General features: G+C 40.0%; 1 non-coding gene and 1 pseudogene across 1 annotated transcript; one reads left to right on the top strand and one right to left on the bottom strand.

The window, feature by feature from the left end:
• Positions 1-16,279: 16,279 nt before the first annotated feature.
• Positions 16,280-19,323, bottom strand: LOC141369908 (RNA-binding protein FUS pseudogene; annotated as a pseudogene).
• A 10,887-nt stretch (positions 19,324-30,210) lies between these two features.
• LOC112808588 (U6 spliceosomal RNA) lies at positions 30,211-30,313 on the top strand. The gene has a single exon (XR_003204395.1). It is a non-coding gene; the product is annotated as a U6 spliceosomal RNA (small nuclear RNA).
• The last annotated feature ends 32,854 nt before the right edge of the window (positions 30,314-63,167 follow it).

The raw sequence follows: 63,167 nt of genomic DNA on the forward strand, positions 1-63,167 counted from the left end.
GACATTTTACTTTTATCCATGTCAGTTAGATCTGTGGCAGATAGTATTACCTCTGGTTCTTTCTTTTGTTGTGAATTCCCCCTTCTAGTCATTTTCCCCAGATAAGAATGGATGAACGAAAGAACAGAATCAAAAATATCGACCACAACCCAAGCAAAATACACACCAAAAAAATCCAAAGATGTCAGAATCCATAAAAGAAAAGAAAAAGAAAAAGAGAAAACAAAGGGCGGTGAGAGAGAATATAATCTCACAGGGTCAACAAAACAAGGTGATCCACTTGGTCCTGAGTGTATTTTAGTCTGTGTGTTAGAAGACATTAAATACCAAAATTGTAAAGACAGCACAATTTATATATATACAAAAATGAGATTGAATACAGTGAAAGGAAGCCAAAATGAAGACTATATCTATAAAATGTAAAAAATGAAAGTTAAAAAAATACCTAAAAACACAGAGTTGATAAAGTAAGAAACTAGGTGAAAAGGGGGAAAAATGGAAAATTTTAAACTGAAAGATAAACAAATCATGAGAAAAAAAAACCCTAGGGCCTCTTGTGCTGATTCTCAGGTGTCTTTGCCTGGGCAGAGTTGCACTGCCCCTTGCTAGGGGCCCTGGCTCAGTGTAAGCTCTTTCTCATTGCTCTGTGTGGCTTTTATTCCCTGAAGCCTTTCTGTACCTCTCTAGAGGATCTCCAGCCCCAGATCTGAAAGATCAGGGTCCCCTCTCTTCAGTAAACCCTCAGCGTCTTCACTTTTGTTTGTGTCAAACTCTGCCAACTCCTGTGGTGATCACCCACACTGATCCTCCTGGGGGAAGGCAGAGGGTTGCCCCATTACTGTCCTTTACAGGGCCCCCACACTGAGAGCTGTCCCTGGTCGTGTGTGGACCCACTCTGCCCCTCTCAGGGGAAGGCAGGTGGTCCCCATGTTCCTGTCCTTTGCAGGGTCCCCACACAGAGAACAGTCACCTGATCAGGATGCAGCTAATGGTTTATGGTGGATGGAACTGACCATAACCAGTTTCCCTGGTCCAATGCTTGGGAACTCTACAGGTTCAGGCACCCCTGTTCTTTCTATGACTCTGGGGATCCTGAGACCACACTGTCCCACCTAGAATTCTGCCTCATTTTACCACCTGAGCACCTTTCAGGCAGGGATGTCTCTCACTGGAGCAGATTTCTAAGGGTTCTGGTCTTGTGCTCTGGTGCTATATCACTTTCCAGCATCTGGCCTACTGAGGCTCCCTCCCCCTGCCATTTATCTTCTGATATATCCCCTCAGATTCACTTCACACTTCCTACCTTGCAAAAAGTGGTCACTTTTCTACTTGTAAAGTTCCAGATATTCTTTTCTTACATCTCAGGTTGAATTAATGGTTATTCAGAATGATTTTATAGTTATCCAGCTAAACTCAAGGGACCAGACAAAATGAGGTCCCCTATTCTTCTGCCATCTTGCCTCCCTTCCTCTGTCTTCGGCTTTTAAAAAAATACCAGATAAATATATGGAGAGGACAAGGAAAATGTGTCCTGCCTGTAATATCCCAGTTTAATTGTTTACAGGATTGGTAATGATGGAGAATGAAAAGGAAGGGAATAGTGAAGTGTGGGAATGAGAATCTGAAGAGCTGGTCAAGATAATGATTGTGCTTGGAATAGTGAACTTGTGTGATGGGTGGTAAAAGACTGGGGTCACCTATAAAGGGAGACCCCTTATCACTAGATTAGCTAATCCTTCTCATGATGTTTTCATAGTGCCTGTACATTGCCATCATCACAAATTATTATTGGTGTGATGATTTGATAACCTCTTCTCTTCCACCAGACTATAAACTCTATGAGAACAAGGGCTGGCTCTGTTTTGCTTACCACTGTATTCCCACCACCCAACCCAATGACTGGCACAGAGAAGGTGCTCATTGCACTATTGCTATGGCTCACACAGCTCTATGTGCCTGGCCTTTGTCCCATCCAATATCATCAAAGTCCTTGGAAAAGACTCTGGTGTAAGTGTTGATGCCTGGATTAGGAGAGGAAAGTGGAAAGCATTCTTGCATGCCAGAATGGCAAAGGCATAGAGCTACTCATTCTTTTATTAGATTATTATGGAGAATTTTTGTTGTGCCTAGTATTAGGGAGATGAAGATGGCATAAATATATATGTGTCTTACTACATGGTTCCTTTTCTTCTGGAACTTACAGTCTAGTGAGGAAAGTAGACCTTAATGAAATAGTCCCAAACATGGGTATATAATTACAAATTGAGGTCAGCTAATCAGTCCTGTAAAGTCAAGGAACATTTACCAGTAGAACCAGCCTGTATCAGCAGAATCAGTTAAGACTTCTCATAGGAAGTGACACTTTTGCTGAGAGTTGAAAGAAGCCAGAGGGGGCTGTGCAAAGGCCTTATACTGAGAGGGAGTAGAATTTCTTCAAAAACCTGTAAGAAGATGAGATGTCTAGAACAATGGAAGCAGAGGAGCCTGGTGAACATACCAAGTCAGAAAGGCCTTAAGGATTTTAGTCTTCATTCTTAAAGAATGGGTGGTTTTGTGTGTGTGTGTGTGTGTGTGTGTGTGTGTGTGTGTGTGTGTGTTAAAGCTTTTATTTATTTATTTGACAGAGAGAGAGAGACACAGTGAGAGAGGGAACACAAGTAGGGGTAGTGGGAGAGGGAGAAGCAGGTTTCCCACTGAGCATGGAGCCTGCTGCAGGGCTGGATCCCAGGACTCTGGGATCGTGACCTGAGCTGAAGGCAGATGCTTAACAACTGAGCCACCCAGGCACCCCAAGAATGGGTGGTTTTGAAGTAAGTCAGAGGATGGCATGATAGATGTATCAGTTATCTATTGCTGCATAACAAATTATTCCAATTTCTAGTAATTTAAAATAAGTAACATTATTATATCATAGTTCTGTGGATCAGGAATTTGAGCATGGCTTAAGTGGTTCCTCTGCCTCTGGGGGTCTCCCACAAGGCTATAAATCAAGTCAGCTAAGGCTGTGGATATCTCAGGGTTTGTCTAGGGGAGAATCCACATCCAATCTTACTTATGTGACTGTTGTCAGGCTTCAGGTCTTCACTGTTGGCTGTTGGCTGGAGACATCTGTTTATTGCCATGTGGGCCTCTCCATAGGGTTATGCACAACATGGCGATATGGCAGTTTGATTTCTCCAGAGTGGGGAAGAAAAGAGAGAACATACAGTCTTTTTGTAAACTAATCTCAGATGTCACATCTCATCACTTTTGCCATATTCTATCTACAGGAGCACGTCACCTAATGAAGTCCACACTCAAGAGGAGGGTATTACACAGGGGTATGAATACCAGCAGGCAGGAATCACTGGGGGCCATTTTAGAGGCTGCCTACAACAATGTGGAGGAGGGATTGAAGTCAGAGCAAACGTAGAGAGCAGAATTCTGAGGCTATTGTAAGAGTCCGTTCAAGAGATGATTGTAGATTGTAGCTTGGACCAAGGTGGTAGTAGTGGTGATAGTGAACACCAGGTGAACATGTTGGAGAGATATTTAGAAGGTAAAATTGAAGATAATAGATTACAAGTAGATTAAATATAGGAAAGCAAGAAAGGGAGAGATGTTATGGAAAATTCCTAGGTGTCTGCCTTGTACACTGGATAGATGATAGTACCATTCATGTATATAGACAACATGAGGGAAAAAACCAAGTACAGGAAGAAAGATCAGGGATTCAATTTTGGATGGATTGACATAGAAACTGTGTGCAAGCAACTTAAGACTTGATGTCATCTCACTGAAAAACTGAGTTACTCAGGTGGCTGTCTAGTCTTCAGGCAGAAGTGAGGTCCAGCTTTGAGATTTAAAGGGGGATCATCAGGGGCCTGGGTGGTTCAGTTGTTAAGTGTCTGCCCTTGGCTCCGGTAGTGATTCCAGAATCCTGGGATCGAGCCCTGCATCGGGCTTACTGCTTGGTGGGGAGCTGCTTCTTCCTCTCCCTCTGCCTCTCCCCCTGCTCCTGCTTTCTCTCCCTCTCAAATAAACAAAATCTTTTAAAAAATAAAGGGGGATCATTGAGGCACCTGGATGGCTCAGTCAGTTAAGCATCTGCCTTCAGCTCAGGTTATGATCCCAGGGTTCTGGGATCACTGCTCAGCGGACAGCCTGCTTCTCCCCCTCCCTCTGTCCCTCCCCCCTTGTGCTCCCTTTCTGTCAAATAAATAAATAAAATCTTAAAAAAAACAAAATACATAAAATAAAGGGGAATCATCAGCAAGTCGTTGAAGAAAGCTCAAGGTGATGAGAGAAGGAGCAGGACTTAGTCTTGGTGAGCCCCACATGTCATGGTAAATATTGAAGGAGGATCCTAAAAGAAGGTAGTAGATGAGGCAGGGCTAGATCAGAGAGACAATAGGGAAATCATGATTGGGGCTATTTTAGAGGCCTAGATTGGAGAGTATTTTGGAAGAAGAGGGTGGTCAACAGTGTCAGAGACTGCTGGGAAACCATGTAGAATGAGGGCCACTGGAGACCATCACTCATCAGCAAACACTTACCCAGTACTTGCTGGAAGAGACACTGGACTGGGCCCTTAGTACACAAAGGTGAACATGTCTCAGTCAGTTGCTACTTTCTAGACATCTCGGAGGAGGGATGTGTGGGAACAAAACACACTGACATGCTTTTAAATCTCCTAACCAAAGAATAAAAGCTGCCATATCAAATGTTATCAGCTATTTAAAATCTGGCTTTCTCTGAGGGCCCACTGGGTAGCTGGATGGGGTGATGGCTCCTGCATACAGAACCCTAGATAGACTGCATAAGGCTAAAATTTTTAATAAACAGATGTCAGCAACCCAGTCCCTGGAGATTCTAATTCAGTAGGTCAAAAGGACCTAGGCAACTGATTTTTTAAAAACCCCAAGGTTATTCTGATCCTTAGGCAGGAAGGAGAACCTCTCAGAAGCCTGGGTTGAATTTTGATCCTCCACGTGTCAGCACTTCTACCCTGCATGGGTCAATCTTACTGAGTCTCCTTTTCTCCTGTGAAATGTAGATAATAATAGCTGACCTACTAGGTTGTTTTGAGGATGGAATTAGATCCTGTTTATGAAAGCATCTGGAGGAATGGTTCCAAAAATGTTTAAACCCATGTGGTTGAAGACAGTGTTTCTCAATTCATATGCCTATGAATTATCTGGAGATTTTGGTGTAGATTCTGACCCAGTCTGGGGTGGTGCCTGCGAGTCTTCATTTCTAACACACTCCCATGTGATGTCAATGCTGGTGGTGTATGAACCACAGGCCCTTGAGTAGTAAGGGCTGGGTAAATATTCATGTGGGTTTACAAATGACATCCTCCATGACATCTTAATGATATTGGCATACATCACTTCAAGATTGCTCTTCTATTTGATAAATAGTATCTTTTGCAATAGTAATAACCAAAGAAAAGTCATACTAACCCACAAGCTAGAATCACAGAAATAGTACACCCTGCAGCTCTAGGTACTGTGAGAATACAAACAAGTGGCCTACCTGCTAATTCACTTATAAGTGTTGTAAAACACTGCATAACAGCATATATTGCATAGGCATATGAATAAATCAACCTCACCCACTGCAAAGGCAAATTATTTCAATATGCCTCATACCAAATTACTCTTGATTAAAAGCTTATTCAGGAGATAGATGAAAATTACTTTAGGTGTATTCCCTTCAGCAGCTGTTGAGGAATCTATAGTGCAATGGTTGGGGCACCTGGGTAGCTCAGTTGGTTAAGCATCTGCCTTTGGCTCAGGTCATGATCCCAGGGTCCTGGGATTGAGCCCTGAATCAGGCTCCATGCTCAGCAGGGAGCCTGCTTCTCCCTCTGCCTGCTACTCCCACTGCCTTGTGCTCTTTTGCTCTCTCTCTCTCAAATAAATTTTAAAAAATTTTAGAAAAAAGTGCAAGGGTTCAGCATCCATGTGTTTCATTTTGGGCAAGCCCAGTAATACCTTGTTTTCTTAAACAGTAATTTTGAGCATGCCTTCCAGAATGGCATTTGCCAGTAGCACAGCCAGGATATTTAGGAGGGTGGTCATGAGAATAAGTTATTGAATATACTCACAGTTTCATGGAAAGACTTAGTTGTATGGCGTACAGCTTGGACAGCACATGCTGAACCTGTTTTAAGCCAATGACATTTGTAACAGGCTCTTCTTTAATAAATAGAGCATACAGAGAAATAAGAATCACAGTGAAATTACTCAGGTAAAAGAAATCAAGCTCTCATGGCTGTACAGAGGGCTTAAAAACAGAGAGAGGAAAAAGCTGAGATGGACTTCAGAGGCCCCAATATTTCAGAATAGCCCTGACTTCATGTAGACTGCTCCATTGTCCCCATAATTACCCCAGTATTTGTGACACCAAAAACATTTCCACAAGAGGCAAGCTCTAACACTTATTTGTGCTCACATTGTTTTACGTATTTTACATAATATTTCTTATTAATACTCAACAACCTTATGAGGTAGAACTATTATTATTGCCATTTTAAGATGTGAAAACTAAGGTTCAAAGTCATGTACAGTTGACCCTTCAACAACACAGGTTTGGACTATGGGGTCCACTTACACCCAAATTTTGTGATAATACAGTACAGTACTTTAAATGTAGTTTCTCTTCTTTATGATTTTCTTAATAACAATTTCTAGCTTACTTTATTATAAGAATACAGTATATAATACATATACAAAATACATGTTAATTTTATGTTGTTGGTAAGGCTTTTGGTCAACAATGACTATTAGTAGTTAAATTTGGGGGGAGTTAAAAGTAAACATGGATTTATGTGGAGGATGGCCCCTTATCCCCATGTTCTAAAACATGTCTTCCATTATAAGTTTAACAGTCAATAGATAAGACCACCACTAACTAAGAACTAACTAAATCCAAAGTGTTTCTTCCTGTTATATCTCAGTCAGCCCTGTAAAACTGCTGTGAGCTTGCATTTTGAAAGCCTCTTTATGTTGAGTATAGTTCAAGATATTCTGACCAGAGATGAGGCATTTAACAGGACTTGAAATGCAGTTTTTGTCTCTCTGTGTGTGCGCATGTGCATGCAATATAAAGGGCAAAAAATGCCACAAAGAGTTGTCAAAAATACAATTCCACAATGTTTTTCTGAGTCCACAGAGAAGGAAATGCAAGGGAGAGTGTTGTTTGTTTACTCGTAAGTGTTGATAAACAGTAGTTAATTTCATGAATTCAGGGCTGACTTAGGTTTCTATTCTATTTCCAATTTTATTTCTATTCCTCTTTTAATCAACCCAACATCCCTTTATTTTTTGTTTTTGTTTTGTTTAAATTCCGGTTAGTTAACATACAGTATAATATTAGTTTCAGATGTACAATATAGTGATTCAACAGTTACATAAAACACTCAGTGCTCAGCACCAGTGCCCTCCTTAATACCCATCACCCATTTAACCCATCCTCCCACCTATTTCCCCACTGGTAACCATCAGTTACTTCTCCATAGTTAAAAGTCTGTTTCCTGGTTTACCTCTCTCTTTGTTTTATTTCTTAAAATCCACATATGAGTGAAATCATATAGTATTTGTCTTTCCCTGTCTGGCTTATTTCACTTAGCACAATACTCTCTAGCTCCATCCATGTTGTTGCAAATGACAAGATTTCATTCTTTTTGATGGCTAAGTAATATTCCCGTGTGTGTGTGTGTGTGTGTGTGTGTGTGTGTGTGTGTGTGCGCGCGCGCGCGCGTATCACTTCCTCTTTATCCATTCATTTATTGTGACAGATGAGTGGATAAAGATCTGGGCTCTTTCCATATTTTAGCTATTATGGACATTGCTGCTATAAACATTGGGCTGTATGTGCCCCTTTGAATCACTATGTTTGTATCCTTTGGCTAAATGCCTAGTAGTGCAATTGCTTGGTCATAAGGTAGTTCTATTTTTAACTTTGTGAGGAACCTACATACTGTTTTCCAAACTGGCTGCACCAGTTTGCATTCCCACCAACAGTGTAAGAGGTTTTCCCTTTCTCCACATCCTCGCCAACATCTGTTCTTTTCTGAGTTGTTCATCTCATCCATTCTGATCGTTGTGAGGTGGTATCTCATTGTGGTTTGAATTTGTATTTCCCTGATGCTGAGTGATGTTGATGCATTTTTTTTTCATGTCTGTTAGCCATTTGTATGTCTTCTTTGGAGAAATTCTGTTTATGTCTTCTGCCCATTTCTTGACTTGTTTTTTGGGTGTTGAGTTTGAGAAGTTCTTTAAAGATTTTGGATACTAGCCCTTTAACAGATAAGTCATTTGCAAATACCTTCTCCCATTCTGTATGTTGACTTTTAGTTTCAGTACAAGCCCTCTTTAATACCCAACACCAGGCTAACATATCACCCCACCACCTTACCCTCTAGAACCCTCAGTTTGTTTCTCAGAGTCCATAGTCTCTCATGGTTCATCTCCCCCTCTGATTCCCCCTTCATTTCTCCCTTCCTACTATCTTCTTTTTTTTTTTAACATATAATGTCTTATTTGTTTTAGAGGTACAGGTCTGTGATTCAACAGTCTTACACAATTCACAGTGCTCACCATAGCACATACCTTCCCCAATGTCTATCACCCAGCCACCCCAACCCTCCCACCCCCCACCACTCCAGCAACCCTCAGTTTGTTTCCTGAGATTAAGAATTCCTCATATCAGTGAGGTCATATGATACATGTCTTTCTCTGATTGACTTATTTCGTTCAGCATAATACCCTCCAATTCCATCCATGTTGTTGCAAATGGCAAGATTTCATTCCTTTTGATGGCTGCATAATATACCATTGCATATATATACCACTTCTTCTTTATCCATTCATCTGTCGGACATCATGGCTCTTTCCACAGTTTGGCTATTGTGGACATTGCTGCTATAAACAAAGGGGTGGGTGTACCCCTTCAGATCCGATCCCTACATTTGTATCTTTGGGATAAATACCCAGTAGTGCAATTGCTGGATCGTATGGTAGCTCTATTTTCAACTTTTTGAGGAACCTCCATACTGTTTTCCAGAGTGGCTGCACCATCTTGCATTCCTACAAACAGTGTAGGAGAGTTCCCCTTTCTCCACATCCCCGCCAACATCTGTCGTTCCTGACTTGTTAATTTTAGCCATTCTTCCTGGTGTGAGGTGATATCTCATTGAGGTTTTGATTTGGATTTCCCTGATGCTGAGCGATGTTGAGCACTTTTTCATGTGTCTGTTGGCCATTTGGATGTCTTCTTTGCAAAAATGTTTGTTCATGTCTTCTGCCCATTTCTTGATTGGAACATTTGTTCTTTAGATGTTGAGTTTAATAAGTTCTTTATAGATTTTGGATACTCGCCCTTTATCTGATACATCATTTGCAAATATCATCTCCCATTCTGTGGGTTGTCTTTTGGTTTTGTTGACTGTTTCTTTTGCTGTGCAAAATCTTTTTATCTTGATGAAGTCCCAATTGTTCATTTATGCCCTTGCTTCCCTTGCCTTTGGCGATGTTTCTAGGAAGAAGTTGCGGTGGCTGAGGTCAAAGTGTTTGCTGCCTGTGTTCTCCTTTAGGATTTTGATGGACTCCTGTCTCACGTTTAGGTCTTTCAACCATTTGGAGTCTATTTTTCTGTGTGGTGTAAGGAAATGGTCCAGTTTCATTCTTTTGCATGTGGCTGTCCAATTTTCCTAACACCATTTGTTGAAGAGACTGTCTTTTTTCCACTGGACATTCTTTCCTGCATCGTCGAAGATTAGTTGACCATTTCTGGGGTCTCTATTCTGTTCCATTGATCTATGTGTCTGTTTTTGTGCCAGTACCATACTGTCTTGATGATGACAGCTTTGTAATGGAGCTTGAAATCCAGAATTGTGATGCCGCCAGCTTTACTTTTCTTTTTCAACATTTCTCCGGCTATTCAGGGTCTTTTCTGGTTCCATACAAATTTTAGGATTATTTGTTCCATTTCTTTGAAAAACGTGGATGGTATTTTGATAGGGATTGCATTAAATGTGTAGATTGCTCTAGGTAGCATTGACATCTTCACAATATTTGTTCTTCCAATCCATGAGCATGGAACGTTTTTCCATTTCTTTGTGGATTCCTTAATTTCTTTACTGAGTATTTTATAGTTTTCTGAGTTCAGATTCTTTGCCACTTTGGTTAGATTTATTTCAAGGTATCTTATAGTTTTGGGTGCAATTGTAAATGGGATCAACTCCTTAATTTCTCTTTCTTCTGTGTTGTTGTTGGTGTATAGGAAAGCCACTGATTTCTGTGCATTGATTTTATATCCTGCCACTTTACTGAATTCCTGTATGAGTTCTAGCAGTTTTGGGGTGGAGTCTTTTGGGTTTTCCACATGAAGTATCATATCATCTGCAAAGAGTGAGAGTTTGACTTCCTCATTGCCAGTTTGGATGCCTTTTATTTCTTTTTATTGTCTGATTGCTGTGGCTAGGACTTCTAGTACTGTGTTGAATAGCACTGGTGAGAGTGGACATCCCTGCCGTGTTCCTGACCTTAGGGGGAAAGCTCTCAGTTTTTCCCCATTGAGAATGATATTCGCTGTGGGTTTTTCATAGATGGCTTTTATGCTATTGAGGTATGTACCCTCTATGCCTATACTCTGAAGAGTTTTGATCAAGAAAGGATGCTGTACTATGTCAAATGCTTTTTCTGCATCTATTGAGAGGATCATATGGTTCTTGTTCTTTCTTTTATTAATATATTGTATCACATTGATTGATTTGTGGATGTTGAACCAGGCTTGCAGCCCAGGGATAAACCCCACTTGGTCATGGTGAATAATCCTTTTAATGTACTGTTGGATCCTATTGGCTAGTATTTTGGTGAGAATTTTTGCGTCCATATTCATCAAGGATATTGGTCTGTAATTCTCCTTTTTGATGCGGTCTTTGTCTGGTTTGGGGAGCAAGGTAATGGTGGCCTCATAAAACGAGTTTGGAAGTTTTCCTTCCATTTCTATTTTCTGGAACAGTTTCAGGAGAATAGGTATTATTTCTTCTTTAAATGTTTGGTAGAATTCCCCTGGGAAGCCATCTGGCCCTGGGATCTTGTTTGTTGGGAGATTTTTGATGACTGCTTCAATTTCCTTCATGGTTATAGGTCTGTTCAAGTTTTCTATTTCTTCCTGGTTCAGTTTTGGTAGTTGATACATCTCTAGGAATGTGTCCATTTCTTCCAGATTATCTAATTTGCTGGCATAGAGTTGCTCATAATATGTTCTTAAAATTGTTTGTATTTCTTTCGTATTGGTTATGATCTCTCCTCTTTCATTCATGATTTTATTCATTTGGGTCATTTCTCTTTTCTTTTTGATAAGTCTGGCCAGGGGCTTATCAATCTTGTTAATAACTTTCAAAGAACCAGCTCCTAGTTTTGTTGATCTGTTCTACTGTTCTTTTGGTTTCTATTTCATCGATTTCTGCTCCAATCTTTATTATTTCTCTTCTCCTGCTGGGTTTAGGCTTTGTTTGCTGTTCTTTCACCAGCTCCTTTCGGTGTAGGGTTAGGTTGTGTATTTGAGACCTTTCTTGTTTCTTGAGAAAGGCTTGTATTGCTATATACTTTCCTCTTAGGACTGCCTTTGCTGTGTCCCAAAGATTTTGAACAGTTGTGTTTTCATTTTCATCTGTTTCCATGAATTTTTTAAGTCTTCTTTAATTTCCTGTTTTACCCATTCATTCTTTAGTAGGATGCTCTTTAGCCTCCATGTATTTGAGTTCTTTCCAACTTTCCTCTTCTGATTGAGTTCTAGTTTCAAAGCACTGTGGTCTGAAAATATGCAGAGAATGATCCCAATATTTTGGTACTGGTTGAGACCTGAATGTGACCTAGGATATGATCTATTCTGGAGAATGTTCCATGGGCACTAGAGAAGAATGTGTATTCTGTTGCTTTGGGATGGAATGTTCTGAATATATCTGTGAAGTCCATTTGGTCCAGTGTGTCATTTAAAATGTTTATTTCCTTGTTGATCTTTTGCTTAGATGATCTGTCTTTTTCAGTGAGGGAGGTGTTAAAGTCCCCCACTATTATTGTATTGTTGTCAATGTGTTTCTTTGCTTTTTTTTAATTAATTGGCTTATATAACTGGCTGCTCCCATGTTAGGGGCATAGATATTTACAATTGTTAGATCTTCTTGTTGGATAGACCCTTTAAGTAGGATATAGTGTCCTTCCTCATCTCTTATTACAGTCTTTGGTTTAAAATCTAATTTCTCTGATATAAGGATTGCCACCCCAGCTTTCTTTTGGTGTCCATTAGCATGGTAATGGGTTTTCTACCCCCTTTCAATGTGGGGGTGTCTTTGGGTCTAAAGTGAGTCTCTTACAGACAGCATATCAATGGGTCTTGTTCTATTATCCAATCTGATAGCCTGTGTCTTTTGATTGGGGTATTTAGCCCATTTACATTCAGGGCAACTATTGAAAGATATGAATTTAGTGCCATTGTATTGCCTGTAAGGTTACTGTGACTGTATATTGTCTGTGTTCCTTTCTGGCCTATGTTACTTTTAGGCTCTCTCTTTGCTTAGAGGACCTCTTTCAATATTTCTTGTAGGGCTGGTTTCTTCTTTGCAAATTCCTCTAGTTTTTATTTGTCCTGGAAGCTTTTTATCTCTCCTTCTATTTTCAATGACAGCCTAGCTGGATATAGTATTCTCAGCTGCATTTTTTTCTCATTTAGTGCTCTGAATATATCATGCCAGTCCTTTCTGGCCTGCCAGGTCTGATGCCAATCTAATGTTTCTACCATTGTAGGTTGCAGATCTCTTCTCCCAAGCTGCTTTCAGGGTTTTCTCTTTGTCTCTGAGACTTGTAAGCTTTACTATGAGATGTCGGGGTATTGACCTATTTTTATTGATTTTGAGAGGGGTTCTCTGTGCCTCCTGGATTTTGATGCCTTTTTCCTTCCCCAAATTAGGGAAGTTCTCTGCTATGATTTGCTCCAATATACCTTCTGCCCCTCTCTCTCTTCCTTCTTCTTCTGGGATCCCAATTATTCTAATGTTGTTTTGTCTTATGGTATCACTTATCTCTCGAATTCTGCCCTTGTGATCCAGTAGTTGTTTCTCTCTCTTTTTCTCAGCTTCTTTATTTTCCATCATTTGGTCTTCTATATCACTAATTCTCTCTTCTGCCTCATTTTTCCTAGCAGTTAGAGCTTCCATTTTTTATTGCACCTTGTTAATAGCCTTTTTGATTTCGACTGGTTAGATTTTAGTTCTTTTATTTCTCCAGAAAGTGTTTCTCTAATAACTTCCATGTTTTTTTCAAGCCCAGCTAGTATCTTTAAAATCATCATTCTGAACTCTAGTTCCGACATCTTACTAATGTCCATATCAGTTAGGTCCCTGGCAGTCGGTACTGCCAGTGATTTTTTCTGTCTTGTCATTTTGTCCAGAGGAGAATAGGTGAATGGGAGAACAAAATGCTAACAGGGTAACAGGGTAACAACATCCCCATAAAGTATACACTAAACAAATCAGAAAAGACCTTAGCCAAAGGCAGATGCTAAACCATCTGAGCCACCCAGGTACCGCTTATGTTTGATTTTTAATCCAATTTTGTATAAGTGTACAATTGTAATTGTTGACTATTGATACCATTTATGAGTTAATGTAATCAACCATACTCATTCATTCTCTCAAGTTGTTAATTTGGCAAGTAAAATGTACATATTTGTGTTTTTTTAAAGGGCTTTTGTGTTTCACAGTAGGCCAATATCTTGGTTTACTATTTGATATCTTTGTAGTCAACTCTATTTGTTATGAAAATGGGGGCTAGAGACAACATCATACTTAATTGAAACCTACATATATAGATTAAAACTTTACCAAGCTATCAGTTTGAAAAACCTTTCTATACTCAATCCTTTAAAGAATGTTACTAACCACAAATAACTTACCTTTCAATTGGCAACATGAAGATTTTGTTAAAAGACCAAAAGACTATTTGTGATTAAACAGGTGAAGTAAAAGACCTGAAAAATATACAAGTTAGATAATCATCTTCCAAATAATCAAGAGTTTATGTATTAGATAAGGAATTGAAGTTGTACACCTTAGTAATGACACACATTTAAAACATTTGGAACAAATATTAGCAAAATGTGGTGAATAAAGCATGGGTTAGAGTAGGAAGACAATCAGAAAGAATCATTTGTATTGGTCTCAAGTTTCTTGTAAAATAAATGAATTAAATCAGAAAATTCAAAAATCCCTCCAGTATTTGTTTTTTTCCAGTAGAACATTCGTCACTGTATTTCATTTCCAACAGCATTCAAGAGTGGAAAAAAAGATGAAGGATATTCATTTCACTGAGCTGTTTTGAGTGGCAAATAAACACTTTAAAGTCATTTTGAAAAAAACAAGTATGAAAGATTGTACAATATAATAAAATAAAAACAACTATAATGTAGTTGAGATTTATGTGCTTATTTTGATCCTAGGTGGAAAAATTTGTATTAAAATTTCCAAGTAAGAGAAAGTCAAATAACTGAATAATTCCTAAATACAGTGAAATCACTTTATATTAATGGTTGCAAGTTAGTGCTGTATAGTGAGCTTTCATTGTATAAATCTTAAGATTTTGAAGACAGAATTTAGTTCATAATATTCAAATTTACTTAAAAATTTTTATTGCACTAGACGGGCAATAAAGTATTCTTATATTAGAATTTCTTATTATATTATAAGAGGAAAACAATGAGATCCTTTTAATATTTGTGAAATGTTGTAGTCGTTACCATATAAATTTTATATGTCCACTTTCATATAAAATATTAGTAATATGTGGACCATATGTTACTAATCGATATTTAAAATCTTTTAAATACTTGCTGATGTAACTTTATGCCATAGTTTTATCTTTACATGAAAAGATGAAATGGATAAGAGATGACTTTTCCAATCCTTTTGGGGATTGTGTGAATCTTGTTTTCTCTCCAGCCTCTGTGTGTATTTACAGCAATGTGTGGAGAGGAAGCATCTGTATAAGCTCAAATTTACATGTCTCTTTCATCACCCAGCAGTGAGATAGATTGGTTTTCACTTCCGTTTTCATCCTTCTAACCAATACACCCTGCCTCCTACCCAGGTTTTTCTTTGACTTTTGAGACTGGGGATGTTGAAGGCTTGTTACACCAATGCTCAGTGAGAAGCCTGTGTAATCTTGCCAGATTCTTAAAGTCACAAAAACTACAAAATGTTCTCAGTTTCATCAAGTGCCACAAAATCACAAAAGCCACAACATATTCTCATAAGTATGAAATGTCATATATTCTCTGTGTTAATTCATGGGCCTAGACAATGCTATCTTTCAGTGGAAAGATTTCCTGCAGTTCCACATTTTAGGGGAAAGAAGAAATGTAATACTTTTGGTGGGTGTATGTTGAAGTACTGCTCAAGTTTTCTACCCAAGAGCAGAGCCTGGGCCCCAGGGAGACTGATGATAGAGCTGGAACTGCCACAAATGAGTTGTTTTAATAAATATACTTACGCTTGTTTTTATGTAAAAATAAACTTTAAATTTCTTTTTTTTAATTATGTTCAGTTAGCCAACATATAGTACATCATTAGTTTTGGATGTAGTGTTCAGTGATTCATTAGTTGCATATAATACCCAGTGCTCATCACAACATGTGCCCTCCTTAATACCCATCACTTCTTAATACAGGCTAACCAAGAAAAATAGAGAGAAAACATAAATCACTAATGTGAGACATGAAAGAGGGACCATCACTACTGATCTCATGGACATTAAAAGGATAATAAAGGAATTTTATGAAAACTCTATGGCCATAAGTTTTGTAACTTAGATGAAATAAACCAATTCTTTGAAAGCCATACTCTACCAAAACTTATACAAGGAGAAACAGATAATCTGCCTAGGCTTGCATCTACCAAATAAATTGAATCAGTAATTAATAATATTACAAAACAGGAAGCACCAAGTCTAGGTGGTTTCACTGAGTTGTGCCAAATATTTGAGAAAGAAATGATACCAATTCCCTACAATTGCTTTCTGAAACTAGAAGCAGAGGGAATATTTCTTAATCCATTCTTTTTTTTTTAACTAAAACAATGGTTTTTAATGGGAACCAGAGGTATGGTTACAATTACATAGTCCTACACAAAAAACCCATGGCTGATCAGGAGTTGGAAGGTTACAAAATAATGAGGGTAACACTGAGTACAAGAAGAAAAGCTGTTGCAGAACCTCAGGAGCCAAGCTAATATGACCTAATATGATCGGAGGGAGCTGCGATCTTGTCTGTGCTCACCCCTGGAGTCCATCTTGCCAGGGCCAAAGCTACCTCTGTCCCCACAACCCCGGCCCCCTTGGAAGCCCCCATGGTCCCTGCCTCAGCCTCAGTAGCCACCCCGATCATAGCCTCCTCTGCCACCATGATGATCATCTCCATAGTTACCCCCCATATGAGAGCCTTCTGGTCCCCCTCCTGGGCCATCTGGTTTAGGGGCCTTACATTGGTTGCATTCATTCCTCCAAGAGAAGTTTATGTTCTCACATATAGGGTTTGGACACTTCCAGTCACCAGCTTGCTGCTGGCCGCCGCCACCATCTCCTCCACTAGGGAATCCTCCCCGGCCACCACCACCACTGCCACCACCTCCATAGCCTCCACGGCCCACGGGTCCTCCTTGCTCTCGGCCTCCACAACCATTGCCACCATCCCGATTGAAGTCTGCTTGCCCAATAGCAAATGAGACCTTGATGGGATTCCCAGAGAATTCTTTACTATCAAACCAGTCAATAGCTGCTTTAGCAGAAGGTGAGTCATCAAACAACGCTGTTGCCTCTCCCTTCAGCTTGCCCATTTCCCTGTGTACAGATTAATCATGGGCTGTCCTGTTTTCTTATTTGTCTTAATAATACCAGTATGCTTGAAGTAATAAGCCACAGACTCAATTGTAACATTTTCACCCAAGTCTTACACAAAGATGGTGTTGTCTGAATTACCTGTTCAGAGTCATGACGTGATCCTTGGTCCCGAGGGCCACCAAATTTATTGAAGCCACCATGGTCACTTCTGCCCATGCCACCTCTGCCTCCACAGCCACCTCCACAACCTCTGGGTTCATAGCCACCGCTGCTGCAGTTGTAACCACCGCCACCACCCCAGCCGTGGCCCCCACAGTCCTGCTTGCCTCCCCCATAGCCACCGCCACCACCACTCATGGAGGACTGATCTTGGCTATAGTTACATCCACTGCTACTGTTATACTGGTTCTGCTGTCCATAGCCTTGAGGAGGATTATAAGAGCTTTGCTGCTGTCCATAGCCTTGCTGCTGTCCACTATAGCCAGACTGCTGGCCATAGCCCCACTCTGGGGCTGCCCGTAGCTGCTGCTCTGAGAACCACTACCATAACTTCCCTAGGTGCTGCTATGGGCTGGCTGCTGGCCATAGCCAGGTTAAGAGGACTGTTGCCCATAAGATGACTGAGAACTCTGGCTACTGCCATAGCCACCGGTTGAGCCATATCCCTGGGGAGCTGACTGAGTGCCATAGCCTGTGTTCTGGGTCTGTCCAGAAGAAGAACCATAGCTGCTCTGGCCATAGCCTGAAGTGTCTGCTGACTGGCTGTAACCACTGTAACTCTGCTGTCCATAGGGCTGATTGCTCTGCTGGGAATAGCCCTGCCCAGTCTGGGTGGGGTAGGCCCCATAGCTTTGGGTTGCTTGTTGGGTAGTCGGTTGAGGCCATGTCCACGAACACGTGCACAGGCCGACAAGCAACGAGATTCCAACACCACAGAGCACCAACGTCTCGAGGACTCTCTTAATCCATTCTATAAGGCGGGTGCCTGGGTGGCTCAGTTGGTTGAGTGACTGCCTTCAGCTCAGGTCATGATCCTGGAGTTGCAGGATCGAGTCCTGCATCGACTCCCTGGTCAGTGGGGAGCCTGCTTCTCCCTCTGCCTGCCACTCCCACTGCTCATACTCTCTCTGTCAAATAAATAAAATCTTTAAAAAAAAATCCATTCCATAAGGCTAGCATTATCCTATTACGAAAACTAAAGAAAGATATTATGAGAAAGGAAAACTACAGACCAATATCACTCAATATAGGTGCAAAAATCCTCAACAAAATATAAGCACATTGAATCCAACAGGGAATTCAAAGAATTATACACCACAACCAAGTGGGATTTATTCCAGGTATGTGAAGCTGATTCAACATTCAAAAATTAATGCAATTCATCACATCAATAGACTAAAGAAGAGAGAAATTATATGATCACATAGATGCTGAAAAATCATTTAATAATCATGATTTTAATCATTCATTATTAAAAACTCTCAACAAACTAGGAATGGAGGGAAATTCCCCAAGTCAATATAGAACTTTCACAAAAAACATACACATAACATCATATTTAGTGATTGTGAACAAGGCAAGGAGGTATCCTCTCATCACTCCTATTCAACATTGTATTGGAAGTCCTAACTGAGGCAATAAGATAAGAAAAGAAATACAATGTATACATATTGGACAGGAAGAAATAAAACTGTCTTTGTTCACAGATGACATGATTGTTTATGTAGAAAGTTTGAAAGAATTGACAAAAACATTCCTGGAACTAATAAGCAATTATAGCAAGGTTACAAGATATAAGGTCAATATACAAAAGTCAGTTGCTTTTCTATTTACTAACAATGAACAACTGGAATTTGGAATAAAAAAACATGACACCATTTTCATTAGCATCAAGAAAACGAAGCACTTAGGTACAAATAAAATTAAATATGTATATGATTTATTTGAAGGAAAACAAAAAAACTGATAAGGAAATCAAAAATCTAAATAAATGGAGAGAAATTCTATGTTCATATTTTGGAATATGAACTCAATGTTGACTAAATATTGTCAAAATGTAAGTTATTCCCAACTTGGTTAAGAAATTCAACATAATCCCAGTAAAAAATCTCAAAAGTTATTTTGTTGGTATTGACAAACTGATTCTAAAGTTTATATAGAGAGGCAAAAGATACAGAATAGTCAACACAATATTGAAGAAGACCAAAGTCAGAGGATTGACACTGTCATTGTGCACTGATCTGGCTACAGGGCTTCTCCATGAGTTTGCATATGGCAGTGGAGGCTGGATGAGAGTTGGGTCGGCAGCATGCAGTTGCACAGCTAAAAGAGCTAGCTGGGTTAGATAATTCTCTGTTGTAGGAGCCATCTTATGTATTGTAGGATGTTTAGTAACATCCCTATTACCTCCCCAATTGTGACCACCAAAAATGTCTTCAGACATTGCCAAATATCTCTTGGAAGGTACAAGGATTGAGAACCACATCTCTAGAGAAATGAGTGGTATAGGTGCTTCCAAACTAGAAGGTAGTTTGGGCTTGGGGAAAATTTAATTCCATGAGTGATGTTTGTGTGTAGCTGAAACATCAGGCACATGTATTCTGATTGGAAGTGCTGCCAGGGACTCAATGTTGCACTGCCCATACTGGGCATCTAAAATGAAAATGAAAAAGCAACCTGTGAAATAAGAGAAAATATTTGCAAACCATATATTTGTTAAGGGGCTAAATCCAAAATATATAAAAAATTCATATAGCTCAATAATAAACAAAAACAAAACAATTTAAAAATGGGTGTGAAGTACATGAGTAGACATTTTTCTAAAGATATAGAAACAGCCAACAGGTATATGAAAAGGTGCTCAACATCCCCTATTGTCAGGGAAATGCAAATCAAAACCACAATGAGATATCACATCACACCTGTCAGAATGGCTATTATCAAAAGTATAAGAAATGACAAGTGTTGGTGAGGATGTGGAGTAAAGGAAACTCTTGTGCACTGTTGGTAGGAATATAAATTGTTGCAGCCACTATGGAAAATGGTATGGAGGTTCCTCAAAAATTAAAAAAAAAAACTACCATACAATTCAGCAATTTCACTTCTGAGTATTTATCTGAAGAACATAAAAATACTAATTTGAAAAGGTATATGTATCCCTATGTTTGTTGCAGCATTATTTACAATAGCCAAGATATGAAAACAACCTAAATGTCCATCAGTGGATGAATGGATAAAGAAGATGATACACACACACACACACATACACACACACAATGGAATACTACTCAGCCATAAAAAAGAATGAAATCTTGCCATTTGCAACAACATGGATTGACTTTGTGGGCATTATGCTAAGTGAAATAACTCAGATAAAGACAAATACCATATGATTTACCTATATGTGGAACATAAAAAGCAAAACTAATGAACACACAAAACAAAGTGAAACCAAACTCATAGACACACACAAAAAACCAGATTGCTAGAGGGAAGGGAGTTGGGAGAGTGGATGAAATGGGTGAAGGGGATCAAGAAGTACAAACTTCCAGCTATGAAATAATTAAGTCATGGGGAGGTAATGTACACCATGGTGACTGTAGTCAATATTATTGTAGTGCAAATTTGAAAGTTGCTAAGAAAATAAATCTTAAAAGTTCTGATCACAGAAAATTTTTTTTATGACTTTGTATGGTGCCAGGTGATAATTTCACAATATACACAAGTGACAAATGATTATGTTGTACAACCTAAACTAATATGATGTATGTCAAGTATACTTCAATAAAAAAAAAACAGAAAAGGATATCATGTTGTTATTTGTAACTAGTGTATTTGAAACCCCAGGAAAGGTTGAGAGAATAACACATTTTCTTGCTGCAGAGCACTCATTCCTAGGAAGTAGGTGGACTCTTTTGCATCTATTGGCCTGACACTGGAAACATGGCCTCTTCTAAGGCGGGGTCCTGTGACAAAGATACTGCTTCATTTCTGTTGGTTGGGCACTTCAGGTCTCATCAGAAGAGATTATAAACTAATGATAAATCTTCCAAAGCATCCAATACTTCAACTTACTATTTCTTGGATTTATGTAAAAGTGATTAAGGAAATCTGTGAAACAAGAGCATAAATCACTAGATGAACATCTGACATTTAGTGAACCATTATTAACAATTAGAGAACACTCAGAGTAGTAGGTAATAGAAGACTTTCAAATTATATGAAACTCAAGTTCTGTGGAGTGAGTAGAAATCTAAATAGACATGAGCTTTTTCTCATTTAAGACATTTCTGACCTAACTATTTTGAAATTATGGATGAGTGAGAATTAGAGAAGAACAAAACAAAACCCCTTCGCTAAGGAGGCCCAAACAGTAAAAAATGGAAAGAGATTGAGAAGTAATGAGAAAAATCAAAGCCTGTGGTTTTTTTCTCTCCATCATTCAGTCTTAATCTGTGCCCTTTTAAAATGTTTATTGAAAGGTTTCCCGTGCCAGAGTTTAACCACTTTCTTTACTATCTGACTCTATAGTACTCTTTTTTAATCTGCTCCTTAACTATAAATTAGTAATTAAACAACAAAGTAATAGAGTAGAAAAAAATTCAGGTCTTAACATACTTGTATTAGTCTTTATTGAAGTTCTGAGTCAGTTTATTTGATAAAATGATTACCGATGCCTACTTTTGTACTCAGATGTAAGAGGCATAAGAAATCACATGTAGGAACTTGATAAACCGGTCTCAAGCAGGACTTCAGAGGAATGAACAACAAGCTTTTCCAAATTAAACAACTGGAACCTTGCCTCCCTTGGCATTAATTCTTTTGATATGAGTAAGACATAGCCCTCACAGCAGAATGGCAAAGCTTTGAAAGCATTATCTCAAAGGACAAAAATAGAGCATGCAGAAATGTAAACTGGAGCTTGGAGAATTCCACAAACTGAAAATAGATGAGAGTGTGATAAACGATGAAAATTTTATTGGAAAGCACTTGAAAAAATGCCTGGTGGAAGAGTCTAAAATTCATTTCTCCTGATATCTTACAGAGATCTTTTTTAAAAAAGAAAGTAATTGGCTCAAGAAATCACTTGTCAGAGAATGATGAAAGGACAGACTCTTCTGTGATGACCTCCAGTAAGGACCAAATCCTCCTTAGGGTTCATCCTCTGATCTTCCCGGGGTAGGGGGTTGGGGTACCTGTCACCCTTCTACCTGTGGGAAATGACTTATGCCTGACTGCATGATAGACAGGGGAGCCATCTGAAACCTAGATAGATAGTCATAAAAGCCATGTCAGGGACACTCCAATATAAATGTCTGGAGGAGTTGAAATGGAAAAAAAAAAAAGCTTTCAGACTGTCTAGAGCCCTGAAAGAGCCTTCTAAATCCTACCTACCAACTGTTTAGATCACTGGTTTCATCCCTAAGGCAACATCAGAAAATTAAGGAGGTGAAAGCCAAACTCAAACCTTGCTGCAACTTTTGGAAAACTCAATCTTTGCTATGAACCCTCGGGTTTCATGGGATGATCCAATCATTGATTTAAGAGTAATAGTAATAAAAACAGAGGAATCAGCTCTACTTGAACATTCAGAATCCAAGGAGTAATGACAAAATGACTTTGGAGCCTGTAGTCCTTGTTTACAGAGCAAACAAGACTAGTATTAATGGCCTTTGGAAAGATGCCCTTTCAAATTTGACACTGAGTGCATCTGATACAAATAGAAAACCTTGAGAAAATGTGAGTCTGTCTTCCTTAGAGATCACCATTTATTATGTAAACACTGAGATCCCCCTTTGTTGTCCTTGCTGGGTCTGTACCTCACAGCTACCCTGGCACACATCCAGCCCAGGCAGGTACCCTCTGACCAGCCCTTCAGATGGATCTGCAGTCACCTCAGAAACCAGTGATGAGCTCACCAGGTCCCTCTGCACTCTGATGCCATTCTCCTCTGTCTCCTCATGTGAGTGTCCTGTGGTAAACAATACTTTTACTCTACGTGGACACCTGAGACATCCTCACCTGGCTCACCACTGCCTGCTTGTTTGGTATCAAAGGAGCCCTTTGAGCAGCACTGCAGGCTACCACTTACTATGAAAATCAATCTGACATCTAAAATGTGCTACAGTGTCCTTGTGTGTGTTCTGTGTGTTTTTTTTTTTTTTAATTTGAAAAACAAGGATGATGCCAACATGTACCTTAGGAAGTACTAGTAAATTGAGACTTGTTATCTGAAGAATTAGTCATGGCTCTAACAGTGCCAAGACAGGGAAACAGATATGCTGACATGAGTGAAATAATAATGCTGAGTGATTTTCATTCATTATTATTCATTTCATTCATTATTAGGTGGGTTGTATTTAGAGTAATTGCTAAATTATAGAATTATTGTCTTATCAGCTTTATTACACTCTCATACCTCGGTGCCTAGAGCAGAATTCTTAAAATGTGATGAAGGAGCATGTGCTGGAGGAGGAAGAAAGAATTCATTTATTTGTTCAACCAAATGGCTAAATGAACTATGATCAAGAGCTGGGAATCTAAAACACTTCCTTCAATTTATGCTAAGCAAAGTTACTTTAAGCATGAACACCCCAGCTACAGCAATTAAAAAATTATTAAAAGTTACCAAAAGAATGCAGCAAAAAGATTGCATGGCCTGAGTCTTGGATCAGATCCTGGGTGCAGTCCTTATAAGCTGGGAGATCTTGGGCAAGTCATTGAATATTTCTAAGCTTCGGTGTCCTCTTCTGTAAAATGTCAACCTCACAGGACTGCTCTGAAGAGTAAGTGTGACAACAAATTTGAGAACATTTTGTCAGTGCTATTCAAATGGTCTCATTTTATAATTTATTGCTTTTGGAGCTATGTAAGTTGTGTATTGAGACACTTAAAAATTCTTTACCACATGTGGCAGGGTTCAGAGAGCCCCGATTCACATGATACTGATTCACAAATGTCTGCCACATCTAGCTTTGGGGCATTTCTGGGAGCCTGTGCTGGTGAGCACTGCCCTCCCCACATGCTGCTGCTGCTGGTGGGTTTCATCTGTTCTCCTTCCCATTTCTCCTCAAAACCCCAAGGCCACCCCCACCAGTAGCACAGACCATAACTTGCACTTAAGGTAGAGTCAATATACATTTTTGTAGTTGACCTCTATAATTAAGCACCAAGCATAATTAAGCTTCCATATGAAAAAGTCTTGCAATTTCCAAAGAACTGACCAAAAAAGGTACATTTTAAGATCAATATATTTGGAAATTGAGGACTGCCTGCACAATATTTTTTCGTGTGAAGACCTGGCATAATTTTTCTCTAAATTAGATAAAGGATATACCCTGACTAATGTTTAAAGCTATGGGCAGTTGTAAAATCATAAGTTGTTATTCCATTTACATTTGTACTGCCAAAGCTTAATTGAATTAGGAGTGGAAATCCCTCAATCTGATAAAAGTTATCTATAAAACAACCTAGAGATAAACATGGTGAAATATCAAATGTATTCCTTCTAAGTCAAGAAAAAGACAAGGATGTCCACTCACATCACATTCTATTCAATCTTGTACTGGAAGTCCTGATAGTACAGAAAGTCAAGAAAAAGAAATGAAAAATATAAATCAAAAAGGAAGAATTAAAGATGGCTTTATTTGTAGATGGTGATTGTGTACATAAAAAATCAAAGGAATTCACATGATGGAGCTGAAAATGATATATATTTTGATCTAGGTGATGGTTACAGAGGTAGATACTGAAGTAAAAAGTCACTCAGCTGTACCCTTAAGATTTATGAATTTTATTTTATATAAGTTGTACCTAAAAATAAGCTATAAGGATTTAAAAATAATTTACATTTATTTATAACCATGTATACTTTAAAAGCATGCCTGCAAATTATTTGACACTCCTCCCTTCAATATATGGAGCTTAATGCCTCGCCACCATAATGTGGACTGGACATGATGACTCCAGCCTATCAAACCATCAGATCTGCCCTGACTACAACCTTGTGAGAGATCTGGAGCCAGGACCACTTGATTAAGCTGCTCCCACAAAACTGCAAGAGATATTAATGTTTATTGTTGTTTTAAACCAATAAATTTTGGGGTAATTTGTTATACAAAACAGATAATATCTGTCTCCAGGGTTAGTGGTTATATTTGAGTAATATAGTTCACAACTATAAATGATTGAAATGTTTGAGGTTCTTTATATCTTATGTTCTAACCTGGAAAACCAGTGTTGAGTGCTGTGTATGGGCATTATTTAAATTAGAACATATTTAGGTCTGATAGTAAAATATGCAAGTAATACTATGTTATTAAATTTCTAGTTGTCTCTGAATAGACACTTTTCCAAAGAAGACATCCAGATGGCTAACAGACACATGAAAAGATTCTCAACATCACTCATCATCAGGGAAATACAAATCGAAACCATGATGAGATACCACCTCACACCTGTCTGAATGGCTAAAATTAACAACATGAGAAACAACAGGTATTGGTGAAGATGTAGAGAAAGGGGAACACTCTTGCACTGTTCGTGGGAATGCAAACTGGTGCAGCCACTCTGGAAAACAGTATAGAGTTTCCTCAAAAAGTTAAAAATAGAACTACTCTATGATTCAGCATTTGTACTACTAGGTATTTACCCAAAGGATACAAAAATACTGATTCAGGGGCGCCTGGGTGGCTCAGTTGTTAAGTGACTGCCTTCGGCTCAGGTCATGATCCCAGGGTCCTGGGATCGAGCCCCGTGTCGGGCTCCTTGCTCTGCAGGAAGCCTGCTTCTCCCTCTCCCACTCCCCCTGCTTGTGTTCCCTCTCTCACTGTGTCTCTTTCCTTGTCAAATAAATAAATAAAATCTTTAAAAAAAATACTGATTCAAAGGTGTACATGCACCCTGATGTTTATAGTAGCATTACCAACAATAACTAAACTATGGAGAGACCCCAAATGTCCATTGACTGATAAATGGATAAAGAAGATATGGCACACACACACACACACACACACACACACACACACACACACACACGGTGGAATATTACTCAGCCAACAAAAAGAATGAAATCTTGCCATTTGCAATGATGTGGATGGAGCTAGAATGTATTATGCTAACTGAAATAAGTCTTTCAGAGAAAGACAAATACCATATGATCTCACTCAGTGTGGAATTTAAGAAAGAAAACAGATGAACATATGGGAAGGGGAAAAAGAAAAAAAGAAGAGAAACAAGCCCACAAGTGACTCTTAACGATAGAAAACATACTGAAGGTTGATGGAAGGAGGTGGATGGGGAATGGGCTAGGCGGGTGATGGATATTAAGGAGGGCACTTGTTCTGATGAGCACTGGGTGTTGTATGTAAGTGATGAATCACTGAAATCTACTCCAGAGACCAATATTGCACTGTACGTTAACTGATACAATTTATTTATTTTTTAAAAGATTTTATTTATTATTTATTTATTTATTTATTTATTTATTTATTTGACAGAAAGAGAGAGCACAAGTAGGCAGAGCGGCAGGTAGAGGGAGAGGGAGAAGCAGGCTCCCCGCCAAGCAGAGAGCCCAATGTGGGGCTTTATCCTAGGAGCCTGGGATCTGAGCCGAAGGCAGACACCCAACCAGCTGAGCCACCCAGGCACCCTAACTAACAAAATTTAAATAAAAAAAATTCTAGTTGCCTCGTCCCACTTTTGGACTCCAGATGAATACAAATTCTCTACATATTCAGAGTAGGTTTGTTATAACCATGGTGGGTAACAGAACAAACTAGAGCAAGAATGAGAGAATCATACTAAAGTTGCTTTCGGGGAATTTTTCCATGGTAGCAAACCTTGGCATAAATATTGAGGACCCCTCTTGTCAAAGTGACAGGGTGAGAAAGAAGTGGAAGGAAACTGCTTCCTCTCCAGGAACAGTTTTTAGTCTCTAAGCAATTGCATGTTGATCTCATTATACTAAGTTTGTTCTTATAAATTAGATTTCAAGTCCCTATAAATCATCTTGTTTATACTTTTGAAGCACCAAGAAGTCAGGTTTGTACTTACACAATGATAAATGTCTGGTTAGGACAGTGTCCCCATCACCACAACTGCCTCCCTAGCCAGCTTCCTGTTCTTATGGGCCCCTCAACCTTCAGCTTGCAGAACTATTTACAGCTTGTTGTTATTGTTACAAGGCATAAATCCTCCTACACACACTGAATGATCACACATAGCAGTGTGTAGCAATCCTTTTAGCTTTCAGTAAACTAAGAAATCTAATTCTCAACAAAATGCCATAATTTGCAGCCCCAGGACTTCTTCAGATTAGTCCTTTCAGTATTAGTGGAAAGAAAGAAGCACAGGTGTTTCCAACTCAGTGTGCCAGTCTTCAATACCTTTTCTGCAGCTTTTCCATTCAGTCCATAATTTCAACGGTAAGTTTGTTAAATGAGCCCTTCAAAATTCAGGATAATGAATAATTTTAAGTGATTTAAACTATAAGTACTAGAAACAAGTAAGCACTTGATAATGGGTATGTAAGAATTTCCCCTCAAAAGATCATTAGTATTTCCCTACAATTACTTGTGGTTTTCTCAGAGCATCAATTTTCTCTGAAAGGCAAGGAAAAGTTAAAGAACAGGAATAAATACCTGAACAAGCATGTCTTGACCACAGGCATGTTCTTGATGCCCTTTACACACACAGTGTGCCCTTTTACGAAAACACACACCTTAGGGGGAAAATGAGCAGGTATGGATGGTAATATGCAGTTCAATGGAAATTACTCTTAAGCTGACAAAATTCAACCATAAAACCATTAATTTCAAGAAATATGAAAGCAGAAATTTTTTATGTCAGGAGAGAATTTTATAAGAATCACAGTGGGAATTAATGCTTAATAATAATAATAATGATAGTGACAGTAATTTAAAAAATCATGAAAATAATATAAAGCACCTCCCTTTGCTGCTCCCCCCAACAATTTGAAGTACTTTCAGAATTAAGTGGAAGGTGATACCGCTGAAGTAAGATGAAGGAACCCTGGAAAGATTTCTTTGTTAAAGGAGCTTTGGAAAACATAAGATGAAGGTAAATAATAAAGTTTGGATGGATGTAGTACACATTGCTGTGTTAATAAAACTAAGTCACCTATATTCTGCTCTAGTTGGAGTTTTGACAGTCGACATGAAAAGAAATGAGCTGTGGCCAAGGGAAGAGGAGGTGAGGGTCACAGGGAGTGTGGTGCTGAGAACACTCAGCAGAGGTGATGAAAGGCAGATTTGTAGATACAAAAAAAAAAAAAAGGAAAACTTAATGGGGAGATAGGAGATGCCAGAGTGAGGGACATTTTTGGTCACTGGAATCTTTGGCTCAGTGGGGCTAAGGCTGGACAGGGGTGGTGGTGGCAAGGGGACAGGTGTCAGAAGCTTTCAGTCTGTGACCTCAGGACAGGCGCCTCTCTCTCATCACCTCCTCAGCCAAGAGCCCATGTGGTTATCTCAGCACACTCTGATCTTGCAGTGGGAGTGTTATGCATTTCATTCTTGCTTTGATCCAAGAGATTAGTGTGCTCTTCACCACGTTCTCCATGAAGAGAGTGGGGACAGACAGGATTTAGAAGAAACCTGGGGGACCTGCCTATAAGCTGCTATGCTTAGAGGCAGAGAGCATTCTAACTTTCCCCCCAAGATAAAGTGACACTGCAGATATCCAGGACATGAACCAGCTCCCAGCCTGTGTCTGCACAAGGACATTCTCTACAGTGGAGGCGGAGCCTGGAGGACAGATCATAGGCCCAGGGCTTTTTAGGGTTTTGTGTGTTACCAGACAGTCTTGGTCATCATGTGATACCTCCTTTCAGACTTTTCATCAGCCAGTGAGTCAACACACACCGAATAACCACAGGGTGCTATTAGTGTTAAGTGTTCAGTCATATTAAAGGGCCTTATAGGGGCACCGGGGTGCCTCAGTTGGTTAAGTGTTCACCTCTTGCTTTCCACTCAGGTTGTGATCTCATGGGTTGTGGGATGGAACACTGAGTCGGGCTCCCAGCTCAGTGGGAAGTTTGTTTGAAGATTCTCTCCTGCAGCCCCTTCCCCTCATGCTCTCTCTCTTTTTCTCCCTCCCTCTCTGAGTGGATGGATAAATCTTAAAAAAAAAAAAATAGAGGGTCTTATAACATAGGTCACATTTCTTTCTACTTTCTAGGGCTTTGCCCATGTGCACACTGGCCAGAGAATCTTCATTTATACCATTTCAAGAACACCATTATAATAGAAGTTGCCTCTAAAAATGCAGCAGTTAATGTTGTATGGAGCAAAATGAAATGGAAAGAGCAAGCAAGGGTTTTGGCATCAAAACTAGATGCCAAATCTGGTCCAGCTCCAGCTGAGAGATCTTGGGCCAGCTGCCTGATGTCTGAATGTTTTCCCTTCATCTATAAAATTAGGACTGTTGTTGATGATGATGTTGATCCCTAGCTCCTGCTGTTATGAATAACACATAAAGTGTGAAGGGTAATGTGAGTGTCAGCTGTTCTAGCTGTAACTCAGGGTTGGAGTCTTTGGTCCCATGAAAGCCTAGATCTGCTATTTCTGGCCCATAGCAGGGCTTCCCGGAGGTGAGCATGACAAGCTTTTCATGGTGGGTGCAGACAACCTCAGATTCCGAAGAAAGCCATCTCCAGACCTTACTAGTAGCCCTGATGGATGATAGAGACTTTTGTGCAGATGTTGTGGGGCAGGATCAGGCTTACTGTCTTGCAGGCTTATGCAAAATAAGCTCTACTCTACATTAGTTTTTAGAAATTACAAACTGCTGCAGGGCTCTGAGTCTAGATTCAATAGTTTTGAAATCTTGATAAATAGAATTAAAGGAAAACACACGATTTAAAGACTATCAGGTATTTTCTTCTTTTATGAAAGGTAAAGTCTGAATTGCAATTTTTCTCTTTGAGAAAAGGTAAAAAATTATCTCACTATTGGTTTAGTTTTCCAAAGATGAAGCCAAGATCCTACACTGGAATGGAGTTCAAGACAATGTAGAACTACATGGCTTTCTACAATAATGCCAAGGTGGTCTTTACTGTGGGTAGAATTGCATTTCTTCCTTCCTTCCTTCATTCCTTATTCATTTAACTAGGGTGCAGTGAGCTACTGTGTGCCTACCTCCTCTAGGCCCCCAGTGCTGCCCTCTGGAGCTCATGTCACTCATGCTGGGTACTGTGCAGTCAAGGGGTTGTCTGACAGGGATGGGCCTGGTCTTGGAAGACTTCCCTGAATAAGTGAGTTGAAGCTAAGATCTGCAGGATGAGTCAGACTTTATAGTGAAAAGATGAGTACTCACTTCGGTGGCACAGACTAAAATTGGAACAATACAGAGAAGATTAGCATAGTCCTTAGTATGAGAATGACATGCAAACTAGTGACATGTTCTGCATTTTTGCATGACAACATGAATGTATTTAATACCATACAACTGTATACTTAAAATGGTATATTTTATGTTGTGTCTATTTTACCATAATAAAATAAAGGGTGTTGAGAAGGTCCTGCTGCAGGCAGAGGGAATAGCAGGCAGAAATGTCTAGTGGGAAGGAGCATGGATAAGAGCAAAGTCAGCAGGACTTGTTTGTCAAGATTCAGGGGGTGGTGTGTGGCCCAAGATGGAGCTGGTGTTGCAGGCAGAGGCCACATCAAACCTGGATATTGATGTCCTGAAACCAGTGGGAGATTGTGGAAGGCTTTCATCAGGGCAGTGATGTATCTGTGTTTTAAAAAATCACCCTGGACTGGGGTGGAGGGCAGGTGGAGGAGCCGCAGATGAGGCTGAGCAGTTAGGAAGGTGTCGGAATTCTTCAGGAGGGAGATTAGGTGCCACTTGAACTAGGGCATTAGGCATGGGGACAAATGGATAGATTTGAGATTCAGGGAGCAAATGGCTGAACTTGATGGGTTCCTCAGGGGCAAGGGAAGAGACCCAAGAGAGATTTCCATGTTTCTTGATGGATGGTGGGGTCAGTGACTGGGACAGGAAGCACAGAGAGAAGGAGTTTGTACAGGTGTATCACAATTCTTGTTTAGGACATGCAGAGTTTGTGGATCTTGGGAGGTTTGCAGTTGCCAGTGCAGGGGCTCCCATGCATAGGTGTTGACTCAGAGTTCACAGAGGCCCACACTAATTTCTGGCAGAGTCTCTGATGTTACTACCTGGCTCACAGCACAGTGTTGTTCCCTGAGGCATATCTGTCACATGCCTCACAGTGGACATGGGAAGCATCAGGACCACTCCCAAGAGAAAACAGATGGAACGCCCAGTCTGTGTCATGCAGCCGGTTGGCCTGCTCCATTGGGCAGCTGACAAAAACAATTTCTTCTTCTAATGGCTGGTCTCAAAGAAGAAACATTGGCTTTGTGACAGAATCTTGACTAAACTGTATGTGGTGTGGGTGTTGAGTATACACAGCTGGGATGCCATCTGTGTGTCCTACTCTGGTCTTTAGCTCCAAGGATGAACCATCATGAGTGCTTCTGAAACATCAGCATATAAAACAGAAGCTAGACGATGAATAACTGAAGATTAATGTGATGTCCTGTCACAGGCTTGAGTCCTTAGAACAGCTGCTTTTTCATTTAATTTTGGAAAATAAAAAACATACAGAGTGGAGATCCACCCTAGGCAGAAGTAACATTCTTGAGCTCTCCTTCCTGCCTCTAGCCTCTCCATAATCCTGGGACTGTCCCAGACTCATTCTGAAGTAACTCCATTTTTATTCATGCCCCACTGATGAAAGATATGTAAAAGCTTCAACTGAATAATCAAATGTCGAGAAAACAATGTTTTTAAAGGCTCTGGCTTTAGGACATACCATCTAGGCAACTAAGCATGTACTAAATGCCTATGATTAATCACACGTGCCTGAAGAAGTAAATGTTGGCAATTTGAATGGCAACTTTGATGTATACTCACAGACTAAGTTCCCTCATAGTATACAAAAGTGTACAGGCCAAATTCTGGGATAAGGCCAGAAATTGATGTTCTGGAAGTGACTGGTCATAACTGATTTTAAAGTGGATAAGACTATGAGATAACCCCTCAGGTTTGATGGTAAATATGTACTTAAGTCTTGGTTGACAAATGTCAATTAAGATGACCTTTATATGTCCTTGAGAAAATACAATATGATGTAAATAAAGGTTATATATAAACAAATAAAAATTACAAGCATGTCTAAGGAAAGCATTCTACCATGAAAACAGAAGAGTAATGGTACACCTGGAGTATAAGGATAAGGGTCAAAAGGTGAGAATACGAGGGGTTTTGCCTCTGTTCCAATTCCACAGTCACCAAGCACAATTCTCTTATTTAATTTGTCTCTGAATGTTGGCTTTGCTGCAGGTGGAAGAGGTGCCAAAAACCTGGTACAATGATTCCCAATCACCTAATCAAAACATTCCTTATTGTAAATTTCTACCTTGTTAGTCTGATTTATATAAACTGTAAGTTTTATTGGTGCTAATCAGTTCCATAACCTTTAAACTGATCTTGCTCATGAGCCTACAATCTTTGGGGTGGCAGGACATTTTAGACTTGCCAGTTAACAATATTTTGGTTTAAAAAAAACATTTTGAATTTGACCATTTGGTTTATTTAAAGTCCCATTGCAGGGGTGCCTGCGTGGTTCAGTTGGTTAAATGTCTGACTCTTGATCTCAGCTCAAGTCATGATCTCATCAAGCCAGTCTGCCTGAGATTCTCTCTCTCCCTGTTCCTCAGCCCCTCCCCTCCATGTTCTCACATGCTCTGTCTCTCTGTCTCTCTCTAGCTCAAGTAAATACATAAATCTTTAAAAAAAAATCCCATTCCATATGGGAATTTGTCTTAGACAAAAGCTCAGTCTTCACAGTGTGACTATCCTGTTTTACCTCTTCTACAACATACTGTCCCAAAGTATGAAGCTTGTTGTATAATAAAGAATTTGCCTGGCCTTTGTCCCTGGTTTCTGGGAGGTCACGGAAGCTCTGTGTTATGACTCTTCCAGACCTTGTCTTATGTATCTTTTTATGTTTCACCCTGACTTGAATCTTTTATAATAAAACTGTAGTTTTAAATACAGTGATTTCCTGAGTTCTGTGAATTGATCTAGTGAATTAATGAAACAAAGGTGGGGAGGTGGGCATGGGAACCTCCTGGACTTGTAGTCATTTGGCAGAAGTGCAGATGGCCTGGGGATCCCTGAACCTGTGGCTGGCGTCTAAAGTAGGGACAGTCCTATTGGGAACTGTGCCTTTTGGTCTGTGGAGTCTGATGCTAACTCCAAGTGTTTGCATCAGACTTGAATTGAATTGCTCTACACAAAGGCTGTACTCATGGCAGAGACATGACTATACTGTCCTGGTGTCCTCTGGATTCTTTCTGAGCCACATCCCTCAGGTAAGCTCAGTGTCTCTCTCTCTCTCTCTCTCTCTCTTTTTTAAAGATTTCATTTATTTATTTGACAAAGAAAGAGACACAGCGAGAGAGGGAACACAAGCAGGGGGAGTGGGAGGGGGAGAAGCAGGCTTCCCGCGGAGCAGGGAGCCCGATGCGGGGCTCAATCCCAGGACCCTGGGATCATGACCTGAGCGGAAGGCAGACACTTAACGACTGAGCCACCCAGGCGTCCCAAGCTCAGTTTCTCTTATCTTCATTTCATTTCATGTCTTTTGTCTCTAGAGGCACATGTGTCTTGGGAGAGACTCATAAATATGTAAGTTGACATTTTTGGTTATTGTTATAGCATTGAAATAGCTTATAACTTTTTAAGTGATTAGAAAGTCAAAATTTCTTAGGAGGTCTGAAAATCATATTTTTAACAACTGGTGTCTGTTGTTATCCAGGATGATGCTGAACCCAAGGGATGCCAATGTCCTTCTCTGAAAAATTAATTCTAAGATCAAACACTGAAGGGGACATAAGGTACTATCTATTTTGAACACAGAAGCTCTGCTGCTTTAAGAAACAAACTTCTTCCAACTTGTTACTAAGAGGAGGCACTCCCACCACTACTCTTCTCGGCCTCCTACACAAAATTCCTTAAGAGCGTGGGGTTTGCTGAGGACTCTTCTGCTCCACCTCTGGGTTATCTATTCTTCTTGGGAGCCAATGTTCCTCTGACAGCAGTTGCCATCCTCCACCTTCAGCACCGGCACAGATTTTTCAACTCTGGCTGCAGGTTAGAATCACCAGGGAAGGTTTCATAAAATGTCCATAGCTGTCTCTACCTTCAGAAAATCTTACTTACACAGCCTAGGTAATTCTGGGTTCTGCTGAACACAGCCTTAAAAGGCACTGTGCTCTGCAGTTGCCTGCAACCTGCTGGCTTGGTTAACACCCAGGGGAAAAGTCCCTACCCAGCTGCATCTCCTGATGCACTTCGGGGCTAGGAACATTCTGTCTTTGTCTTAGCTTTTACTACTAGAAAGAGAGTTGTCAGTTTGAAGTATTTCGTCTAGTTTTGCAGTTCCAATGAAGCGTCTCCAAATTAATATTAAGAAAACCAACAACTACTTTATTTTTTTTTCAAGGTATGGAAGAAAATTTATTTAGCTTTGTGAGGCTTTACTTTCACAATAATACATACCCTTGGTACTGTAAGACCCTATTAAAGTTTCATAAATTGCCTTAATAAGGTAAATATTTAGGTTGATTTTACGAGACTTTCAGACATTAAGTTTGAGAAAGTTAGTGGTTTCCAGAATTTGCACAGATGATGACAATCAAAACAGTAGAATAAAGAATAAAACTTTCTTAATACGCCTAATAACATAGTAAGTTGCAATTTCTCATCAAACACCTATTTCTAGGTTATATTCATTTTGATCTCTTATTTTCCATTTTAAACTCTGGTATTTTCTTCTGAATATAGGTTACAAACAATCTTTTGTATTAACTCCCAGTTTTAATACCACAAATTCACCTGTTTTAACTTGACTATATTTTTATCACTTAGTGTAGGATACACTTTTTAAACTAGTTATACTCCAGCAACTTTGTGAATGAAAAAAAAAGGGAAGAAAACTAAGAACAAATAATGGAGTTATTCTTTCACTGATCACATCCAATTTCAGGAAAATCACTTCCCAAAAGCAGCAATTCTAATAAATCTTTCCATGTCTAAAAAGAAACTGAAACAAAAGGGAAATCATGGGAAACCTGTGATAGTTTACTAGATATTGTGTGCTTTTAGTAGCTCAACACTGGTAATACTTGATAATTGAGGGTAAATTAATAGGCTAACATTTAAAAACGTATACTTTAATAAGCATATAAACAATTAGGAAAGCTTGTGGAGAAGCTGACCAAGATACATATATTAGGAGATACAATTGTCCATCTAAATTTTCTAGATTTCTTTTTTTTTTTTTTTGCCCAGTATTTATTCAAGTGGTTTACTATATAATTTCTCCTATGTCATCTTGGAAGTCCTTTATTGTAAAGACTAGTCTTTTGTCTGATGACAAAGAACAGCCACACTGTCAGTGATTATTCTGGACCTCCACATTGGATAAATTCAATTTCTTCTTTTTTTTTAAAGATTTTATTTATTTATTTGACAGAGAGAGACACAGTGAGAGAGGGAACACAAGCAGGGGGAGTGGGAGAGGGAGAAGCAGACTCCCCACTGAGCAGGGAGCCCGATGAGGGGCTGGATCCCAGGACCCTGGGATCATGACCTGAGCTGAAGGCAGATGCTTAACGACTGAGCCACCCAGGTGCACCAAATTCAATTTCTTCTTGAGATACAAGTTTCCTTCTGTATCTCTGAGGTAATGTTTTTATTATTTCTGCAGTGTCTGATGGACCCTGATGCATTAACAAATCTGGGGATTTACTTCCCTTAGAACCCTGTGAAATTGAAGAAGAGTGAGACAGTAGTCCTGTGATCTCAAAACTTCTGATACGTTAGGTTTAGGATTGTCGTTTCTGTCAGGGAACCTTATTAATGGAGTATGTGGCTTGACTACCTGAACGACCCTGCTGGCAGATGCCATCTTGCTGCCCATCATGACCTCAGCACAACTACTTTATTTAATGAGAACTTACACTGTGCTAAAGTTTTACATGCATTTTCTTTTTCTTAGCCTTTTTGTGGTGAAATATGACACACATACAGAAAGAGTTTACAAAACAAAAATATGCATCTGAGAGAATCATCACAAACACTCGTATAAGCATTGCCTAAATTAAAAAAGAAATAGAACACTGCTAGCACTCCAGAAACTACCCAGTACCCCCTTCTCACTAACCCCTCATTCCCGATCAAAGGTAGCCTCTACCCTGACATTTAAGGTAATCACTTCCCTGTTCCTTTTGATCATCCATCACCAAATATGCATCTCCAAATTTGGGTTTTGTCTTGCAGCTTGTGAATTTCACACCCAGGGAATCTCACAGTCTGTGTTCTTTTGTGTTCAGCTTCTTTTGCTCAATATCACATTTGAGATGCATCCATATTGTTATATGCAGATGAAATTAATTTATATTCATTGCATGAAAATAAATCCACTTACCCACTCTACTGTTGAATAGCATCTGAGCCAATTCCAGATTATGGTCATTGCAACAATGCTGCTATGAGCATTCTTGCACATATCTCCTGATGCACATGGAATTGCTGGGCTATGGGCCATGCTCATCCTTCACTTCAGTAGGCAATGCTGAGCTATTTTCCTAAGTGGCTGCACTAATTCACATTCCCACACACTAAACTCTCACCAACACCTGGTATTGCCATTCATCCTCTTGCTAGCTGTCCTGGTGAGTGTGTATGGCAGCCCACCATGGTTTTGCTTTGCATTTCCCCATATAGTGAGGTTGAACACCCACCTTCTTCTATGTTCATTGGCCACCTCGGTATCTTCCCCTGAAAAGTGCCTGTTCAGTTCTTTTGCTCATTTTCCCCAAATTCTCTGCTCATCTCATGATTTTCAGGATATTCTGGATGCAAGCCTTCTCTGTTATATTTGACAAAATAGCCACTTCAGTGCAAGACCTGACTCCTCATTCTCCCAAGTAATGTACTGAGACAAACTAAGGCTCCAGTCTTAAAGCGTACCTTGTACATTTTCTCAAGTGGTCCTTCCACAATTCCTATGAGGTAGAATTATCCTGAGGGTGAGGAAACTTGTTCTTACAGAAGTTAGCTAACATGTCTAATAAGTGGCAGAACTGAGATTAACTTTCAGATCTGCCTGACTCCAAAGCCCATGCACTTAATCCCCAGGCTCTACTAATAATGACTTTATATTTATGTCTTGGTCACAGTCCCAGCAAGCAACACCTGAAAGCCAGGTTTGCAGATTTCTGTTCCTTTGCTAACCACTTTCTGAACCACTATTCCACACAGGATAGACACACATTGACTGTTGCCTGTTAGTTATTAAATATTTACTTAAATAATACTGTGAATTTAATCCTGGGGAAAATCTCAGAAAAGAATTGTTATCAGGCCACACTTGGTAAAAAGTTAGCTCTAGTTAACCTCTTTTACTTTTTTAACAAAATTTTAACAGTCCCAAGCATGACTGCATGTTCTCCCAATCATAAGCATGACAGGGGAAAGATCAATCATGAGAATTCAAGTGACATCTTCTGGACCCCCCACCTGTCCACTCAGAAATGTAGGGTCCCTGCCCTGTGCTGCATTTGGGGGAACTTAACTCAGTGCGTGTGGGCTAAGTTGGTCAGTAGAAGAAACAAGAGTGATGTCAGACTCATGGTGTTTCATCCTATGTTCAATGTGTATCAAACACAGGACAGTGGAAAATAGAGGGAAAGAAAAGGAATAGCTGGCAAATGCCAACCAAAGAAAGCTGAATGGAAATATTAATATTAATATTAGAATAACTGTGATTTCTTTGTTATAGACAGCAAGCATTTCAAGTCCCATCTGCCAGCCACATTGCTCAGCTGTGGCACTCACCCAGAGGATGAGTCCTTGCACTCTGATTCATTAATAAGAAAGTTTAAGGTTATTCCCTTCTGCTTCTGGGTAAAGAAGGGCAATGCCCAGCTGTGACCTGGACACTCTTCTAGTGTGAGGCCAAGGAGAGAAGTTTCAGCTTTGACTTGATCATGAGGTGTTGCTATTGATTGTTTTGCACCGAGACTTGTTTCTCTTAAGACCTGGTGCTATTCACAGCTGTGTTTATGACCAAATCTTCAGAGTCAGATAGAACATGTGTTAAAAAAGAGGCAACAAGACCAAAATGGAGTAATTTGCCCCCCACCCCCCTCCAGCAAACAGCAAAACAAGACTTAATTAAGTTTCCACCTATCCCAGGAGTGTGACATTTTAATAGTCAATCTGATATTTCCTCATCAGCACTTGTGAGGTAATCTGCATAATACAAACCCTGCTGTGCCCTTCCTTCCCAAGAATCATCTTGGCCAGAAACAATCCTTATTTTTCTTTTGCTAATAACTTCCTTGCCCCATCCTCCTTCCTATAAGAAAACTTCCATTTGTACAACTCTTCCAGCATCTTTGTACTTGCTAGATGGAATGCTGCCCAATTCATGAATCACTTAATAAAGCCAATTAGGTCTTCAAATTCACTTGGTTGAATTTTATTTTTTAGCAGTCTTATATCTGGAGGGAGGAGAGGCACTTGTTGGTTGACCTGGAAACAGAGATGGATCAGCCTGAAGGCTCCACCACTGGTAGAAGGATGAGTGACTGGGACAGATGTCCAGGAGGAGGCACTGTGGGGCATTGTTTGGTGAACCCTCTTGGCAACACAGGGTGCCTGCAAAGAAATGAATTCTGCAGAAAAAGGTTAGTTGCTTGGTCTAAAATGTTCATCTTACTCTTCCTTTCCCTCTTAATTAGAGAAAGAGGCGAAAAGAATAAGAGTTATAGATAAACTGGAGAGAGGGAGCGAAAGAATCAATAATTAAAATGTTTTTCCTTGGAAATTCAGTCTCTAACACTGGGCCTCCTTTTGTGAGTCACTCAACTCCCTGCACCATGGGGCCTCTGAGGGAGCCTTCCTTTGCACTGTATTCCTCAGAACACTTGAACTTGGTATATGCTACTATTTGAATTTTTAATATACTGAAATACATGTGCAACTGCCCAACAACTGATTTGTGTTCTAGAGTGACTAGGACACTTTCACAGACATGGATCAGCCCAGAGCAAGGGGGTAAACTCTTCCTGTCCTTGCTCTGGGGCAGGGGTCCCAAACCTCTGCTGTTCCAATACCAGGGACACAAGTTTTTTTTTGTTTTTGTTTTCTTTTGTTTTTAAAGATTTTATTTATTTATTTGAGAGAGAGAATGAGAGAGAGAGAGCATGAGAGGGGGAAGGGTGGAAGGGAGAAGCAGACTCCCTGTGGAGCAGGGAGCCTGATGCGGGTCTCGAGCTACGCACCATCTGTTTTGTTACTTGTTTACTGATGTAGGAATGGACCGCCTGGGTGGCTCAGTGGTTAAGCGTCTGCCTTCAGCTCAGGTCATGATCCCAGGGTCCTGGGATCGAGCCCCGCATCGAGCCCCGCATTGGGCTCCCTGCTCAGTGGGAAGCCTGCTTCTCCCTCTCCCACTCCCCCTGCTTGTGTTCCCTCTCTCTCTGTGTCTCTCTCTGTCAAATAAACGAATAAAATCTTTAAAAAAAAAAAAAAGGAAAGACATTAGGGTTCCAGGCCGATGGCCAAGAAAGAATTCTTGAGATGTCTTTGGTGCAAAAAAGTGGTTTTATTAAAGCATAGGGACAGGACCCATGGGCAGAAAGAGCTGCACCGGGGTCATGAGTAGTGGCCCATTATATATTTCAAGTTGGGAGGGGGTTAAGGATAGCATAAGTCTCTAAGGAATTTTGGAAGCAAGGTTTCCAGGACCTTGAGGGGGCTAATTATTATTGGGAAAATGTCATTTATTACTGTCTAATAAAACCTTAGTCATGAGACCCTTCAGATGTATATCGGTGAGCCATATGCTTGGGGGATGATTGCCAACATGTATCTTGGGGGGTAGGAGATAAAGGAAGTTTCCAAAAGAATTCTTATGTTAAAGTAGGCTTACAGGATCCTGGTGGGGGGCGGGGGTGGTGGTCTGTCTAGGATTTCCTTTTGCCCTCAGCAAAGTGTCAACATCCAGGCAGTTGAGTGCCTAGAAGAATGTCACTCTGCCTGTTTCAAAGACTTGTCAATGGGCTGTAGGTAGTAAAGAAATTTAATAGTTTTTCTTCTGTCTTTGTTTCTCATATCATTTACTATTTTAAAAAATATACTCTCCTTGTTAATTAATTGAATGTAAATAAAATTATAAAATACACTTTTACTTAAGTAAATGCATTTTTTATTAAAAAAAACCTTTATACTTCTCAATCAGATTTTACCAATATATAAGTATGTATACACATCTATTAAGCGTTTTTAAAACGCATTTTGACCACCATTGATCTGATAGCCACATAGAAGGTACTGGTGAAAAAAACCCCAAAACCTGAAAAGACTGGTTACCAATTGCAATCAAGAGACCAAGGATACTGAAAACTGCACCTGGGGATGAACAGTGTTTTTATTTTATTTTATTATTATTTTTTTAAATTTTATTTTATTTTATTATGTTATGTTAGTTACCATACGATACATTGTTAGTTTTTTGATGTAGTGTTCCATGATTCGTTGTTTTCGAATAACACCCGGTGCGCCATGCAATACATGCCCTCCTTAATACCCACCACCAGGCTAACCCATCCCCCCACCACCCTCCCCTCTAAAACCCTCAGTTTCCCTCAGAGTCCATAATCTCTCATGGTTCGTCTCCCCCTCTGATTGCACTCCCCTCATTTTTCCCCTCCTTCTCCTAATGTCCTCCATGCTATTCCTTATGTTCCACAAATAAGTGAAACAATATGATAATTGACTTTCTCTGCTTGACTTATTTCACATAGCATAATCTCCTCCAGTCCCATCCATGTTGATGTAAAAGTTGGGTATTCATTCTTTCTGATGGCTGAGTAATATTCCATTGTATAATTGGACCACATCTTCTTTATCCATTCATCTGTTGAAGGGCATCTTGGCTCTTTCCACAGTTTGGCTATTGTGGACATTGCTGCTATGAACATTGGGGTGCATCTGGCTCTTCTTTTCACTACATCTGTGTCTTAGGGGTAAATACCCAAGAGTGCAATTGCTGGATCATATTTTTAATTTTTTGAGGCAACTCCACATTGTTTTCCAAAGTGGCTGTACCAACTTGCATTCCCACCAACAGTGTAAGAGGGTTCCCCTTTCTCCACAACCTCTCTAACATTTGTTGTTTCTTGCCTTGTCAATTTTTGCCATTCTAACTGGTGTAAGGTGGTATCTCAATGTGGTTTTGGTTTGAATTTCCCTGATGGCTAATGATGATGAACATTTTTTCATGTGTCTGTTACCCATTTGTATGTCTTCTTTGGAGAAGTGTCTGTTCATGTCTTCTGCCCCTTTTTTGATTATTTGTTTTATGGGTGTTGAGTTTGAGAAGTTCTTTATGGACCTTGGGTATCAGCCCTTTGTCTGTAGTGTCATTTGCAAATATCTTCTCCCATTCTGTGGGTTGCCTCTTTGTTTTGTTGACTGTTTCCTTTGCTGTGCAGCTTTTTATCTTGATGAAGTCCCAAAAGTTCATTTTTCCTTTTGTTTCACTTGCCTTTGGAGATGTATTTTGAAACAGGTCACTGTGGCTGTTGTCGAAGAGGTTACTGCTTATGTTCTCCTCTAGAATTTTGATGGATTCCTGTCTCAGGAAATGGTCTTTCATCCATTTTGAGTTTATCTTTGTGTATGGTGTTAGAGAATGGTCGAGTTTCCTTCTTCTGTATATAGCTGTCCAATTTTACCAGCACCATTTATTGAAGAGACTGTCTTTTTTCCATTGCATATTTTTTCCTGCTTTGTCGAAGATTATTTGACCAAAGAGTTGAGGGTCCATATCTGGGTTCTCTATTCTGTTCCATTGGTCTTTGTGTCTGTTTTTGTGCCAGTACCATGCTGTCTTGGTGATCATGGCTTGGTAATATAGCTTGAAATCATGCAATGTGATGCCCCCAGCTTTGTTTTTCTTTTTCAACATTTCCTTGGTGACACAAGGTCTTTTCTCATTCCATACAAATTTTAGCATTGTTTGTTCCAGCACTTTGAAAAATGTCATTGGAATTTTGATCAGGATGGCGTTGAAGGTATAGATTGCTCTGGGCAGCATAGACATTTTAACAATGTTTAATCTTCCGATCCATAAGCATGGAATGTTTTTCCATCTTTTTCTGTCTTCTTCAATTTCTTTCATGCATATTCTGTAGTTCCTAGAGTATAGATCCTTTACCCCTTGGTTAGGTTTATTCTGAGGTATCTTATGGTTTTTGGTGCTATTGTAAATTGAATCATTTTTCTAATTTCTCTTTCTACAGTTGCATTGATAGTGTATAAGAAAGCAACTGATTTCTGTGCATTGATTTCGTATCCTGCCACATTACTAAATTGCTGTATGAGTTCTAGTAATTTGGGGTGGAGTCTTTTGGGTTTTCCACATAAAGTATCATGTCGTCTGCGAAAAGAGAGAGTTTGACTTCTTTTTTGCCAATTTGAATACCTCTTATTTCTTTTTGTTGTCTGATTGCTGTTGCTAGGACTTCTAGTACTATGTTGAACAATAGTGGCGAGAGTGGGCATCCTTGACATGTTCCGGATCTTAAGGGAAAGGCTCTCAGCTTTTCCCCATTGAGGATGATATTCGCTGTGGGTTTTTCATAGATGGATTTTATGAACTTGAGAAATGTTCCCTCTATCCCTATACTCTGAAGAGTTTTAATCAGGAAAGGATGCTGTCTTTTGTCAAATGCTTTTTCTGCATCAGTTGAGAGGACCATATGGTTCTTCTCTGTCCTCTTATTAATGTGTTCTATCAAACTGATTGATTTGCGAATGTTGAACCACCCTTGCATCCCAGGGATAAATCCCACTTGGTCGTGGTGGATGATCCTTTTAATGTATTGTTGGATCCTATTAGCTAGGATTTTGTTGAGGATTTTGGAATCCATTTTCATCAGGGATATCGGTCTGATGGGGTCTTTGCCTGGTTTGGGGATTAAGGTAATGTTGGCCTCAGAATGAGTCTGGAAGTTTTCCTTCTGTTTCTATTTTTTGAAACAGCTTCAGGAGAATAAGTATTATTTCTTCTTTGAATGTTTGGTAGAATTCCCCAGGGAATCCATCAGGCCCTGGACTCTTGTTTTTTGGGAGGTTTTGATCACTGCTTCAATCTCTTTAATGGTTATTGGCCTATTCAGGTTGTCAATTTCTTCCTATTTCAGTCTTAGTAGTTTATAGGTTTCTAGGAAGGCATCCATTTCTTCCAGGCTGCTCAGTTTATTGGCATATAGTTGTTGATAATAATTTCTTTTTTTAATTGTTATGTTAATCACCATACATTACATCATTAGTTCTTGATGTAGTGTTCCATGATTCATTGTTTGTGCATAACACCCAGTGCTCCACGCAGAACGTGCCCTCTTTAATACCCATCACCAGGCTAACCCATCCCCCCACCCCCTCCCCTCTAGAAACCTCAGTTTGTTTTTCAGAGTCCATCGTCTCTCATGGTTCGTCTCCCCCTCCGACATACTCCCCTTCATTCTTCCCCTCCTGCTATCTTCTTCTTTTTCTTTTTTCTTAACATATATTGCATTATTTGTTTCAGAGGTACAGATCTGTGATTCAACAGTCTTGCACAATTCACAGCACTCACCATAGCACATACCCTCCCCAGTGTCTATCACCCAGCCACCCCATCCCTCCCACCCCCCACCACTCCAGCAACACTCAGTTTGTTTCCTGAGATTAAGAATTTCTCATATCAGTGAGGTCATATGATACATGTCTTTCTCTGATTGACTTATTGCATTCAACATAACACCCTCCAGTTCCATCCACGTCATTGCAAATGGCGAGATTTCATTCCTTTTGATGGCTGCATAATATTCCATTGTGTATATATACCACATCTTCTTTATCCATTCATGTGTCGATGGACATCTTGGCTCTTTCCACAGTTTGGCTATTGTGGACATTGCTGCTATAAACATTGGGGTGCACGTACCCCTTCGGATCCCTACCTTTGTATCTTTGTGGTAAATACCCAGTAGTGCAATTGCTGGATCGTATGGTAGCTCTATTTTGATAATAATATCTGATAATTGTTTCTATTTCCTTGGTGTCAGTCGTGATCTCTCCCCTTTCACTCATAATTTTACTAATTTGGGTCCTTTCTCTTTTCTTTTGGATAAATCTGGGCAGTGGTTTATCATCTTATTAATTCTTTCCATGAACCAGCTTCTAGTTTCATTGATCTGATCTACTGTGTTTCTGGTTTCTAATTCATTGGTCACTGCTCTAATCTTATTTCTTTTCTAATGTGTGGCTTAGGCATCGTTTGTTGCTTTTTCTCTAGTTCTTTAAGGTGTAGAGTTAGTTGGTGAATTCGGGGTTTTTCTATTTTTTTGAGCGAGTCTTGGATGGCTATGTATTTCCCCCTTAGGACCGCCTTTGCAGTATCCCATAGGTTTTGGACCGATGTGTTTGTCATTGGTTTCCATGAATTGTTTAAGTTCTTCTTTGATTTCCTGGTTGACCCAAACATTCTTGAGGAGAGCAATCTTTAGCTTCCAAGTATTTGAATTTCTTCCAAAGTTTTCTTGTGATTGAGTTCCAGTTTTAAAGCTTTATGGTTTGAGAATATGGAGGGAATTATCTCAATCTTTTGGTATCAGTTGAGACCAGATTTGTGACCTAGTATGTGGAATATTCTGGAGAAAGTTCCATGTGTGCTCGAGAAGAATGAGTATTCTGTTGTTTTAGGGTGGAATCTTCTGTATATCTATGAGGTCCATCTGGTCCAGTGTGTCAATCAAAGCTCTTGTTTCTTTGTTGATTTTCTGCTTAGATGATCTGTCTATTGCTGAGAGTGGAGTTTTGAGGTCTTCTACAATTAACGTATTATTATCAATATGACTCTTTATTTTGGTTATGAGTTGGCTTATGTAGTTGGCTGCTCCCATGTTGGGGGCATTGATATTTACAATTGTTAGATCTTGTTGGACAGACACTTTAAGAATGATATAGTGTCCTTCTGTGTTTCTAACTACAGTCTTTAGCTTAAAATCTAATTTGTTTGATATAAGAATTGCTACCCCAGCTTTCTTTTGAGGTCTGTTGTCATGGAAGATTGATCTCCATCTCTTCACTTTCAGTCTGGATGTAACTTTAGGTTCAAAATGGGTCTCTAGTAGACAGCATATGGATGGGTCCTGTCTTTTTATCCAATATGCAACCCTGTGCTATTTTATGGGAGCATTTAGGCCATTCACGTTAAGAGTGATTATTGAAAGATATGAATTTATTGTTATCATGTTGCCTGTGAAGTCCTTGTTTTTATAGATTGTCTCTGTAAATTTCTGTTGTATATCACTCTTGGAGTCTTTTCTTTTTGTAGAACCCCCCTTAATATTTCTTGCAGGGCCAGCTTAGTGGTCTCATATTCTTTCAGTTTCTGCCAGTCTTGGAAGCTCTGCATCTCTCTATCCATTCTAAATGACAGCCTTGCCGGATAAAGTATTCTTGGCTGCATGTTCTTCTCATTTAGTACCCTGAATATGTCTTGCCAGGCCTTTCTGGCTTGCCAGGTCTCTGTGGATCAGTCTGACGTTATTCTGATGTTCCTCCCTCTGTACGTAGGGAATCTCTTCCCCCTAACTGCCCTTAAGATGGTTTCCTTGGTTCTAAGATTTGCGAGTTTTACTATTACATGCTGGGCCTTGGTCTGTTTTCCTTGATCTTGGGAGGGGTCCTCTCTGCCTCTAGGACACAAATGTTTGTTTCATTCCCCAGATTAGGGAAGTTCTCAGCTACGATTTGCTCAAATATGTCTCCTAGTCCTCTCTGTCTCTCCACCCCCTCAGGGATTCCAATAATTCTGACATTGGAACTTTTCATGGCATTACTTATTTCTCTGATTCTGTTTTCATGGATTTTTAAAAAAGTTTTTATTTATTTATTTGACAGAGAGAGACACAGCGAAAGAGGGAACATAAGCAGGGGGAGTGGAAGAGGGAGAAGCAGACTTCCTGCCAAGCAGGGAGCCCAGTGTGGGGCTCAATACCAGGACCCCGGAACCATGACCCAAGCTGAACGCAGATGCTTAATAACTCAGCCATACAGGAGCCCCCTGTGTTCATGGATTTTAAGCTGTTTTTCCCAGGCCTCCTCTTTTTCCTTCTTTTCTATCAATTTGTCTTCTAGATGACTAATTCATTCTTTTGCCTCATTTACCCTAGCTGTTAGAGTATCTAGATTATATTGGATCTCATTTATAGCATTTTTAAGTTCTGCCAGTTCAGCTTTCATTTCTGCCCTTGGAGACTTTATGTTGCCATTAATCGATTTCTCTTCTAGCTATCATCTTCAACAGTTACCCTGAAGACCATTTCCAACATCTTGGTTATATCTGTAACCATTTATAAATCCGTGGCAGAAGTCACAGTCTCTGAGTCTTTCCTATTTTGGGGGTTTCTCCTTCTAGTCATTCTGTTGAGGTGTGGTTGAAAGAATGTACAGATTCCTAGTTATTGACTACAACCCAAGCAAGATGCACCTGTTTTGTAGGGACCTTAGGGTTGTTGGCCTCTTGTTCTTTCAGCCTGTCTTTGCGGGAAGGGGCCTGCCACGCTGTTACTCAGGCAACCCCTGTGGCAGGGGATGGTCTCAGTGAAAACCGGTTTTGGGGGGCTTTTGTTCTCTGGCAGCTTTCCCTGGAGGCTTTCCACCTCTCTTGCCTCTTCCGTCTCTTGTCTCTTCCAAGAATCAGAGCAGAAGAGACCATTTTCAACCCTCTGCCTCAGAACAGAGAGATAACAGTCTGTTCTTCAGTGAGCTCTCCAGGCCACACTATCTCCGTTTCTGTCTGTGCTGCTAAAAATTGCAGCATCTTGGGTTGTGCCCCCCTCAGCAGTGCTCCCAGTCCTCGCCTCCCGGTCAGGGCACGTCTCTGCCTTTTGTGCTTCCAAAACCACCAGCCACCCCCAGTTCGCACGGGCGGCCCTGCCACTCCAGGTTTCAGCCCAGGGGGCTTCCCTAAAGTCCTTTCCCCACCAGTAGCAGTCTGTGAGTCTGTGTCCAGTCCCCAGTGAGGGAGGATTTGTGCACTGGCGGTGCAGGATCACCAAGTATCCCTCCCCCTTCCATTTATCTTCCAATATGTGCCCCCGGAATCACGGCTCCCTGCTTCATACCTCAAAACAAACCGCCTGTGATATTCTGTTTGTAGAGATCCAGATATATCTTCTTACATCTCAGGCTGATTTCATGAGTGTTCAGAGTGGTCTGGTAGATATCCAGCTCAATTCAGGGGACTGGTTAGAATAGGGTCCCCTACTCCTCTGCCATCTTTTTTTGTGTGTATGTGTGCCTGAACAGGGTTTTTAAGGAGCCAGTCCATATTTAGTGCACTGGGCTTCAAGGAGGTATCTGAAGAGACGAGAAATTTCTACTTGGGAGGAACTGTAACATATTTTGGGACCAGTCAAAAACAAAACAATGTTTAAAATACTGACTCCTTGGCAGAAGTTCACAGGCAGGGGTATCTGATCAGTTAAGCTTACCACTTCAAGAAATACCCTTCTGAAATGCAATGCAGTTATAAACAGCCCACCCTCTTGCCTACCTGCCTCTTCCTCTCTCAGCCCCAAGAAAGCAGGATGTATGGTATCTAGAAAGTTCCATATCTCCCTCTACCCCAATTACTCCAGTGTGAACAATTCTAATAAAAAACTTCGTCTTGAATGGCAACTTTTCTAAGACTGTAAATTCCAAAAGCACAAAAAGAGAAAAGAGAAAAATATCCTGAATCAAAGTCCTGAACAAACCTCAATTGAGAAGAGCAGCCCCACTCTGGCAGATGCACTGTGACCACAGTTTACACAGTAAGAACCTCAACAGGCACTAAAGCCAGTGTGGAGGTCAGAAGTCAAGGTGACCTTGGCTCCCAGCTGACTCCTTTGATTTAATGGCTTAAATCATACCCTTCCATGGTCACCTCCTGTCAACAGGCCTCCTGTCTTAGCAGCAAGCAGTAGAGCATGATTTGCTCTCTGCCCTGTTGGGGTTGTACTTGGGGTATAAACACAAGTACAAATAGAATGGGGGGACTGTACATTTGGTCAAGAAGAGAAGAGTTTTTCATAAAGCAATAATGGGAAAAGTTCATTGTGGACTTTAATGCTAAAATGTTAATAGCTAACATTTATTGTAGACTTTTGATGCTTCAGATGCTGTTCAAACATTTTGCTGTTGTAATCTTCACAGCAGCCCTAAGAAGTAGGTACTTTAGAGATGAGGGAATTGAGGCCCAGAAAGGTTAAATGACTAGCCTAAAGTCTTCAGTTTGTAAGATGCAGCCCAGGACTCTCACCTGGCAGCTTCTGGGCTGGCTGGCATCTGCAAGCCAAGACCACATGGAACGATTATAGAGTCTTGATGAATATTAGCATACTAATGAGTCTGAGAAGTTCAGCAGTAAACACTTAAAAACAAAGTTGTTTATAGTCCTTCAGCCCAGATTTTCTCATACTTAGCTGACAATAAGTCCTCTGCCCCTACATTTTAAAATGAGATTATTATTCTGCAGAACAATAAGGAAATAAGCAAAGCCTCTGTGGGCATTTCTGCGCAGGTGTAGGAGGAATGCCTCTTCCCAGGTGAGCTGCTGACCTGCCTGTCTCCAAGTACTCACTCCTGTCTTTGGCCAAGCCAAGCTCCTGGCAATTGTCAGGTGTGGGATTAGCCATGGAGGCCAGACAGCTGGCCAGGATCACTAAATGCCACCTAGTCAGGGCCCTGGGGCCAGTGCCTGTATACTGGGGGCCAGGCCCAGAGAAGGACTTTTTTGCTTACTCAAGACTTTTTTTAGTTATGAGAGAGAGAGAGACAGACAGAGACAGAGACTGCAGTGATTTAAGGGGAGGAGGGGGAAAGGGATGCATATATATCAGCTTAAGAAGTCAAAGGATCCAGGGAATAAAGTTGGCTCCAGATCCATCAGAGTCCAGGGACCAAAATAAAGTCTCTGTCTCTCTCCACCTTCTCTCAGCTTTGCCTTCCTTTGTATTGACTTCATTCTTGGACAATACTCTCCCTGTGGTGACTGACAGGAGCTCCAGCCTTTATCAGCTTTATTGCTGGCAGACCCTATAGTTCCAGCCCAAGCCCTGACCCTGCCTCTCCCTGGACCCCTCAGGGTCATGGTCCATCCCAGAGCCAATCTCTGGCACTTCTTTGATCAGCCACACTTGTGTTATGGGCCTAGGTGTGGTGTTAGCCCTCTCTTTGCCACGTGAAAGGTGATTTGGAGATCTGCATCATCCCTGCTCCCATACAGACTGTTTTCTAAGGGAAAGGGGGAATCAACACTAGTCAAGTAAAACCAACAACTCCACTATTGGAGGTGGGGTGGGGTGTTGCTATGAGCCAGGAGTTGTCTATTCTAAAATAGGCTTATCTTCTGTCTGAGCAGTTCCACTTTTTAGAGTTTATCCTAAGCAGATATTTGGACAGACATGCAAAAGCAAATTAAAGAAACAACAACAAAACCCCAAGAAAACCAAAAAACTGCCAAGCTATCTATCTAGATAGATAGATTATACTTATTGAAATGTTAATTATTGTAGTGAAAAAGTAGAAAGTCTATCAGAATAAAATTATATAAATAAGTTATTTACATCTGTTGGGGAGAATGCATTTATTATACCCTTTAAGATCCTTCTAAGAATCAAATTGACATGAACCAGATTAACAGGAGAAAATCAAAATAGTATACATGCAGGGATTCCACATAGCAATGGAAATTCCAAAGACAGTCAGGCAACATGATGTTTGTAGGAACTAAGGAGAAAGACAGGGTCTAAGGGTATAAAGGGGAGGAAGACCATTAGCAGGAAGGTGAAAGAAGATATCTGGAAAATGAAGCCTGTCTAATTACATAGTTAAGTTTCTTAGGTAAAGAGGAATCTCTCTTAATAGCTCTCATCCTGATATAGACAGGCAGCTGAGGGGGGAGGTAAAGAGGTTTTCCCAAATCTGCTGCATTTGATTGCTTTTATTTAATTAATATTTATTTATTTAATTTATTTATTTTAGTTTCAAAGGTAGAATTTAATGATTCATCAGTTGTACAACACCCAGTGCTCATTATATAAAGTGCCCTCCTTAATGCCCATCACCCAATTGTTCCTTGCCCTCACCCACCTCCCCTCCAGCAACCCTCAATTTGTTCCCTAGTTAAGAGTCTCTTATGGTTTGCCTCCCTCTCTGTTTTTATCTTTTATTTTTCCTTCCCTTCTCCTATGTTCATCTGTTTTGTTTCTTAAATTCCACATGTGAGTTAAATCATATGGTATTTGTCTTTCTCTGACTGACTTATTTTGCTTAGCATAATACCCTTTAGTTCCATCCACATTGTTGCAAATGGCAAGGGTTCATTCTTTTTGATGGCTGAGTAATATTCCATTATATGTATATGTGTATGTGTGTATATATATATATATATATAACCTCTTCTTTATCCATTCATCTGTGGATGGACACTTGGACTTTTTCCATATTTTGGTTATTGTGGACATTGCTGCTATAAACATTGGGGTGCAGGTGCCCCTTCAAATCACTGTTTGTATCCTTTGGATAAATACCTAGTAGTACAGTTTGCTGTGTTGTAAGGTAGTTATATTTTTAACTTTTTGAGGAAACTCCATACTGTTTTCCAGAGTGGCTGCACCAGTTTGCATTACCACAACAGTGTAAGACATTTCCCCTCTGCATCCTTGCCAAGAGCTGTTGTTTCCTGAGTAGTTCATTTTAGCTATTCGGAAGAGTGTGAGGTAGTAACTGATTGTGGTTTTGATTTGTATTTCCCTGATGCTTCGTGATGTTGAGATTTTTTCATGTGTCTGTTTGCCATTTGTATGTATTCTCTGGAAAAATGTCTGTTCGTGTCTTCTGCCCATTTCTTGACAAGATTTTTTGGGTTTGGGTGTTGACTTAGATAATTTCTTTATAGATTTTGTATACTAGCCCTTTATCTGATAAGACATTTGCAAATATCTTCTCCCATTCTGTATGTTGCCTATAGTTTTGTTGACTGTTTCCTCTGTTGTGCAAAAGCTTTTCATCCTGATGAAGTCCCAATAGTTAATTTTTGCTTTTGTTTCCCTTGCCTTTGGAGATGTGTCTAGCAAGAAGTTGCTGCAGCTAAGACTAAAGAGGTTTCTGCCTGTGTTCTCCTCTAGGATTTTGATGGATTCCCGTCTCACATTTACGTCTTTCATCCACTTTGAATTTATTTTTGTGTATGGGGTAAGAAAGTGGTCCAGTATCATTCTTCTACATGTGACTGTCCAGTTTTCCCAACACCATTTGTTGATGACTGTCTTTTTTCCATTGGATATTCTTTCCTGATTTATTGAAAATTAGTTGACCATAGAGCTGAGGGTTCATTTCTGGGCTCTCGATTCTGTTCCATTCATCTATGTGTCTGTTTTTGTGCCAATACAATGCTGCCTTGATGTTCACAGCTTTGTAATATAGCTTGAAGTCAGGCATTGTGATGCCCCCAGCTTTGGTTTTCTTTTTCAACATTCCTTTGGCTATTCAGGGTCTTTTGAGGTTCCATACAAATTTTAGGATTGTTTGTTCTAGCTCTATGAAAAATGTCGATGATATTTTGATAGGGATTGTATTGAATGTGTAGATTGCTTTGGGTAACATAGACATTTTAACAATAATTATTTTTCCATCCATAAGCATGGAATGCTTTTCCATTTTTTTGTGTGTGTCATCCTAAATTTCTTTTATAAGTGTTCTATAGTTTTCAGAGTATAGATCTCTTAACTCTTTGGTTAGGATCATTCCTAGGTATCTTATGGTTTTGGGTATAATTCTAAATGGGATCAATTCCTTGATTTCTCTTTCTTCTGGCTCAGTGTATACAAATGCAACTGACTTCTGTGTGTTGATTTTGTATCCTGCCACTTTGCTGAATTCCTGTATCACTTCTGTCAATTTTGGGGTGGAATCTTGTGGATTTTTTACCTAGAGTATCATGTCGTCTGTGAAGAGTGAAAGTTTCACTTCTTTGCCAATTTGAATGACTTTATTTCTTTTTGTTGTCTGACTGCTGAGGCTAGGACTTCTAGTACTAGGTTGAACAATGGTGGTGAGAGTGGACATCTCTGTCATGTTCCTGACCTTAGGGGAAAAGCTCTCAGTTTTTCCCCATTGAGGATGATATTCACTGTGGTTTTTTCATAGATGGCTTTTATGATATTGAGGTATGTTCCCTCTATCCCTACTTTGTTGAGGGTTCTTATCAAGAAAGGATGCTCTATTTTGTCAGATGCTTTTTCTGCATCTATTGAGAGGATCATATGGTTCTTGTCCTTTCTTTTATTAATGTGGTGTATCACAGTGATTGATTTGTGGATGTTGAACCACAGTTGCAGCCCAGAAATAAATCCCACTAGGTCATGGTGAATAATGAACTTTTGGATCCTATTGGCTAGTATCTGAGTATTTTGGCATCCATGTTCATCAGAGATATTCATCTGTAATTCTCCTTTTTAATGGGGTATTTGTCTGGTTTTGGGATCAAGGTAATATAGGCCCCATAGAATAAGTTTTGAAGTTTTCCTTCCATTTCCATTTTTTGAAACAGTTTCAGAACAGGTATTAGTTCTTCTTTAAATGTTTGGTAGAATTCTGCTTGGAAGCCATCCAGCCCTGGACTCTTGCTTATTGGGAGATTTTTTATTATTGATTCAATTTCTTTGCTGGTTATGGGTCTGTTCAGCATTTTTTTTTTTTCCTATTTCAGTTTTGGTAGTTTATATGTTTCTAGGAATGCATCCATTTCTTCCAGATTGCCTAATTTGTTGGCATATAATTGTTCATAATATTCTCTTATAGTTGTTTGTATTTCTTTGGTGTTGGTTGTGATCTCTCCTCTCTCATTCATGATTTTATTTATTTGGGTTCTTTCTCTTTTCTTTTTGATAAGTCTGGCTAAGGGCTTATTGATCTTATTAATTCTTTCAAAGAACCAACTCCTAGTTTTGTTGATCTGTTCTACTGGTATTTTTGATTTCCATATCATTGATTTCTGCTCTAATCTTTATTATTTCTTTCCTTCTGCTTGGCTTAGACTTTATTTGCTGTTCTTTTTCAGGTCCTTTAGGTGTAAGATTAGGTTGTGTATTTGAGACTTTTCTTGTTTCTTGGGAAAGGCCTGTATTGCTATATATTTCCATTTAGAACCACCTTTGATGCATCCCAAAGGTTATGAACTGTCATGTTTTCATTTTCATTTTCTTCTGTGTATTTTTTAATTCTTCTTTAATTTCCTGGTTGACCCTTTCATTCTTTAGTACTTTTTTTTAAAGATTTTATTTATTTATTTATTTATTTGACAGAGAGAGACAGTGAGAGAGGGAACACAAGCAGGGGAGTGGGAGAGGGAGAAGCAGGCTTCCCTCTGAGCAGGGAGCCTGATGCAGGGATTGATCCCAGGACCCTGGGATCATGACCTGAGCCAAAGGCAGACGCTTAATGACTGAGCCACCCAGGTGCCCCAGTAGAGTACTCTTTAACTTCCATGTATTTGTGGTCCTTCCAAATTTCTTCTTGCTGTTGACTTCAAATTTAATGCACTGTGGTCTAAAAATATGCAGGAAATAATATCAATTTTTGGTACCAGTTGAAACCTGATTTTGGACCCAGTGTGATCTATTCTGGAGAATCTGCACTCGAGAAGAATGTGTTTTCTGTTGCTTTAGGATGAAATGCTGTGAATAGATATCTGAAGTCCATTTGGTCCAGTGTGTCATTCAAAGCCCTTGTTGCCCTGTTGATCTTCTGCTTATATGATCTGTTCATTTCTGTGAGTGGGGAGTTAAAGTCCCGTAGTATTATTCTTTCTTTTTTTTTTTTTACTTTTTTTTATTATGTTATGTTAATCACCATACATTACATCATTAGTTTTTGATGTAGTGTTCCATGATTCATTGTTTGCGTATAACACCCAGTACTCCATTCAATACATGCCCTCTTTGATACCCATCACCAGGCTAACCCATCCCCCACTCCCTCCCCTCTAGAACCCTCAGTTTGTTTCTCAGAGTCCATAGTCTCTCATGGTTCATCTCCCCCTCCGATTTCTCCCTTCATTATTCCTTTCCTACTATCTTTTTTTTTTTAACATATAATGTATTATTTGTTTCAGAGTTACAGGTCTGTGATTCAACAGACTTACACAATTCAGAGCAGTGACCATAGCACATACTCTCTCCAATGTCTATCACCAAGCCACCCCATCCCTCCCACCCCCCACCACTCAAGCAACCCTCAGTTTATTTCCTGAGATTAAGAATTCCTCATATCAGTGACATTATATGATACATGTCATTCTCTGACTTATTTCGCTTAGCATAATACCCTCCAGTTCCATCCATGTCATTGCAAATGGCAAGATTTCATGGCTTTTGATGGCTGCATAATATTCCATTGTATATATATGCCACATCTTCTTTATCCATTCATCTGTCGATGGACATCTTGGCTCTTTCCATAGTTTGGCTCTTGTGGACATTGCTGCTATAAAAATCAGGGTGCAGGTACCCCTTCGGATCACTACATTTGTATCTTTGGGGTAAATACCCAGTAGTGCAATTGCTGGGTCATAGGGTAGCTCTATTTTCAACTTTTTGAGGAACCTCCATACTGTTTTCCAGAGCGGCTACACCAGCTTGCATTCCCACCAACAGTGTAGGAGGGTTCCCCTTTCTCCATATCCCCGCCAACATCTGTTGTTTCCTGACTTGTTAATGTTAACCATTCTGACTGGTGTGAGGTGGTATCTCATTGAGGTTTTGATTTGATTTCCCTGAGACCAAGCATTGCTGAGCACTTTTTCATGTGTCTGTTGGCCATTTGGATGTCTTCTTTGGAAAAATGTGTGTTCGTCTCTTCTGCCCATTTCTTGATTGGATTCTTTGTTCTTTGGGTGTTGAGTTTGATAAGTTCTGTATAGATTTTGGATACTAGCCCTTTATCTGATATGTCATTTGCAAATATCTTCTCCCATTCTGTCAGTTGTCTTTTGGTTTTGTTGACTGTTTCCTTTGCTGTGCAAAAGCTTTTGATGAAGTCTCAATAGTTCATTTTTTCCCTTGCTTCATTTACATTTGGTGATGTTTCTAAGAAGAAGTTGCTGCAGCTGAGGTCGAAGAGGTTGCTGCCTGCAAAAGAAACATACTATACGATCCAGCAATTGCACTACTGGGTATTTACCACAAAGATACAAATGTAGGGATCCGAAGGGGTACGTGCACCCCAATGTTTATACCAGCAATGTCCACAATAGCCAAACTGTGGAAAGAGCCAAGATGCCCATTGACACATGAATGGATAAAGAAGAAGTGGTATATATACACAATGGAATATTATGCAGCCATCAAAAGGAATGAGATCTTGCCATTTGCAATGATGTGGATAGAACTGGAGAGTATTATGCTGAGTGAAATAAGTCAATCAGAGAAAAACATGTATCATATGTCCTCACTGATATGAGGAATTCTTTAATCTCAGGAAACTGAGTGTTGCTGGAGTGGTGGGGGGTGGGAAGGATGGGATGGCTGGGTGATAGACATTGGGGAGGGTATGTACTATGGTGAGTGCTGTGAATTGTGCAAGACTGTTGAATCACAGATCTGTACCTCTGAAACAAATAATGCAATATATGTTAAGAAAAAAAAAGAAGAAGAAGATAGCAGGAGGGGAAGAATGAAGGGGAGTAAATCAGAGGGGGAGATGAACCATGGGAGACGATGGACTCTGAAAAACAAACTGAGGGTTCTAGAGGGGAGGGAGGTGGGGGGATAGGTTAGCCTGGTGATGGGTATTAAAGAGGGCACGTTCTGCGTGGAGCACTGAGTGTTATGCACAAACAATGACTCATGGAACACTACATCAAAAACGAATGATGTAATGTATGGTGATTAACATAACAATAAAAGATTTAAAAAAAAAAGAATTCCAATGATGATGTTCAAAAAAAAAAAAAAAGGTTGCTGTCTGTGTTCTCCTTTAGGATTTTGATGCACTCCCGTCTCACTTTTAGGTCTTTCAACCATTTTGAGTCTATTTTTTGTGTGTGGTGTAAGGAAGTGGTCCAGTTTCATTCTTCTGCATGTGGCTGTCCAATTTTCCCAAAAGCATTTGTTGAAGAGACTGTCTTTTTTCCATTGGATATTCTTTCCTGCTTTGTCAAAGATGAGTTGACCATAGAGTTGAGGGTCCATTTCTGGGCTCTCTATTCTGTTCCATTGATCTATGTGTCTGTTTTTGTGCCAGTACCATACTGTCTTGATGATGACAGCTTTGTAATAGAGCTGGAAGTCCGGAATTGTGATGCCGCCGGCTTTGCTTTTCTTTTTCAACATTCTTCTGGCTATTCGGGGTCTTTTCTGGTTCCATACAGATTTTAGGATTATTTGTTCCATTTCTTTGAAAAAAGGTTGATGGTATTTTGATGGAGATTGCACTGAATGTGTAGATTGCTCTAGGTAGCATAGACATTTTCACAATATTTGTTCTTCCAATCCATGAGCATGGAACCTTTTTTGCATTTCTTTGTGTCTTCCTCAATTTCTTTCATGAGTATTTTATAGTTTTCTGGGTACAGATCCTTTGCCTCTTTGGTTGGATTTATTCCTAGGTATCTTATTGTAAATGGGATCAACTCCTTAATTTCTCTCTCTTCTGTCTTGTTGTTGGTGTATAGGATGATTGCCACTGATTTCTGTGCATTGATTTTATATCCTGCCACTTTACTGAATTCCTATATGAGTTCTAGCAGTTTTGGGGTGCAGTCTTTTGGGTTTTCCACATAAAGTACCATATCATCTGCAAGCAGTGAGAGTTTAACTTCTTCTTTGCTGATTTGGATGCCTTTGATTTCTTTTTGGTGTCTGATTCTGTGGCTAGGACTTCTAATACTATGTTGAATAGCAGTGGTGATAGTGAACATCCCTGCCACATTCCTGACCTCAGGGAGAAGATTCTCAGCTATTCCCCATTGAGAATGATATTCACTGTAGGTTTTTCGTAGATGGCTTTTATGATAATGAGGTATGTACCCTCTATCCCTATACTCTGAAGAGCTTTGATCAAGAAACGATGCTGTACTTTCTCAAATGCTTTTTCTGCATCTATTGAGAGGATCATACGATTCTTGTTATTTCTTTTGTTAATGTATTGTATCACATTGATTTATTTGTGAATGTTGAACCAACCTTGCAGCCCAGGGATAAATCCCGCTTGGTCATGGTGAATAATCCTTTTAATGTACTGTTGAATCCTATTGGCTAGTATTTTGGTGAGAGTTTTTGCATCCATATTCATCAAGGATATTGGTCTGTAATTCTCCTTTTGGATGGGGTCTTTGTCTGGTTTGGGATCAAGGTAATGGTGGCCTCATAAAATGAGTTTGGAAGTTTTCCTTCCGTTTCTATTTTTTGGAACAGTTTCAGGAGAATAGGTATTAATTCTTCTTGAAATGTCTGTTAGAATTCCCCTGGGAAGCCATCTGGCCCTGGGCTTTTGGTTGTTGGGAGATTTTTGATTACTGCTTCCATTTCCTTAGTGGTTATAGGTCTGTTCAGGTTTTCTATTTCTTCCTGTTTCAATTTTGGTAGTTGATACATCTCTAGGAATGCTTCCATTTCTTCCAGATTATCTAATTTGCTGGCATAGAGTTGCTCATAATATGTTCTTATAATTGTTTGTATTTCTTTGGTGTTGGTTATGATCTCTCCTCTTTCATTCATGATTTTGTTGATTTGGGTCATTTCTCTTTTCTTTTAGATAAGTCTGGCCAGGGCTTTATCAATCTTGTTAATTCTTTCAAAGAACCAGCTCCTAGTTTCGTTGATCTGTTCTACTGTTCTTTTGGTTTCTATTTCATTGATTTCTGCTCCGAGCTTTATTATTTCTCTTCTGCTGGGTTTAGGCTTTGTTTGCTGTTTTTTCTCTAGCTCCTTTCGGTGTAGGGTTAGGTTGTGTATTTGAGACCTTTCTTGTTTCTTGAGAAAGGCTTGTATTGCTATATACTTTCCTCTCAGGACTGCCTTTGCTGCATCCCAAAGATTTTGAACAATTGTGTTTTCATTTTATTGGTTTCCATGAATTTTTTTAATTCTTCTTTAATTTCCTGGTTGACCCATTCCTTCTTTAGTAGGATGCCCTTTAGCCTCCATGTATTTGAGTTCTTTCCAACTTTCCTCTTGTGTTTGAGTTCTAGTTTCAAAGCATTGTGGTCTGAAAATATGCAGACGGGAATAACCCGTCTTTGGGTACCGGTTGAGACCTGATTTGTGACCTAGGATGTGATCTATTCTGGAGAATGTTCCATGGGCACTAGAGAAGAATGTGTATTCCATTGCTTTGGGATGGAATGTTCTGAATATGTCTGTGGAGTCCATTTGGTTCAGTGTGTCATTTAAAGTCTTTATTTCCTTGTTGATCTTTTGCTTAGATGATCTGTCCATTTCAGTCAGGGGGGTGTTAAAGTTCCCCACTATTATTGTATTGTTGTCAATGTGTTTCTTTGTTTTTGTTATTAATTGCCTTATATGATTGGCTGCTCCCATATTAGGGGCATAGATATTTACAATTGTTAGATCTTGTTGGATAGACCCTTTAGGTAGGATATAGTGTCCTTCCTCATCTCTTATTACAGTCTTTGGTTTAAAATCGAATTTGTCTGATATAAGGATTGCCACCCCAGCTTTCTTCTGGTGTCCATTAGCATGGTAAATTGTTTTCCACCCCCTCACTTTCAATCTGCGGGTGTCTTTGGCTCTAAAATGAGTCTCTTGCAGACAGCATATCAATGGATCTTGTTTTTTAATCCAATCTGATAGCCTGTGTCTTTTGATTGGGGCATTTAGCCCATTTACATTCAGGGTAACTATTGAAAGATATGAATTTAGTGCCATTGTATTGCCCCTAAGGTGACTGTTACCGTATATTGTCTGTGTTCCTTTCTGGTCTATGCTGCTTTTAGGCTCTGTCTTTGCTTAGAGGACCCCTTTTAATTTTTCTTTTTTTTTTAAAGATTTTATTTATTTATTTGACAGAGAGAGATAGCGAGAGCAGGAACCCAAGCAGGGGGAGTGGGAGAGGGAGAAGCAGGCTTCCCGCTGAGCAGGGAGCCTGATGTGGGACTCGATCCCAGGACCCTGGGATCATGACCTGAGCCGAAGGCAGACGCTTAATGACTGAGCCACCCAGGTGCCCCCTTTCAAGATTTCTTGTAGGGCTGGTTTCGTGTTTGGAAATTCCTAATTTTTTGTTTGTCCTGGAAGCTTTTTATCTCTCCTATTTTCAGTGACAGCCTAGTTGGATATAGTATTCTTGGCTGCATATTTTTCTCATACAGTGCTCTGAATATATCATGCCAGTCCTTTCTGTCCTGCCAGGTCTCTGTGGATAGGTCTGTTGCCAATCTAATGTTTCTACCATTATAGATTACATATCTCTTCTCCCAAGCTGCTTTCAGGATTTTCTCTTTGTCTCTGAGACTCATAAGTTTTACTATTAGATGTTGGGGTGTTGACCTATTTTTATTGATTTTGAGAGGTGTTCTCTCTCCCTCCTGGAGTTTGATGCCTGTTTCCTTCCCCACATTAGAGAAGTCCTCTGTTATTATTTGCTCCAATATACCTTCTGCCCCTCTCTCTCTTTCTTGTACTTCTGGGATCCCAATTATTCTAATGTTGTTTCATCTTATGGTATCGCTTATCTCTCAAATTCTGCCCTCGTGATCCAGTGGTTGTTTATCTCTCTTTTTCTCAGCTTCTTTATTTTCCATCATTTGGTCTTCTATATCGCTGATTCTCTCTTCTGCCTTATTTATCCTAGCAGTTTGTGCCCCTATTTTTTATTGCACCCCATTAATAGCCTTTTTGATTTTGACTTGTTTAGATTTTATTTCTTTTATTTCTCCAGAAAGGGTTTCTCTAATAACTTCCATGCTTTTTTCAAGCCCACATAGTATCTTTTAAAATCATGATTCTGAACTCTAGTTTTGACATTGTACTAATATCCATATTGTGTAGGTCCCTGGCAGATGGTACTACCTCTTGTTCTTTTTGTTGAGGTGATTTTTTCCATCTTGTCATTTTGTCCAGAGGAGAATAGATGAATGAGAGAACAAAATATAACAGGGTAGGGTAGCAACGTCTCCAGAAAATATACATTAAACAAATCAGAAAAGACCTGAAACTGGGGGGAAAGAAAGGGAAAGAAAGAAAAAAAAAGAAAAAGATAAAAACAAAGAAGCAAAAACAAAACAAAACAAAACAAAAAAAGAATATGATCAAATATGATCATGCTGGTGCATAGATCAGTGCCACACACTAGATTTTGGGTGTATTTTGGTCTGTTAGAAGAACGTGCCTCCCAAAATTTTAAAGAAAGAAAAACTTACATATACAACAATAAGGGTTAATACGATGAAGGGATGTAATATGAATGTAAAGATGAAAATTATAAAAGATTTTATAAAAGGAATGGATAAGATAAGAAGTTTGTTGAGAAAAGAAAGAAGAGGAATTAAAAACAAAAGGGAGAGAATGTGATCAGGCAGGAGAGTAGAACAAAGCCATACACTAGAGATTTAGGGTATATTTTGACCTGTTAGAAGAAACTGTATCCCAAAATTCTGAAGAGAGAACAACTTATATATATTAAGCATAACTACTATGAAGGGATAGAATATGACTCTAAAAATGAAAAATAAAAAAAGATTTTTTAAAAAGGGATTGATAAGATATTGGTTGAAAAAAGGGAAAAGAAAAATTCAAAAAAAAATAACAGTTAAAAAAAATTAACTTTGAAAGAGTAAAGGGTCATGGGAAAAAAGCCATGAATTCTATGTGCAGTATTCCCGAGTGCTGGAGTTCGCCATTCTCATTGATTGGTAAACTAGGTCTTGCAGGGCTGTTCTTGCTGATCTTCTGGGGGAGGGGCCTGTTGCCCTGGTTCTCAAATGTCTTTGCTGGAGGCGGAATTGCCCCGCCCTTGCCTGTCGGGGCTAAGTAATCTGCTCAGGTTTGCTCTCTGGTGCTTTTGTTCCCTGCAAGCTTTCCGTGCAGCTTTGGAGGATGAGAGTGAAAATGGTGGCCTCCCAATCTCTGCCCCGGAGGAGCTGAGAACTCGGGGCCCCACTCCTCAGTGCACCCCCAGAGAAAAGCAGTCAGTAACTCTCGTGTCCCTGGTCTCCGGCCGCACTCTGGGCTCACCCGGCCTGTGACCTAGCGTTTCTATCTCTGGCACCCGAACCTGTGTGGAGTCTCCAAACCCAGCAGATCCCTGCAGTGCGCTCCCATGCCCCTCCTCCTGGGGGAGAAAGGGGAGTCTCCCCAGATCTGCCGCTTGTTGGGTCCCTGCTGGAGGAGCAGGGACTGTGACCCCTGCGGATCACAGTTTATGGCAACCTCGAGCTGAGAGCCCACTCCTCAGCTCCGTCTCTGCAGCCAGGTTTCCCACTCCGATACCTGGGAGCTCTGCTGCACTCAGCCATCCCTGGTCCTTCTGTGACCCCAAGGGTCCTGAGACCGCACTGTCCCAGGGAGGGTTCCACCCCCACTTAGCCACTGGAGCGACGTCCCTCAGCGGAACAGACTTCTAAAAAGTTCCGATTTTGTGCTCCACTGCTCTATCACTTGCCAGAAGCGGCGACGAGGTCCCCCGCCATCCATCCTCCTGAATATCACCTCAGATTCGCTTCTCCGCACGTCCTACCTTCCAGAAAGTGGTCGCTTTTCTCTTCAGAGAGTTGTTGCTATTCTTTTCTTCTATCTCCTGTTGAGTTCGTAGGTGTTCAGAATGGTTTGATTCCTATCCAGCTGAATTCCTGAGACCAGAGGAAATCCAGGTCTCCTACTCCTCTGCCATCATGTTCTTCCCGCCTGTGACCAAACATTTTTATCTCAGGCATGTACGGAGTTTCAAGTCTCCAAATTTTATGGACTCCTGTTTTGCAGACCAGTGCTGTTCCTTCCTGGGGGGAGGAGGGGTGTCTCTCGTAGCATTTCTGACTTTTGGTGGGCCTCTGCCCAGAGAGTGATCATGGGATTGTTTAGTGGTTTGAAGTTTATGACAACACTGAGCAGAAAGCCAGTGCCTAGACTTGCTGTTTTCAGCTGGCTTCCCTGTTCTGATGCCTGGGAACTCTGCCATACTCAGGCACCCCTGTTTTCTTGAACCTGGGGATCCTGAGACCATGCTGTCCCGTTTGGGATTCTGATCTGCTCTACCACCTGAGCATCTTTAAGCCAGGGACATCCCCCACTGTAGCAGACTTCTAAAGGTTTTGATTTTGTGCTCTGCTGCTTATAATACTTTGTGGTAACCTCCTTAAGCAGGCTCCCTCTCCATAGGGTATCCTTTGATATATTGATATATTGCCTCTGATTCAAGTCTCTGCACGTCCTACCTTCCAGAAAGTGGTTGCTTTTCTATTTATAGAATTGCAGCATTTCTTTTCTCAAATCTCTGATTGATTTCACAGGTGTTTGGAATGATTTGATAGTTATTTAGCTGAATTCCAGGACCAGTTGAATTTAGGGTCCCCTACTCCTCCATCTTAACTCCTCCTGGGTTTGTTTTTAACTCAAAATAATGTTCATGCCAAAGTGGCCCATCTTGGGGCAGCCTGCCTTTGTCCCCTACACATCCAAATACTATGCAACTGAAAAGAAATGATGTAGGTCTGTAATTATTAATTTTTGGATGTCCAAAACATATTGTTGAATGGAAAAACAACTTAACGAAAATTATTTGTGACAAAAGCCTACTTTTGAAAAAAAATTTATCTTTTTTAGTTTACATGAATAGGGAGATGTTTGATAGTTTTCAAAATATTAGCAGTGTTTATTGTAGAGTGGTGGTGGACTTTGGGTAATTTTTATAACCTTTTTGCTTTCCTGAATTTTTACCATAAGCATGTATATTTTTGTAATTGGAGAAATTGCAATTATCCATTATTTTCAAAGAAAACGCATTAGTTTCTAAGCTAATATAAGATTCCTGGTGTGAGAAAATCTTACTGTTTCCCTTCGAATCTGTATGTTCTCAAGGAGCATGTTGGCAAGTAGATGCTGAGGGGAT

This window comes from Callorhinus ursinus, unplaced genomic scaffold, assembly GCF_003265705.2.
Source record: "Callorhinus ursinus isolate GAN/ISIS: 27379988/994484 unplaced genomic scaffold, GSC_fseal_2.0 scaffold39, whole genome shotgun sequence".
In the NCBI taxonomy this organism is placed as follows: domain Eukaryota; kingdom Metazoa; phylum Chordata; class Mammalia; order Carnivora; family Otariidae; genus Callorhinus; species Callorhinus ursinus.